The 63333-nt window shown below is 48.4% G+C and overlaps 2 protein-coding genes across 2 annotated transcripts; both read right to left on the bottom strand.

Moving 5' to 3' along the window:
* Positions 1-30975: 30975 nt before the first annotated feature.
* On the bottom strand, positions 30976-38835 carry LOC100275404 (uncharacterized). The gene is made up of 3 exons (NM_001348915.1): positions 38538-38835; positions 38234-38451; positions 30976-32365 (listed from the first exon to the last, which is right to left on the bottom strand). Exons 1-3 carry the CDS (start codon positions 38701-38703, stop codon positions 31100-31102), a joined length of 1650 nt encoding a protein of 549 aa, NP_001335844.1. The 5' UTR covers positions 38704-38835; the 3' UTR covers positions 30976-31099.
* A 9519-nt stretch (positions 38836-48354) lies between these two features.
* On the bottom strand, positions 48355-52108 carry LOC100383771 (uncharacterized). Its single transcript, NM_001176406.1, is given in 2 exon segments — positions 48355-49654; positions 51870-52108. Coding segments are annotated over 2 exon segments (309 nt in total). The 5' UTR covers positions 52094-52108; the 3' UTR covers positions 48355-49569.
* Positions 52109-63333: the final 11225 nt, after the last annotated feature.

Genomic DNA, 63333 nt, shown 5'->3' with positions numbered 1-63333 from the left:
AAGCTATTGTGGATAAAGTTGTTGATCAACTATTAAACGAAGCTACCGAAGTAGTTTTAAGAGAAAATTAGCTGTTATTGTGAAGACATTTGAAATGTAATATTTTGGTGGACAATGTGTGTAATATTTTATAATTTTGAATGTAATATATAAGTTGTTTATAATTCAACTCATTACGATGCATGAAACTTTACGTACATACCGCTTTTGAGCCTTCGACGAAAAAACACATTCCCTTCTTTTCATGCTTCGTGAAGAATATCCATATTCCGTAAAAATATACAGTTTCCGAAAAAACATTATGCTTTGTGAACAATGGATCTCCTTTTCATTATTGAAATGACGAAGCTGTATTTCTTGAAAACTTATTTTGTGCCTTGGCACTTCTTCGAAACGATCTCCGAAGCTCAATATTGTAGGTCAACATTGTCTTCCTTTCCGAAGGTTAACATTGCATCCCCTTCTTGTGCCATTGATGCAATATGATGTATGATGCTATGCTATGCACATGATGTAATGATGTAATGACATGCAAAAATGATATTTGCGCCGAAGGCCCACACACATTCCCCAGTGAAGCACACAATCTTTCTGCCGTTTATTTTTCGGTGGTATCAGCGTTGACTTTTCGCTGTAAGCCTCCCTTAGGAGCTTCTTCGCCTTTTATTTCGGCGGTATCAGCGTTTATTTTTCGTTGTAAGCCTCCCTTAGGAGCTTCTTTGCCTTTTATTTCGGCGGTATCAACGTTTATTTTTCGTTGTAAGCTCTGCATTCCTTTTGGAACGACTTTTGAGCAAAAAACTTGCGCTGCGTCCCCTTAAGAACGACTTTTGTTGCTTCGACAAAAACTTGCAGTGCATTCCTTCGTCAAGACCTTTAGAGCTTCGTCGATGTTTGAAGAAGGTATATTCATTATGATAATGACGAAGCAATTACAAGAAATTGAAAACAACAAAAGAAATAAGATTTCAATGATTGCTCTTTGTTGAAAAGGTAAATGATAACAAATGTAAAAGTTGTTTCAGAGGTAGGATACATCTTAGTAGATGTGCTTTGATTCTGGCACGGTACCGTTGACTGTGCGAGCTTCGAACTACTCCCTAAAGTCTCTCTGCTGGTGATTGTGCTGGCTCCCTTCTGGCTGCTGGCCTTGGGGATAAGCGGGTTGCATTGGTGGTGGAGGTGGGGGCTGTTGCCAAGATACCTGAGGTTGGCTTGCCGAAGCAACAGAAACTGCAGGATGGTTACCCACATACTCTGGGATGTATGGTGAGTGGTACGAAGCAGTATGCATAACCTGCTTTGGCTGGCTCTGTTGGGCTGCAGCTTCTGCTATCTCTTTCTGTTTTTGAATAGTGACATGGCACATCCTGGTAGTATGTCCCTTGTCCTCACCGCAGAATAGGCAGTAAATTTTCCTGTGCTGATCCCCAAACCTTCCTCTGAAGCCCCTGGCGCCTCTGCCCCTTGGAGTTGGGGGCCGAGGATAGTTCTGTTGCTGCCCCGAAGCTTAAGAGGAATACTGTGGCCTTTGTTGCTGACTTCCCCTATCGTCAGTTTGAGTAGAATGGATAGATCTGACGTGCCTAGGGTGGATTCTCCCTCCGAAGCCCCTGGTCATTTTGGAGAACCTGTAAGCTTCCTCCCTCCTTTGCCGAAAGTCATTATCTGCTCGAATATATTCATCCATCTTCTGAAGCAGTTTCTCCAGGGTCTGAGGGGGTTTCCTGGCGAAGTATTGGGCTGTAGGTCCTGGCCGAAGCCCCTTAATCATGGCCTCGATAACAATTTCATTAGGCACTGTTGGCGCCTGCGCCCTCAGTCGTAAGAACCTTCGGACATACGCCTTTTCATGATCCTGAGTGCACTGGAACAAAGCTTGAGCAGTGACCGACTTCGTTTGAAACCCTTGAAAGCTGGTGATGAGCATGTCCTTCAGCTTTTGCCACGATGTGATCGTTCCTGGCCGAAGAGAAGAGTACCAGGTCTGTGCAACATTTTTGACTGCCATGACGAAGGACTTCGCCATGACTGCAGTATTGCCACCATATGAAGATATGGTTGCTTCGTAGCTCATCAGAAATTGCTTCAGATCTGAGTGTCTGTCATACATTGGGAGCTGAGGTGGTTTGTAAGACGGGGGCCAAGGTGTAGCCTGTAGTTCTGCTGACAGAGAAGAAGCATCATCAAAAGCAAAATTTTCATGATGGAAATCCTCATACCAGTCATCCTCGTTGACGAAGCCCTCTTGGTGAAGTTCTCTGTACTGGGGCCTTCGGTTCTGCTCATCTTGCGTAAGATGACGAACTTCTTCAGAGGCTTCGTCTATCTGCCTTTGTAGGTCGGCTAGCCGGGCCATCTTTTCTTTCTTCCTTTGCACCTGTTGATGCAACATTCCCATGTTCCTGATTTCTTGGTCCAAATCGTCCTCTTGAGGCGTTGGACTGGTGGCCTTCCTCTTCTGGCTTCGGGCTTCCCGAAGAGAAAGGGTCTCCTGGTTCGGGTCCAGCGGCTGCAGAGCAGCAGCCTCTGTTGCTAAAGCTTTCTTTGGCGACATGACGAAGGTCGATGCTTGCCGAAGGTGGTCAAAAAGGGTTCACCCACGGTGGGCGCCAATGTTGGGGACTTATTCTCAAATGCTATAAGTTAAGAACAAGGCAACACAGAAAATGTTAAATATTAAAGCCCTTCGTCCTTCGAAGCATTATTTCTCTTGAGAGATAATGATTTTCGGACGAAGGTCATGAAGGACATACCTTCATCATTACAGCATATGATAGTGAAAATGTTAAACGCATGAAGTACGAAAGATATCATGAACATTTATATATCATTATTAACTCATTTCTATTTTATTAACATAGAAACAGAAATGACATTAAATTACAAGTGTACCTTCAGCTTGAAAGAGAGCAAAAGTACAAGTGTGACGCAAAAGCAAATGCCAAGTCAGCGTGCACCTATTTATAGGCACGGGTCGCAGCCCATGTAAAATTACATCCAGACCCTTTGCATTTGATAATAACTCTATAGTAATTTATCGGGGTCTAGATAGTCTTTTCCTCTTTAGGTCGGTTTCCTCTTTTCTGCCAACATGTCGAAGCTTCCTCGCACACAGCTTCGGCTCTGTTTCATCCTTCGTTCTCCTTGAGTTTCTTCATACAACGATTTTGACATGTCCGAAGGGTCCATGTCCGAAGGTACCTGTTCATGTATTACACTACAGAAACATTGTCAAATCACGTTTTTGAGGACCTTCGGAAGCCGAAGGCCCCCAACAGGTATACTGCGTAAAAATCTATTACCAACTGCATGCACACGAATTTATGATGGAAAGAATATGCAATGAAAGGAAATGAATTGCATGCATAGAAACAAAAAATCGCATTTAATGTTTTATTTTCTTCGTAAACCCTAAACCCTCCAACAGCCATGCAGCTAAACGCATTAGAACTAGTTTATAATATATACTGATACAAATTATACTACACGGTGTAGGTATTATGTAATTTGTTACACTGCGTAAAAAATCTGGCATGTTGTTCACTGGTGGACGTATCTCCGGGTGGAGCGTAAAAACCTTAAGTTTTGAGCATAAAATCCCTCAATTATAAACGTAAATACCGAGTCAATGTAAGAGGTTGATAGCTCTAATAGGTTGTTATTACTATCCTATTTTTATGACAGATCCGAAAATATGGCAGCCGTATGCATGCAGTTTCTATTTTTATACAGATCCAAAAATTATGGCAAAAATCGTGGGAGTTTCCATTGCATGCGCGCAAATTACGAACAACATAAATCAAGAAATTGTCTTTTCAATGTGCATGCAGTAAACTGATATACGAACTCCGTGTTTAAGCATAAAATCGTACAGTTTTTGGCGTAAATAATACATGTCGTAGGCATAAAACACAATAATCGAAAAGAAAACTGCGCCGGATCGGAGGATGTCACGCGCGATCATCGCTACGCATCTCGGGCCTTCCGTGACGCCGCTCGCTCGAAGATCGCGCCTCATGCGTCGCCGTCGCTACTCGCACGTCGACGGGTGTCGCTTACTCGCCGGCCTTGGAAGTGCCGCCTCCTCGGGACCTCGGGGACGCCGCTGCTTGCCTGCACAAGGGCCCCGCTGTCGCTCGCCCTCTGGATCGGGGAGCCGCCGCCACCGACCTGGGAACCGCCGCCACTACTCCAGATCGAGGAACCTCCGCCACCGCTCGTCGAGGTCATGGAGTTGCGGCCACCGGCTGGGGGTCCACCGCCGCGCACGCTATGGGGCAACCGCTGTCGTCGCACGCGGTGTCGCTAATGAATTGGGGTGGAGCGTAAAAAACTGAACCCTAGCTCTCCGGGTCCTGTTTTATAGACGTCCGGATGTGGTCCGGCTCGACCGGATTGCACCGTCCGACCTGGGCTTCCTCTAGTTATTGGAAACCCAGGGTTCCTAATATATAAACTATATATATATACATATATATATATACTAGCTATATACCCGTCCGTTGCAACGGGGGACACTTTTATACACATAGGTCATTGTTTAGTGATGCTATCAAGAATTAACTCAACAGTCATAACAAATGTCGGAATCTGCCATTTTGAACGACCAAAATTTGGTTCAATGTAACTATTAATCGAAATAGGTAAACCCTAAGTTGAATACATAATATGATGATATACCATGACCTCCGTAGAACAATTTTGTATTGTAAGGTCAAAATTATAAAAAAGGGATCCTAAGGCTATCGAAAGGAGATGGTGAGTTGTGATTATCAAAATTATTTTAGCTCACAAATAGGGTCCTCTTATCTTTTATGTTGTGGGGAATTGTGTTTTGGCATGCTTTCTACATTAGTTACATAAAGACAGGTAGCCATCAAAACAAAGCAATAATGCTGAGAGCCGACACATGCAATGGGCACATCGACATCACAAAGGCACGAACGATAAAAAAAGAAACAAATTAGAGAAAGGCAAAAACCTGAGAACACGGTGGTGCTGATGGGTGTGGCCGGTTGGGTGGTGATGGGTAGGGGCGGCCTCGTCGCGACGCTGGCTGATGGCGACCTTCTCGGCGGCCTCGTCGCGGCGCTGCACCTTGACACAGCGCAGGCGCTTCCGGTTGCCCCACTGTAACACCAGGTCGTGCTCGGCAGCGGGACTGCCGCCGCCGCGCGAGGAGCCCCACGTGTGGTAGTGGTTCCTCGCCTCCTTCATTTCGCGACGAGCTGAAATTACATGTAGAGGAACTGAGGAAAGGATAAAATGCTGGCAAAGTTTAGCTCATAACATATCAGGTCATCCAAAAAAATTCTCAATATCGGAGGAGACATCATCTGCTTTAATTCTCTGCATAGATTGATGCAAAGCCACACTAAGGAGGAGAAACCGAAAGGTAGAAGACCGATTGCAAGGGGACGAGCCATCGCCGAATTTCAGTTTGATTTTACCCCCAAAAAGTTTTTTAAAAACATATAATGAGGCAACCATGTAATTTGTATTGGAGAGCAACTGGCAATATTTAGAGAAATAAATACATAATATGTTGGACATAGCTAGTTAAATGGTTAGGATGACATTTCACTATTAAAACCAACAACCAGTGCCATCTTTTGTGTAGATCAAACAACCACGTCAGTTTGTTTAAGCAAACTGTTAACTACTATGAATCTACCTATGAGGTTCCCAACTATATAGTTTTGTGAATTGGGGACATGCTCGGTTGGACGAACCATCGTGCTAATGTTGATGCCGGAGGAATTCACCAGAGCTTAGCTGACAGAAGAGATAAAGTACAATCCCAGTCAAGCACGCGAGTCAACTCATCAGAGAATATTTTGCTGCCAGTGAGGCCATCTTGAGAAGCGACTGGCACATTGAGGCCACTGGCACCTCCGGTACGACGCTGCTAGTAAAACTTATTTCACCCTCCTATAGGAAAGGAAAGAGAAAACATTCTTTCATATAAGCAGACATAGAGCCAACATTCTTTCGCATAAAGTTCTGAACCGAACTATTCTAAAAATTGACTTGCTAATTTGCATATGGATATATATTTCATTATGATGTGAAAACAATTTGCAAGTATGTGTGATATGTTGTTTTACTAAACGACTTAACCAATCTATATTTTCGGTACAAAACGACTAAAAATTAGTTATCATAGTTATAATTGATATTAAACGCAAAGAAAATCATACAGAGCATCGAGGTAGCAAACTCACGTAAAAAGTATCATGGTTGGCCGGAACACGACCCGATTTTAATTTTCCCCTATTTTTTTATAAAAGTCTATATTATACTTGAGTATAAAATATAAAATAAAAAATATGTGTGTCATGTTGGCTAGATAGATGTGAGTTTAAAACACTATTTTTTATAAAAGTCTATATTATACTTGAGTATGAAATATAAAATGAAAAATATGTGTGTCATGTTGGCTAGATAAATGTGAGTTTAAAGCAAACAACCATGGTTCAAATGACATTCACATTTACATACTTGCATGTGTGCGTGTGTGGGTTTAGGGGTTGCAAATCACTGGGACGCAACAGCGCAGACGCCAGCAAAGGATTGCATGCAGACTGGGCGGTTGCATGGGTGGCCACGCACGAACGAGGATTGCATGCGCGTAGCGTATAGGACGGAGCGGGGGCAGTCTACATTAGACTCTTAATAGTTAGTGTATATATATATATGTTAAGGGTGCGACTAAATACATAAAAGAGTGTTCAATATGAGTTGAGATGAACACCTCTACAGACGCTAGTGTGTTTAAGAGGTGATAGCAATAAGAAGTGAGGACGACTCAAATGTTAGGGAAATAGACATTTTCAGTTTTAATTTAATTCAAAAAAGTGTATATAACGACATATATGTGCATGTGTCTATCACTACTCATATAAACAGTAACACAACAGTAAAATGTGCAGAAATACGAAGAACAGAGTGTACCCTGTGGAGGTACCGATGCTCAAGGTATCAGTGGCTCTATTCACACGAGACATCTCGTGTGTATGTTCGATGTAGTCGTACGCAGTCGATGCAGGCAGATGTACGAAGTCCCACGAATGGCGCTGACGACGAAGAACTGGATCGTCGTTGGTCGAGCGGACAGACGAGCAGTCGCGAGTACGCTCCCCAAAAACCTGATCGTCCGCACACCTGTGCAGGTGTAGCTCTACGGACGACGATTTCAGAGGACTGCTCTCTCACTCTCTCTATACTCGCAGAAGGTGGGACGGGAATGGGCGGTGTGCAACTCGTCTGAGAATCTGTTCTCGTGTAACCAGAAGCAGCCTCACCTCATCCGTATTTGTACGAAGGCGAACAGATAGTAATGGTAGCCATCAGAGCTAGAAACTGACCGATCTACCACGACCACGGCTATGGCCCGGCCCAGCCGGTGGGGCGCACGCGTGTGGCAGTCCTTCATCCTTTTCTCAACTTCTCAATAGATACATTAATTGTCCACCTATTTAAGTTGATTGATTTATTCCTTCAACTTCCGGTATGGTACTGAAGTATTAGTACACCGTAGCATTAAAGTGGCATTTAGCATTGACTATTATTGAATATTAATTTGGGTCAGGCCCACATTAATCCAACACCAAATTCATATGGGAAGAGACAGTTAAAGTACACTTGAAAGGATGAGATATACCAAGATTAATATTGAATAGGAGTGCATGGAAAACGGATATTCATATGCTTGAACCTACTTGTGGTCGCTATTGGATTTTTAACTCTAGGCTACCCAACTTAATTGGAATAAAAGGCTTTGTTGTGTTGCAAGTTACCTGTCTCATTTTCTTATAGTAGTCTCAGTTAAATGTTTTTCTTTCTCTCTTCATCTCGGTGGTACACTATTTTTTTCTTTCTTCTATTGTGCCTCCACCGCTACCTAGGGTCTCACAAGCATTCCAATCGACATATGCATTTGTGGTGCCACAACTATGCCCTTTTCTAACTTCCAACATCTTCTTTCTTCTCTTAGACCCACTCTTTTCTAACTTCCATCCTCTTCTTTATTCTTCCCCTATCTCATTGTGTTGCCCCATCATTATCGACATAGCACCACAGCATTCGCGAGTCGTGTGGTGCCCCACCACCTGTCAAACGACCTCCACCTTTAGACGGCCTCCACCTTGTAGTACCCAAAGTTGTAGACCATAAAAAACAGGGATAACACTCTTATGTATTTTGCTTCTACATACTATCATATGAGGACACCCACTTTTAAAAGAAAATAATCAACAAAAGACACATGAACAACTTGTGCATAATGTTGGAGTTTTGGATTGCTTGTGCATTTAAATAATAATAATAATAATAACAATACTATTAATATACATATAATGATGAGTTGAGAATATGACATAGCCTAAATTGATATTTGATTTGAAAATAGAAAAGAAGGAGAGAAATACCATAAAATACAAAATAAAAATCTATAAAATTCCTACTATGTTCAAATTGAACATTTAATGTGAAGATAAATGTGCCACAAGAATTCGAATCTAGAATTGAAGCTTTGAATTGGAATATAAAGATAAAAAGGAAATAAAATAGATGGAGAAGAAAAAAAGAAAAAAAAAGAAAAAAGAGAGAGTGCAGGTTGGGCCGAATGCCTCCACGACACAGCCCAATCAAGCCATCACCGTCGGCCTTGTTGCGCTTATCGTTGGCGCGACCCGACTGGAGAACATGCACACTGACATCGGGGGGGCCACCCATCAGCGTTCTCCCTCATGCCATCGTAACAACTCGTGCCGAGTTCGCCGCGGATGGAGAGATTGGGACCCCGGGAATGCCGGCCGAGCTCCTAACCTGGTAGAGTATTTACACGACCCCCCCCCCCCCCCCCCCCCCCCCCCCCTCGGCTTCCTCCTTCTTCCTCAACCACCATTCCGGACCCAAGAACCGGTAGTCATTACTGCACATCAAGATTTGCCGCGGGCTGGGGAGAGGGAAGGCCTTATGCCGGCGTCGTGTCTCGGGTTGCGTGTCCGGGTGATTGGCTGTGTTGTGTGGGAAGGTTCCCATTGCTTTCCTCGGGGTGATCGTAGGAGTAGCGTTGTGATTGCTCGTCGGCGACCCAGAGGCACCATGGGACCGCCACATCACAGGAATTGGAGCACCACCTTCCTGGGATACGGTAAATCTGCCATACATCTATTTTGCACTTACCTCCATGGGGGTTGTTATCGGTGGACGTGAAAGTTGGGTCGATCCAGGGGCCAATTCGTGTCTCCGGTGTGTCCGTTGGCGGGGTGGGGAATTTGCGCCATCATGCTCCATGTGGGAGGTCAGGGACGGTTGGAGTATCGTTGATACTCCAGCGAACGGTCCTGATCCGAGGTTGATCATTCGCCTCGAGTTTGATCTAGGGTCGTTGGTTATGAATCAACGGTGGTGATTAGGTTAAGGCATATCCCTTGGATTCATTAGAATCTTGATCATCGAAGTGTAAATAGACGGCTCGGATCAGGCATGTGCACCGTTCGGGCTAAATAAAATCATGGTCGTCGTGATTCGATCCGATGGCTGCGGGTGTATACCGGTCGTGATGCCTCGGTGATCTAGTCCTGACCTCTGGCGCGCAATCGGACGACTTAGAACAGTCGGTACCCCTTCGCAGTGCCAAACTTACTTAAGAGACCCTCTGTTTTTATAAAATCAACCCGCAGTCCTTCCATGTGTTAACCTGAGTCTTAGGAACTTTTGCGAGTTAGCCCCTGCACTTTTTAGTATTTGACGCGCGGTCCAGAGAGCAATGAAAATAGAAAATTAATTATAGAAATTGATTTTTAATACAAAAATAATTCTAGAAACTTGTATAATTCATATTTAATTCATTTTAGCTCTAAATTGACCCATTCCAGTTGCAATAATTTTGTATTAATATTTTATATCAACTAGTAACATTGTTTAGCCATGTAACTTGGAATAAAACTGTTCACTTGAATTAATCTATTCTAAGTGCTAAATAACTTTAGAAATTCATAACTAAATAACCGTAATTCCAAATTTAGTAATTCTTGTTCCTACGATCTTGTTACGCAGCGTAGAATATTATCGTACATTTTGATCTGTTGTTTGGTGTGATGTTAATTTTGCTATACCATGTTTGTTGTATTGTTGCGAGTAGACGAGCAAGTTATAGAGGATCCAGGGGTTCAGTAGGTGGAGACTGCTGAGTAGGAGCTCTTTGAAGGCAAGTTGTGCCCTTGATCACTTCTTTTTACCCATTCATGTTCTTATTAATCATAATGATGTGCATAGGTTAATGTTGATGGGACCCTTTAGGTGACCCTAGTTTGACTATCTTTATACCTTGATTCCACTGAACTTTTTGGGTAGTACTTGCTATTGCTTTATGTGGTTTTGGGTATGGAGATACACATTATTCATGATCACTTTTATTATCAGTTTGTTATTTACTGTTCATGATAAGATCATTATGTTAATTGGAATATGGATCGACCACCCGGGAAAGCAGTGCTACCACAAGAGTGGTATGGGACGCCCTTGGCTGACTAATTAGGAAAGCTAGTGGAGGACTACCTTACCTGAAAGGGGCAAGGGCAGTAGAGGAGTGGTCAGTGTAGGGAGGCCCTTGGGTTGATTTTGCTGCGATGGCGGCCAGGCGAGGGGCCCCTGCATTGGAGCTTCCTAGAAACTGTAGCGGGTTTTCTGAAACTAATGGAACTTTGTAAAGGCCTCGTAGTGTTACCCTGTCTCGCTTCCTTGGTAGAGGCGTATGGGATTCATGACCCCTTGGTAGATGGGTAACATGACTTGTGGGTAAAGATGTGCAACATCTACAGAGTGTAAAACTGCTATATCAGCCGTGCTCACGGTCATGAGCAGCTCGGACCCTCACATGATTAATTTATGGAATTAAATTTAATTTATCATTTGCATCGCATTGGGATAATTTATTACTTTGATTTATTATTACTATGGTTTGGTTTTACTTACACTTAGTAACTGCTAATAAAATTTTGACCAACTTATAAAAGCAATGCTCAGCTTCAGCTGTCACGGAACCTCCCAAGGTATTAGGCCCACCTATAGATGCCCTTGTCTTAAGGACCTCAGACAACCATGTAGATGCACATAATTACTCGACAAGTTCGGTCATCTGTATCTTTATCATATCGTCCAAGAGCACTTCACCCATCACGCAGACATTACACACATAATCGGAGTAAAGAATAAGCAGAAACGGATTACAATAACATAATTTACATTCATAAAATATAGAGAGAGTATTTATTACAACACCGGGTGTATGAGTGCATAACTTATTATTGCATAACAGGGAGGTAAAACATCCTCCCGCAACAAGTTTACTGATTTTTCTCCTGCTTTGGCACCACTTTCGAGCAGAAACAACAAAACTCGGCTGTTTCATCACCTACAACAACATGGGTTCGAAAACCCTGAGTACGGAGTGTACTTTCGCAAGTCTTACCCGACAAAGGAAAAGACTCTCAAGGTTATGATGGCTTGTGGGATTCAAGGTAAAGTTTATCAAGAATCAAAGACTATTTGCAGAAAAGCTTACTAACAGTGGATCCTTAAAAATCCAGTTTTATTATCAAGTTAAGTCATTACATGTATCTAGAATTCTTTCTATCCTAGTTCAGACACTTAGTCTATACTAGCCATCTTTTATCACCCTTTGAGTTCACTGCATTGCTACGTGTAAGTTAGTGACCAAGTCTTCATGTCCGAGAAGTAACGGCGATCCGAATCGATTAATACCCAGCTGGGGATCTCCAACCACACGACATATGTAGCACTTAACCCTTGCATATGTCAACTCGCCACCGGGTTTCTCAAGACTAGAACGGGTTCACGCCAACCGAGAGCACAGATACACCATCGTCCAGCCTCTTGCCACGGAGGGTACACACTACTCCCGCCACCTCTCCACTCCCATTGCGTGGTGGCATTTCTGGTATTGGTCCGACCGAGGCAAAGCTTACCCATGATGAGGCATGTGGCCAGTTAAAGGGTCCTCGATCATCAAGCCTACACCGGTTCGGTCCTTAATCGACTCAGACGGTGTCGGTGTTTTGGGTCCGACCGTGCACCCAGGGTTGCCCCTTGAGGTGCTTTTTGGAGTAGGACGGTGTTATCAACTGTAGCTCGATGGTTCATGCCAGATGCACGAGAGACAGTAGACAATCTTGTACAGGTTCGGGCCGCTTTGAGATGCGTAACACCCTACTTCCTGGTGTGGATCTTTTATGTGGCGGGTTACAGGGGAGTTCTCCAGTACGAGGGATGCTAGAGAGCTGGGTAAATGGCTAATGAGTGAGATCCTCTTGAAGGGGTGCCCCCTAGGCCTTATATACTCGACCGTGGGACGTTACATACGAATATGATAACAACGTGTGCCTAAGTAATAGCGAACCGACCGAGCTTATCTTCCTATAATCCTGCCGACTTATCTTCATTCAGTTCCGACGTCTGAGGGCGCTACGCGGGAGAGTTGGATCAATGCTGCGAATAACATTCGAATTCAGTGAGCTGCGTAGGCCCGAGTTGATCCAATCTTGTGTCGATCCATTCTGACGAAGGTTTTTCCCCTGGCCCACGAAGGGATGGCCTTGCGAAATAATGGGCCCAAGACCCTTCGCGAGGCCTTCTTGCCTTCTAGTGGGCCTGGGGGATATCTGTCCCCCACAAGCCCCCAATCTTTGTGTTGATTTTGAAATAATCAGCCCAAAGATTCCAGGTCCAGCTTGCAGTTTTGAAATATGTCTGTCAAGTTGTTGCTTCTAACTCTGAGTGACTCGATAAAAATGATCTTCTATTATCTTCTCTTGACATTATTCAACGGTTTTTGATTTAATCTTTAGAAATCAGTGCTTCTGCCTCTGGCTTATGCTTTAGAGATCAACGTTCTGTTCTCGGGGTTTCAGGATTCATTGGGTGCACCGGGTGTAGCCCCCGAGCTTTGAGTGGATTACTAAAAATAATCTACTCAAAGGTCTTCATCCCATGCTTTTTTTAGAAGTCATTGTTTCTGACTTAGACTCATGCTTTAGAAACCAGCATTTTGTCGTTAGTTTATGCTTTAGAGATCAGCATATGATTTTTGTCTTCGAGATCAGCAACACAGTCTACCCATGTTAGGTTTGAAATTTATTTGATCGGCGACAGATTGGACATCCGATAGATGGCTCTTGGCTGGTCTTTATTTTGCTTTGTGTTTCAATGCTTCTGTTGATTAGACTTGTACTTCAGCAGCTATTTTTGGCTTTCCTCCGGTTTCTATAGATATCTTCCTTCTCTCTTAATACATTCATTGCGTATACTGTATGGATGTGACTGCTTGGGGAAAATCTATTGAAATTTCCTGGACGTCCCCAATGGGTGTAGGCAAGAGACGACTTGGTGCGCTGAGCGTTTAGCAAACTGCCCCTGAGTAGTAACTTGACATGACCGTCGGGTGTAATTATATCGTCCAAGCAGTTGACTTCAGTTAGGGATGGCAACGGGGATTTCCCCGTCGGGGAATAGCTTCCCATCCCCGTCCCTGTGGGGAGGAAAGATCCCCGTCCCCACGAACGCTCACGGGGGAGCTTTTTCTCCCATCCACGTCTCCGTCGGGGAATTTATCCCCGTGGGGAACCCCGCGGGGAATCTGTCCCCACTAGAAGTACAATATCTAAATATAAATTTAAATTAATTGTATCAAATTAATACAAATTTAACAAACAAGATTGAAAATTACAAGAGACATCTACTTTAGAGTTTAGTTTGCTATTTTATAACTTGTCATATATTGAGTTTTTACTATAATTCTAACAAATAAATTGACTAACTTGAATAAAAAATATTCGTGGGGCGGGTACACGGGGAACGGGGACGGGGGACGGTTCTCCGTCCCCGTCCCCGCGCACCCGATGGGGATAAAATTCCCCCCATTTAGATCCCCGCGGGGACTAAATTAGTCCCATACCCGTCCCCTAATAGGGGAATTCCCCGCGGGGAATCGAGGATCGGGTCCCCATTGCCATCTCTAACTTCAGTCCCAATGGGTGTCGTGTTACGTGAAACGGCGTCTGGTGCCTAACTTGTTTCCAGACAATTTGAATGGCTTCTTGAATATTTGCGACTGTTCGGTGATCGTGGTAGGAGATGAGTGGTTGCCTTCTTTCTCTATAAATAGAGCGCTTGCTTCACTAACGTCTTCACACATCTCTCTGCCGTTTGTTGCTTATTCTCCTCTTTTCTCTTTTTTCTACTCAAACATGGGCAAGAGCAAGAAAGGCGGAAGTTCGTCGCACCACTCCGGCAACAAGCGGAAGCGCGAGCCGAGCCCTCCCTCGGAGGACTTCGGCGATTCCGAGTACTCAGAGGAGGAGTTTTCCTCCGAGTCTGAGGGGTCGCCGGTCTACACCTCTGCCCCGGCATCATCTGATGACTCGGACAATTTCCAGGGGATCGCCGCCGAGGTGTGGACATACATCCGGGCAGTCGAGCGCTCCAGGCTCGAGGGCTCGGATGAGTCGGAGGTCTCCTCGGACGAGGAGAACTCCTCTGACTCGTCCGAGGAGGAGAGCGGCAGTGACGGCGACGACGAGGGTGACGGCGACGATGGAGGCGACGATGATGGTGACGGCGACAGCGGCAAGGGCGACAGCAAGGGCGATGGCGACGACGACGGCAAGAGCGACAGCAGCAAGGTCAGTGGCAAACCGCCACTGGCTTAAATATTAGTGTCGGCGTTTTGGACCCGCGAGGACCCTCAACCGACTAGTGAATTTGACGCTGCGTGTCCCTGCCCAGATGGATTGATGCAAGATGAAACACAAGAGGGGGGATGAGGCTTATATTATCTTGCACCAGGGTGCTCGTAGTAGGGCTTACAAGCTTCGCGAGAGAGGGTTTGGCCTTGAAGTGAGCCGTCTGAGTTAGCCCCCTCTCTCCGCCTCCCTTGGGAAGGCCCTGGGCATCCCCTTTTATAGATACAAAGGGATGGTCCAGCTGTACATATGGGGGTGTAGCTATGTGCTAACGTGGCCGACGGAGAAGTGCTTGAGCCCTGTAGAAGCATAGCTGGCGGTGCGGCCTTGGGTCCTACTGACGTTTCTTTGCCTTCGTAGAGAGCTGAGAACAATCGACGTCATGGACGCATGCAAGGAACCATCATTACCTGTTGCCAGAGTAATCTAGATGTGACACTAGTCTTGTTCCTTCGTAGCCTGAGGCGGCTAGCTAGGGGTATGGTAATGATGTATCCCCTGTAGCGTAGTCGGTCCAAGGCCAAGGTCGGGCGAAGCGATGACTTCCCCTGAGGCCGAGGCTGAGGTCGGGCGAGGTTGTGACTCCTCCCGAGGCCGAGGCTAAGGTCAGGCGAGGCGGGGACCTTCTCCTGAGGCCGAGACTGAGGCCGAGGCCTAAGGGCGGGCGAGGCGGAGACCTTCTCCCGAGGCCGAGGCCTGGGGTCGGGCGAGGCGTTGCTCCCTGTTGCGCCCGAGGCTGAACTCGGGAGAGGCCGTGACTTACTGTTGTTAGTCTTACCCTGGTGGTTGGCACATTAGTCGGAATGGGGTGAAAAGTGTTGTTTTCTTGTTAGAACGATCAATAAAGGGGTGAAGTGAATGCGGTCATTTCGACCTTGCTGACTGAGGCGCGTGTGTCAGGATAAGGTGTCAGGTGATCCCCGCATTAAATGCACATGCGATACGGTCGGTGGTAAGGCGATTTGGCCGAGGTTGCTATACGACGAAGTTTGCCCGAGCTTAGCCTCGGGCGAGCCGGGGGTGCGCCCGCTGCCTGAGGAGGCCCTTGGGCGAGGCGTGAATCCGTCTGGGACTACTGTTCTTGTTCGAGGCCGGGCTCAGGCGAGACGAGATCGCGCCCCTTGGTAGATGAGGCTTTAACTTTGAGCTGTGTTTACCAGTCTTTACAGTTTGTTTTAAAGATGTTTTCCAGCCATGCTTAGGAGTATTGGGGGTACCCCTAATTATGGTACCCGACAATTAGTATAGATAAATAGTAGTAGAAGTAGTATTAGTGGAATAATGTAGTAGTAGTTAGTAGTATAGTGTAGTGTAGGCAGTAATGTAATATAGTAATGTAATGTATCGAAAAATGGGAAGAAGACCGGCTCATAATGAGTCGGTCTTTGAGTTTGTGGAAGGACTTCAACTTTTATATAATGAAGAAAACTTCGGCTTGTTCTGTGCATATCTTTTGCCTTTCCATCGTTCCTTTATAGTCGACCGACAGCTTGTATTTGTGCCCAACACAGCCGTTGTTCTCAAAGATAACGCTCGAGTAACGACTTGTAATTGCTGCGTCGTATTTAATTCTGTCTGTATTTACGTAGAGAAAAAACGGCTGAGTTACTGCTGGTGTCTTCAGAGGTAACAACTGAATTATACTAGATTGCATCGATGTTTTAGAGGCAACAACCGAGCTATGTTGGGCCATGCCAGCGTTTTAAAAGTAACAGCCGAGTGGTGCTTGGCGACGTCAACGTTTTTAGAGGTAACAGCCGAGTCATGTTGAGCCACGTCGGCATTTTAGAAATAACAACCGAGTGGTGCTTGGCGACACCGACATTTTAGAGGTAACAGTCGAGTCATGCTGAGCCACGTCGGCGTTTTAGAAATAACAGTCGAGTGGTGTTTGGCGACGTCGGCGTTTTAGAGGTAACAACCGAGTCATATAGAGCCACGTTGGCGTTTTAGAAATAACAGCCGAGTAGTGACTAAGTGCTTTTTAGAAACGGTGTCTGACCCAGGAAAACCCCATTTATATCACGTCGTCGCACGCCTCTGCGTTCCGAGCCCTAGCCTCACTTTTTTGCCTCTGAACATCCTTTGTTTCCCTTTGATTTCGCTTCTGCTCAGTCCACCGACGAGATTGCGATGGCGCCCAAGCGGAAGAACCAGAATTCTGCTGCTGCGGTCATTCCTCCTATCGATCTCAACAGCCAGTTGCCTTTCGCAGGTAATCATATGTTTGTTGTTTCCGAGTCGGATCTTCTCCACCTTGTCGATGTCGGAGTTCTTCCTCCGAAGGAGCTTTGCTCTTGGCGGATTTGTCGTGGGGTTACTGTGCCGACAGAGGATACTCACGAGTCCGTTGTTTACATCCCTTTTCTTATCCGCGGCCTTGCTCTTCCCATTTCTCCCTTCTTTCGCGGTCTCCTTGACTTTAACAATCTGAATCTGACTCACCTGAATCCCAACTCTATTCTGCAAATTTCCGTCTTTGTTCATCTGTGCGAGGCCTACCTTGGAATTCTTCCTCACTTCGGTTTGTGGAAGTATTTGTATCACTATCGTCCTAGGATGGCTGGGGGGGGGCAGCACCAGCTCGTGGGTGGTGCGAGTCTGGAGATGCGCCTTGGGAGGAAAACAGAATACCTTGATATCCCACTTAAGGATAGCATTAAAGGATGGCATTTAGAGTGGTTCATTGTGGAAAACCATGGCAAGTCCCTCCCCCCTCGGTCAGGGAGACAGCCGGATGTTCGCACTCCAAGTTGGATTGAGTCTCCTACAGACTTGGAGATAACAGAAGCCAAGGTTCTGCTTACTGAAATTTGTTTGTTGAAGCAGAGAGGTCTGATCGCTGAAGCCGTGGTTGCAGACTTTGTTTTTAAGAATATTCAGCCACTGAAGGACAGAGCATACCCGGCTTATTTGTACAGTGGTGTCACCAACTCAACCCGGGTTACCAACAAGAGAGTTCCTGCTGTGGATTTGGTGAGCCGATTGGAGATGATCTTGAGAGGCAAAGTATCAAATATTGGTGCTCCTGTTGCATATTCTGCTTGGAATCTGCCACCTTCTAAGTCCTTTTTCAATTTTGTGTCCAATCCTCCTACTGGTGATAGTGGTTTGGGTCTTAGAGTGCGACCCTCTTTTGATGATGTTGAGGTCCTTGTTGCTTAACTTGGTGATCTTCCCAATGATGAGAGGCAAGTTCACTTTGAGATGCCTACGAGTCCAGGTGATGCAGAGATAAGTGCTATGCTGGACATGTTGGCTGGGGATTCTTCTGACTCGGTCCCTGCTGAAACAATGGCTGTTGCAACTATCCTAGAGCTTGAAAAAATCGTGGACACCCGAAAGCCTGAGGGTACTCACCCGAAATGTCTCCGCCAGGTCAGTCATCCAACTGCACCTACCGAGGGGAAGAAGAAGAAAAAAGAGACGGCTTCGGCGAGTGTCGTGTTTGGACCAGGATGCTGGCCCTTCTGCTCCTGCTACTGAAGAAGTACCGGTGGAAATCTTTACTGGAGCTGAACCCAATGAGTGTGACCCTGTTGATGCTGATCCCGATGGGTGTGACCTTGCTGATGCTAAGCCTAATGGGTGTGACCCTGCCAGAGCTGATCCCAATGGGTGTGACCCTGCGTCGTTTATTGTCCATATTGTTGACGAGGACGAAGAAGAAGAAGAGGAAGTCCCATTGATTCGGAAGAACAATCAGCATTACAGAGTCAGTGGGGGGAATAGCGATATTCCTTTTTCAGCTCTGTCTGCTCTTGTTGGCCTGCAAGAATTATCCATAACAAATTTTGATCAGGCTCTCGAGGATGTTGTTCCTGAAGATATGTTGTCAGAGCCAACTGATGGTGATATGATGGACGTCTGCTCTGACACTCCAGATGTGGGATTAGAGGTATCTCGGGCAGCATCTCGTGCATCATCGACCTTTGAAGGCGGTCTTCAGAGCCAAGAGGTTGGTCAAGGTCGCTCAATTCCCATGGAGGTGACTGAGAATCCTTCAGCCTTAGAGGTGGCTGTTGCAGAGAACCCAGTCCTCAAGGGTGGTGCCGGCAGTTGCCCAGCCCCCGAGGGTGTTGCCGGTAATGATCCAGCTCGGGTGGGTAGCGCAAGATGCAACCTAGCCCCCGAGGGTGTTGCCGGTGATGATCCGGCTCTTATGGGCAGTGCGAGCTGCAACCCAGCCCCCAAGGGTGTCCGAGCAAGCTCCCCTTCTCATACCTCCATGGATGTCCACGTCGGGTCTTCTCCACCACACTCTGGTGGCATAATAGCAGCACATGCTTCAAATGAGGGAGTCGCCTTAGAGGTTGGCGCACCGGATGCTAGGGTTCTGATGCCTGCTAGTGGTGTTGAATTAATCCCTAGCGATGTTCTTCATATTTCCGCAGTTGATATTCCTTCGTCGAGCCAACACCTAGCTTCTCGTGACTTGGGATTTCCTTCGTTCTTTTCTAATCTTCAGGTAATTTGGCTTTTTCTGTTCTGGCAATACTCCTGGCAAATTACTGTCTTTGTACTCATTTGTTTTTAATATCAGGCTTTGGTCGACGGGGTGGCTGGTCAATTGAGATCACAAGGTGCCTCTATCCCAGAAGGAGCTCTGTCTCTGACGCAATGGAATTCGTTGCTGCTTCAGAAGCAGGTATCTGATTTGAAAATGTCAAATGTTGGTTAATGTCTTTGTTTCTTCCTTGGCTAATTGATTAGTCTGTTTTTAACTGTGTGTCCTTCTTCGACTGTTTTTTGTTAGATATGGCCCGACAGTACTCTGAACTCGAGGGGAAGTATTCCCAAGGTCAGATTGACCTGGCTCGGGTTTCTGCTTCTTTAGACGATGCCAATTCTTTGAATTCCTCTCTTAGTGCTCAGCTTGACTCTGAAAGGGCGGCTAACGAGGTAAGCTTACTTGACTTTCTCTGCTGCGTTTTTACTGCTTACTGGATACTTGAGAGCTGATTCTTGTCTGTAGGAGGAGAAACGGGTACTTACGGCTTCTCGCGATAACCTTGATAGGTTGTATCGTGACGCTAGCAATTCTCTGACCATCTTGGAGAGGAGCCACCGTTTTAGCACGGCAGATTTGGATCATCACCATCACGAGCTGCAAGTATCCCAAGATGAGGTCTGTCGTTGGTGTTGAGAAACGAGTCAGTTGGTGTTGAGCAAAGACTCAGTCATCAAGGATCTGCGCGCCTCCAAGAGATCTGTCGTCCAGGAGCTAGAAACCGCTCGACTGGCTACCAAGGTTGCCGAAGACAATTCCACCATTCTGAAGGCTCAGCGCGACAAGGCTATGGATAAAGCCATTCGCGCGAGGCGGATCTTGATGAGAAGGCCAGCGTAGTTGTTCCTGATGATATAGTTGCTGATGTCAAAGCTGCTCCTGACTTCTTGAGTCACCCTTCTTCATCGGTTGCTCCTGAGAAAGACATTGCCAAGTAGAAATACTGAATACATTCATGAACTATATGTGTATGTGATCAATGTGCCCGGATATTCGGTTAAAACATGTTCTTGGTACTGAATGCTATTTTTGTTTTCTGTTGTTGGAATTCAACAGTTGTTATGATTGCAGAAGTAAATGCAGTGTGCTGGTTTCGAAGCTTTTTCCTTTTTATGCTAATTGATTAGCTAATGAGGCATAGAGATCGCCCTAAGATGAGTGATCGTAAGCATGTTATACTAGGTCGAGTAGGCGTGAGCATGTTGCACCATCTTAAGTCATTGCCGACTTAAGCCGATTGCTTCGTTAGTAGGGTATAGTGGTCACTCTAAGTTGAGTGAGTCTTTGCTCAACACCAACTGACTCGTTGCGCGCAGATCTCTTGGAGGCGCGCAGATCCTTGATGACTGAGTCTTTGCTCAACACCAACTGACTCGTTGCTCAACACCAACAACAGACCTCATCCTGGGATACTTGCAACTCGTGATGATGATGATCCAAATCTTCCATGGTAAAACGGTGGCTCCTCTCCAAGACGGTCAGAGAATTGCTGGCGTCACGATACAACCTATCAATGTTATCGTGAGAAGCTGCAAGTACTCGTTTCTCCTCCTACAGACAAGAATCAACTCTCAAGTATCCAGTAAGCAGTAAAAACACAGCAGAGAAAGTCAAGTAAGCTTACCTCGTTAGCCGCCCTTTTAGAGTCAAGCTGAGCACTAAGAGAGGAATTCAAAGAATTGACATCGTCTAAAGAAGCAGAAACCCGAGCCAGGTCAATCTGACCTTGGGAATACTTCCCCTCGAGTTCAGAGTACCGTCGGGCCATATCTAACAAAAAACAGTCGAAGAAGGACACACAGTTAAAAACAGACTAATCAATCAGCCAAGGAAGAAACAAAGACACTTACCAGCATTTGACATTTTCAAATCAGATACCTGCTTCTGAAGCAGCAACAGATTCCATTGCGTTAGAGACAGAGCTCCTTCTGGGATAGAGGCACCTTGTGATCTCAATTGACCAACCATCCCGTCGACCAAAGCCTGATATTAAAAACAAATGAGTACAAAGATAGTAATTTGCCAGGAGTATTGCCAGAATAGAAAAAGCCAAATTACCTGAAGATTAGAAAAGAACGAAGGAAATCCCAAGTCACGAGAAGCTAGGTGGTGGCTCGATGAAGGAATATCAATTGGGGCAATCTGAAGAACATCGCCAGGGATTAATTCAACACCACTAGCAGGCATCAGAACCCTAGCATCCGGTGCGCCGACCTCTAAGGCGACTCCCTCATTTGAAGCATGCGCTGCTATTATGCCACCAGAGTGTGGTGGAGAAGACCTGACGTGGACATCCATGGAGGTATGAGAAGGGGAGCTCGCTCAGACACCCTCGGGGGCTGGGTTGCAGCTTGAGCTACCCACCTGAGCTGGATCATTACCGACAACACCCTCGGGGCTGGACAACCACCAGCACCACCCTTGAGGACTGGGTTCTCCGCAACAGCCACCTCTAAGGCTGAAGGATTCTCAGTCACCTCCATGAGAATTGAGCGACCTTGACCTACCTCTTGGCTCCGAAGACCGCCTTCCAAGGTCGATGATGCACGAGATGCTGCCCGGGATACCTCTAATCTCACATCTGGAGTGCCAGAGCAGACGTCCATCATATCACCATCAGTTGGCTCTGACAACATATCTTCAGGAACAACATCCTCGAGAGCCTGATCAAAATTTGTTATGGATAATTCTTGTAGGCCAACAAGAGCAGACAGAGCTGGAGAAGGAATATCGCTATTCCCCCACTGACTCTGTAACGCCGACTGTTCTTTCGAATCAATGGGACTTCCTCTTCTTCTTCTTCGTCCTCGTCAACAATACGGACAATAAACGACGCAGGGTCACACCCATTGGGATCAGCTCTAGCAGGGTCACACCCATTGGGATCAGCTCTGGTAGGGTCACACCCATTAGGGTAAGCATCAGTAGGGTCACACCCATCGGGATCAGCATCAATAGGGTCACACCCATTGGGTTCAGCTCCAGTAAAGATTTCCACCGGTACTTCTTCAGCGGCAGGAGCAGAAGGGCCAGCATCCTGGTCCAAACACGACACTCGTCGAAGCTGTCTCTTCTTCTTCCCCTCGGTAGGTGCAGTTGGATGACTGACCTGGCAGAGACGTTTCGGGCGAGTACCCTCAGGATTTTGGGTGTCCACGGTTTTTTCAAGCTCTGGGATAGTTGCAACAGCCATTGTTTCAGCAGGGATCGAGTCAGAAGAATCCCAAGCCAACATGTCCAGCATAGCACTTATCTCTGCATCACCTAAACTCGGAGGCATCTCGAAGTGAACTTGCCTCTCATCATCGGGAAGATCACCAAGTGAAGCATCTAGGACCTCAACATCTTCGAAAGAGGGTCGCACTTTAAGACCCAAACCACTATCACCAACAGGAGGATTGGACACAAAATTGAAAAAGGACTTAGAAGGTGGCAGATTCCAAGCAGAATATGCAACAGGAGCACCAATATTTGATACTTTGCCTCTCAAGATCATCTCCAGTCGGCTCACCAAATCCACAGCAGGAATCCTCTTGTTGGTAACCCGGGTTGAGTCGGTGACACCACTGTACAAATAAGTCGAGTATGCTCTGTCCTTTAGTGGCTGAATATTCTTAAAAACAAAGTCTGCAACCACAACTTCAGCGGTCAGACCTCTCTCCTTCAACAAACAAATTTCAGTAAGCAGAACCTTGGCTTCTGTTATCTCCAAGTCTGTAGGAGACTCAATCCAACTTGGAGTGCGAACATCCGGTTGTCTCCCTAACCGAGGGGGGAGGGACTTGCCATGGTTTTCCACAATGAACCACTCTAAACGTCATCCTTTGATGCTATCCTTAAGTGGGATATCAAGGTATTCTATTTTCCTCCCACGGCGCATCTCCAGACTCGCACCGCCCACGAGCTGGTGCTGCCCCCCAGCCATCCCAGGACGATAGTGATACAAATACTTCCACAAACCAAAGTGAGGAAGAATTCCAAGGTAGGCCTCGCACAGATGAACAAAGACGGAAATTTGCAGAATAGAGTTGGGATTCAGGTGAGTCAGATTCAGATTGTAAAAGTCAAGGAGACCACGAAAGAAGGGAGAAATGGGAAGAGCAAGGTCGCGGATAAGAAAAGGGATGTAAACAACGAACTCGTGAGTATCCTCTGTCGGGACAGTAACCCCACGACAAATTCGCCAAGAGCAAAGATCCTTCGGAGGAAGAACTCCGACATCGACAAGGTGGAGAAGATCCGACTCGAAAACAACAGACATATGATTACTGCAAAAGGCAACTAGCTGTTGAGATCGATAGGAGGAATGACCGTAGCAGCAGAATTCTGATTCTTCCGCTTGGGCACCATCGCAATCTCGTCGGTGGACTAAGCGGAAGCAAAATCAAAGGGAAACAGAGGATGTTCGGAGGCAAAAAAGTGAGGCTAGGGCTCAGAACATAGAGGCATGCACCGACGTGATATAAATGGGGTTTTTCTGGGTTAGACACCGTTTCAAAAAAGTACTTAGTCACCACTCGGCTGTTATTTCTAAAACGCCGACGTGGCTCGATATGACTCGTCTGTTACCTCTAAAACGCTGACGTCGCCAAGCACCACTCGACCGTTATTTCTAAAATGCCAACGTGGCTCAGCATGACTCGGCTGTTACCTCTAAAACGTCGGCGTCGCCAAGCACCACTCGACTGTTATTTCTAAAACGCCGACGTGGCTCAGCATGACTCGGCTGTTACCTCTAAAAACGTTGTCGTCGCCAAGCACCACTCGGCTATTACTTTTAAAACGCCGGCATGGCCCAGTATAGCTCGGCTGTTGCCTCTAAAACACCGATGCAATCTAGCATAATTCAGTTGTTACCTCTGAAGACACCAGCAGTAACTCAGTCGTTTTTTCTCTACGTAAATGAAGGCAGGATTAAATACGACGCAACAATTACAAGTCGTTACTCGAGCGATATCTCTGAGAACAACGGCTGTGTTGGGCACAAATACAAGCTGTCGATCGACTATAAAGGAACGATGGAAAGGCAAAAGATATGCATAGAATAAGCCAAAGTTTTCTTCATTATATAAAAGGGGAAGTCCTTCCACAAACTCAAAGATCGACTCATTATGAGCCGGTCTTCTTCCCATTTTTCGATACATTACATTACTACATTACATTACTGCCTACACTACACTATACTACTAACTACTACTACATTATTCCACTAATACTACTTCTACTACTATTTATCTATACTAATATTTAAGCCAGTGGCGCTTTGCCACTGACCTTGCTGCTGCCGCTCTTGCCGTCGCCCTTGCCGCCGTCGCCGTCACCATTACCGTTGCCTCCGTCATCGCCGTCGCCCTCGTTATCGCCGTCACCGCCGCTCTCCTCCTCGGACGAATCAGAGGAGTTCTCCTCATCTGAGGAGACCTCTGACTCATCCGAGCCCTCGAGCCCGAAGCGCTCGATGGCCCGGATGTATGTCCACACCTCGGCGGCGATCCCCTGGGAATAGTCTGAGTCATCGGATGATGTCGGGGGAGAGGTGTAGACCGGCGACCCCTCGGACTCAGAGGAAAACTCCTCCTCCAAGTACTCGGAATCACCGAAGTCCTCCGAGGGAGGGCTCGGCTCGCGCTTCCGCTTGTCGCCGGAGTGGTTCGACGAACTTCCGCATTTCTTGCTCTTGCCCATGTTTGAGTAGAAAAGAAGAGAAAAGAGGAGAATAAGCAACAAACGACAGAGAGATGTGTGAAGACGCCAGTGAAGCAAGCGCTCTATTTATAGAGGAAGAAGGCAACCACTCATCTCCTACCACGGTCACCGAACAGTCGCAAATATTCAAGAAGCCATTCAAATTGTTTGGAAACAAGTCAGGCAGCAGACGTCGTTTCACATAACACGACACCCTTTGGGACTGAAGTCAACTGCTTGGACGATATGACTACACCCCGCGGTCACGTCAAGTTACTACTCAGGGGCAGTTTGCTAAACGCTCAGCACACCAAGCCTTCCCTTGCCTACACCCATTGGGGGGGACGTCCAGGAATTTTCAATAGATTTTTCCCAAGCAGTCACATCCATACAGTATACGCAATGAATGTATTAAGAGAGAAGGAAGATATCTATAGAAATCGGAGGAAAGCCAAAATAACTGCTGAAGTACAAGTCTAATCAACAGAAGCATTGAAACACAAAGCAAAATAAAGACCAGCCAAGAGCCATCTATCGGATGTCCAATCTGTCGCCAATCAAATAAATTTCAAACCTAACATGGGCAGACCGTGTTGCTGATCTCTAAAGCATAAACTAACGACAAAATGTTGGTTTCTAAAGCATGAGTCTAAGTCAGAAACAATGACTTCTAAAAAAGCATGGGGTGAAAACCTTTGAGTAGATTATTTTCAGTAATTCACTCAAAGATCGGGGGCTACACCCATTGGGTGCACCTCCGATGCACCCAATGAATCCTAAAACCTCGAGAACAGAACGTTGATCTCTAAAGCATAAGCCAGAGGCAGAAGCACTGATTTCTAAAGATTAAATCAAAAACCGTTGAATAATGTCAAGAGAAGATAACAGAAGATCGTTTTTACCGAGTCACTTAGAGTTAGAAGCAACAACTTGATAGACATATTTCAAAACCGCAAGCTGGACCTGGAATCTTTGGGCTGATTATTTCAAAATCAACACAAAGATTGGGGGCTTGTGGGGGACAAATATTCCTCGGGTCCACTAGAAGGCAAGAAGGCCTCACGAAGGGTCTTGGGCCCATTATTTCGCAAGGCCATCCCTTCGTGGGCTAGGGGAAAAACCTTCATCAGAATGGATCGACATAAGATTGGATCAACTCGGGCCTATGCGGCTCACTGAATTCGAATGTTATTCGCAGCATTGATCCGACTCTCCCACGTAGCGCCCTCAGACGTCGGAACTAAATGAAGATAAGTCAGTAGGATTATAGAAAGATAAGCTTGGTCGGTTCGCTATTACTTAGGCACACGTTGTTATCATATTCATATGTAACGTCCCACGGTCGAGTATATAAGGCCTAGGGGGCACCCCTTCAAGAGGATCTCACTCATTAGCCATTTACTCAGCTCTCTAGCATCCCTCGTACTAGAGAACTCCCCTGTAACCCACCACATAAAAGATTCACACCAGGACATAGGGTATTACGCATCTCAAAGCGACCCGAACCTGTACAAGATTGTCTACTGTCTCTCGTGCATCTGGCACGAACCATCGAGCTACAGTCGGTAACACCGTCCTACTCCAAAAAGCACCTCGAGGGGCAACCCTGGGTGCGCGGTCGGACCCAAAACATCGACAGTGTGGCCTCCATATTTAAACTAGTTCCGCTCCACTTGGACTAGCAATATGGTATTATTGGTTCCACCATTCCCTAGCCATACACATATATGGGCTTTTGAGATTTTCCTGAGATTTAATTGGATTTCTCAATTGGGCCTATCCCATAAATCCTAACAATCCCCCACCAGATCTCAAATGCCCATCTGCAGTTTTTGCCACTATTCACTACTGTTTAATATACTAGTGTTTCAGCAGAGACTGTTAAGTTGAACTTCCGCCTAGAACTCCAAGCTACACCAAACCACAACTTGGACAATGGACTATGCCTTGAATTGCAAGTTTTGTGTGAATGGGTTTCACTGAAAGCCATGACCAATACTTGGCTACCAGTAGTCCCCTTCTCGGGTGGAGCATATACGTCGTACTCCAAGGTCTCTTCATGAGTTTACTAGAGATCACCCAGATCTCATAGACTGCAACGTTAGACAGTCTAACTCATATAGGTGTGTTTTTTCAAGAATGTTCTACGGGACAACATCTTTGCTAATACAAGCCAACAAAACACATTAAGGCACAAAGCCAACCTGCCTTACAACATTTTAGAGTATTGCATCTTTACTTAGAGAGGGTCAAAGGTTACTTTCCTTAGTTAACCAATGGCTTGTTCTTCCGAGGACCTAATTCATGGGATCACCGATCACATAGACTGGGTTTCGACCATGGCAACTTATACGGGTCTCATACCCATCTCTCTCGTTGCGATTTCTATTACATCACGTGGTAGTCCCTTGGTAAAAGGATCTGCCAGATTTTTATCTATTGAAATATAAGTCACACTTATAACTCCGGAGTTTCTCAACTTTCTGACAGACTTCAATCGTCTTTTGACATGTCTTGATTACTTCCCATTATCCTTAGAGCTTGTCACTTTAGCAATCACCGTCTGATTATCACAATTCATAAGGATAGCTGGTCTTGGTTTCTCAACCACCGACAAGTCCATCAAGAGTTCACGCAACCATTCTGCCTCAACGGTTGCTGTGTCAAGTGCAGCTAGCTCGGCTTCCATGGTTGACCTCGTCAAGATGGTCTGCTTGCATGACCTCCATGATACCGCACCTCCACCAATAGTAAAGACATAACCACTGGTGGCATAAAGCTCGTCTGCATCAGATATCCAGTTCGAATCACTATATCCTTCAAGTACTGTATGCTGACCAGAATAGTGAATTCCATAACTCATTGTACCTTGCAAGTAGCGCATAACCCGCTCAAGTGCATGCCAATGATCAGTCCCGGGGTTTGACATGAACCTACTCAATTTGCTCACAGCAAACGAGATATCGGGCCTTGTTGCACCAGCAAGATACATGAGTGAACCGATGATCTGAGAGTATCTCAATTGGTCTAAACCAATTCTCTTGTTCTTTCGCAGTGTCACACTAGGATCATAAGGTGTTGGAGAAGATTTGCAATCAAAGAAGCCAAATCGCTTCAAAACCTTTTCAACATAGTGTGATTGCGAGAGAGTAATCCCACCATCTGCCTTAATCAGCTTGATGTTTAGAATCACATCAGCTTCCCCCAGATCTTTCGTATCAAAACTCTTTGATGGAAAAGACTTGACCTCATTGATCACATCAATGTTTGTGCCAAATATCAATATATCATCAACATATAAGCACAATATAACTCCTTCGCCCCCACCACAGCGATAATATACACACATGTCTGCCTCATCTTTAGTTTTTAGCAAGAATACATAGCAAAATATAGACGCATCATCAATCAATGTCATGAAGTATCTCTTGCCACCTTTTGTCAACACACCGTTCATCTCACAAAGATCAGAATGTATGAGTTCTAGAGGTGCCCGGTGTCTCTCCTCAGCAGCCTTGTGAGGCTTTCGAGGTTGCTTCGACTGCACACAACTATGACACTTAGAACCTTTGACTATGGTGATATTCGGAATTAAACTCATGGTTGAAAGTCGAGACATAGAGCCAAAATTAATATGACACAAACGAGAATGTCAAATACTCGCAAGATCATCAACATTAGCGCAAATATGGTTCACAGACTAAAGAGAAAAGCGGAACAAGCCTCCGCAATCATAGTCTTTACCAATAAATTGTCTAGACTTAGACACAACTAATTTATTGGACTCCAAAACTACCTTGAACCCATCTCTACATGGAAGGGTTCCGCTGACGAGATTCTTGTGTATAGAAGGGACATGTTGCACGTTCTTCAGCCGCATGATCTTTCCTAAAGTAAACTTCAGATCCACCGTGCTAGTGCCATGAATAGAAGCATGTGACCCATTCCCCATTAGGACAAAAGAATCCCGGGCACCCTGATAAGAAGAGAACAAATTAATGTCAGAACACACATGAACATTAGCATCAGTATCAAGCCACCAACTAGGTGATTGAAATACTGAGAAGATGAAAGGTAAATTATCATACCCTTTGTCTTCCTCATTACTAGCGATCACTGTGTTGACATTGCCCTTTTTGCCACGGCGATTCGCTCGATCAGGACAATCCTTGGCAAAATGACCCGTCTCGCCACATGCGAAACATGTCAGTTCAGCTTTGTTCTTCTTCTTCTTGAAGTTGGTAGTTTTATTGGGCTTGTTAGATTTTGTCTTTCCTTTGCCCTTGTTGTGGTTCCTTTGAACCATGTTGGCACTGGAGTGGCCCTCGCCTCCTTTAGGTCCTGTGTCCTTAGCTCGAGCTTTCTCCTCAACATCCAGAGACGCTATCAGATTTTCAACTGATATCTCTTGTCTCTTATGTTTCAGAGATGTGGCGAAGTTCCTCCATGTAGAAGGCAACTTTGCAATAATGCATCCAGCCACAAATCGGCCAGGAAGGACTATCTTAAGGTGGTCGAGCTCCTTGGCTATACACTGTATTTCATGAGCTTGCTCTACAATAGAGCGATTATCAGCCATCTTATAATCATGAAAGCTCTCCATGATATACAGGTCACTGCCAGCATCTGATGCACCATACTTAATAGTAAGTGCATCCCACAACTCTTTCCCGTCTGTGTGCTGAATATTTACATCAACCAGACGGTCAACAAGGGCGCTAAGAACTGCTCCCGTAAAGATAGTATTGGCATGGTCATACTCTTTCTCCTGTTCAGGAGTCAGTGCGCGAGGTTTGCCTTTACTAACATGGAACACATTCATAGCAGTAAGCCATAGCGTGGCCTTGACTTGCCACCTCTTAAAGTGCATACCATTGAACTTTTCTCGCTTCAGCGCGTCGACAAAAGCAGCCATAGAAAAACTAGGAAACTGTCTACAATAAGGTTTTTGGATTGTTGAATAATTAGACAATTTCCAGATTAAATTCTGAATATAAATCATGACCAAATCAGAAGAATTGAAGTAAAAAGTCAAATCAGATGATACGTACTGATCAGACATACTGATAGATGGCGTGGCCGGAATCAGCAGGGTCGACGACGTCAGAAGATCGCGAGCAGTCGCATGAGGACGTTTCCCAAAAACCTTATTCGCCCTCTCTCAGTGCAGGATCTCGAAGGCGAAGGTTCCGGAGACCTGCTCTCCCGATCGCAGATGCACGTCGACGGTCGGGATGAAGAGAACTGAAGGCGGCGCAGCTGTGAACAGAGGCGAAAGCGAACACTGGGATGATCTGGATGCTGGCTGTCAGGCGCCTTTTATAGGGCCGAGTCCGTGAACAGATAGCTATCTTCGATCCGATCTGCACGCAAAAATCTCGCGTTCAGTTTAGATTTTATAGCGATCGGTTAGGATTGTGAACTTAACAGCCAAGCAACCAAAAAATTAAAACCGGCAAAAGAAAACCGCGCTCCCGCAAGGCGAGGGGCCGGGTTTCGGCGGATCATTTACGTGCATGTCGTGCGCCTGCGTCCTTCGCCCCGCCCAGGCGAGTGCGCGCGTGGCTCTCCACACTCTCCCCTCTCATCCATGACTTAGTGGGTTAGTGTGACCCCATATTTAAACTAATTCCACTACACTTGACTAGCAATTTGGTATTATTTGTTACACCATTCGCTAGCCATACATATATATATATAGCCTTTTGAGATTTTCCTAAGATTTAATTGAATTTCTTAATTGGGCCTAGCCCATAAATCCTAACACATTTTAGGGAAAAACAGTTCTCCAACCGTTCACAGCGCAAATGTTCGCCGTCTACCGAGCTCCCTATCCAGCCAGTCTACGACAAGGAAGGAGTCCTCGTCATGCATGGCCACGATGCAACCTGGAGCAAGAAGAAGAAACAGAGACTGCAGCAGCGAGCTGCAAGAGCAGAAGAAGCGCGATGAGCGGCCACCATGTCCGGATAGCGAGCCACGCGGCGGCCGACGAAAATTATTGGGGGCTAGAATCTGAATTTGACTTTGAGCTGAGTTTGCCTTGTTTTACAAGGACAAGTAAAACATGAAGACGACGGGCTGCATGCCTGCATCTGCTTTCCATTCATCTGTACAGACTGCACTAGCAGGATTAATTGGGCTTGTGCTTGTAGACGTAGGAGCGCGCAAAGTAGAGGAAGAGCGCGAGTTCGACGGCGCTGAGCCCCGCCAGCAGCCAGTAGAAGTAGTCGACGTGCGCGCGGTTGAGGTTGTCGGCGAACCAGCTGTCCCCGCCACCGCTGCCGGTGACGCCGTCGATGAGGGAGATGAGCAGACTGCTGATGAATCCCCCGATGCCCATGACGCTGAGGTAGAGCGCCAGCCCCAGGCTGCGGAGCCCGTCGGGCATCTGGTCGTAGAAGAGCTCCTGCAGGCCCACCACGGCCAGCACGTCCGCCACCCCCATCATGGCGTACTGCGGCACGATCCACGCCCAGCTCATGGGCACCGTCGCCGACGGGTCGTCCACCAACCCGTGCTCCCGCGCCATCGCCAGCCGCCGCGCCTCCACCAGCGCGGCCACCGCCACGCCCGCCAGCGACACCGCCATGCCCGCGCCCACGCGCTGCAGCATGCTCAGCCCCGACGGGTTGCCCGTCGCCCACCGCAGCGCCGGCACCACCGCGCGGTCGTAAACAGGCACGAACAGCAGGATGCTCGCGGGGCCCAGCGTCTGCAGCGCCGCCGGAGGCAGCTCAAGGCCGTCCCCGATGTGGCGGTCCAGGGTGCGCCCCTGCTTGTTGAACAGCGTCATAATCTGCGCGTACACCACGCCGTACGCCAGGCTCGCCGCCCAGATGGGCAGCAGGCGCAGCACGCACCGCGCGTCTGCTGCCGCTTCCTCCTCCTCCGAATGCGAGGCGGAGAGGCCTCCTGTTTTGTTGGCGTTGGCGGCCAGGCCGCGTGCCAGGCGGCGGAACGGGGACTTGGCTTCCGGCGTGGGTGCGTACAGGCGGTACGTCGGGGTGCCCAACAGGAAGACGAGGAAGGCGCAGAGCACGATGGCGCAGGGGACGCCGAAGCCGAGCCCCCACCCGACGTACTCCTGGATGTAGCCCACCACGGAGACTGACACGGAGATGCCGATGGCCATGCAGAAGAACCACCAGTTGAATAGGGACCCGCGGGAGGCGCGCTCCCCCTGGTGCTCCGCGTCGAACTGGTCCGCCGCGAAAGCCAGCCCGCACGGCTTGTCGGCGCCCTGCGCGATGGCGATCAGGTACAGGGACACGTAGAAGAAGGCCACCTGCGGCCACCCGGGTTGGCATGACGACGACGAGACGCCATCCTCCCTGCAGGGCATGTGCGACGGCTGCAGCGCCGGCACCGTCGCCGACAGCGTCAGCATACCATAACCCTGCCACCATTAACGATTGTTAGCACATATGCACGCACTGTAATTGTATTATTATATAAGTATTACTCCCGATTAACAGTACTGTTCAGGCAAATCGCTGGACACCAGTAGGGCTGTAATGGCTGTTCGAGCTCGGCTCGCCCATGGCACGAGTTCAAGAATTAGGCTCGACTCGACTCGAAGTTGGTTTGCGAGCTATGTCCTAATTAATATTATTGTATTATAAAATAATTAAAAATATATAAATGTGGAATATAAAATCATCATTCAGTATTATGAGTAATATAAATTACGAAATGTCATAAATTCATCATCAAAAGCTAAGAAACGATCCTATTATCCATAGAATTATCCCATGTCCATTGTTGTTTATAAATTAATTAATTTAGCACAGCTCGCAAGCTTGAACGGTTTGGCTCACTCCTTCGGCGAGCTCAAAAACAGGCTCGGCTCGTGAAACTCGAGCTTTTTTCCAGCCTTAGACACCAGTTCAGCTACAAAATCCTGCCAGATTATTATATAGCATGCGCAGTGGAATTGGATAAGCTCCAGGTGCAGTTCCAAAGCTCCCGTGAACAAATGGTGTCTGTCGATCTACCACGGGAATCGAAAAAACGTAGCTTCACCTAACTCCCCGATCTTTGCACGCGGCTCTCCCCAAAATGCCTCGGGACCTTGGGGCGCTCCCACATAAGTTTCTTTCATAAACCACCATCGTTAGCGCTCCCACGCAAGTTCTTTCATAAACCACCATCGTTCACAAGAATGGCCTAAGACCGGGGGGCCCAAGGTCCCTAGGGACTTCTAATCTAATGGCATGAAGTCTAAGACTCCACAGCGCCATGGCCATGAGGTGATTCTACCGAGAATGATACAAGTCTCGGGCCCTTCGGACCTCAAATGCTACAAAATCCTTAGGAGGAAGAGGATTAAGGGGCTAAAATCCCCTTTCTATTCATTTGAACCTTTCTATTCATTTGAATAGAAAGTGGATTTTAGCCCCCTCAATCATCTTCTCCCGAACATGCCCTAAAGGTCCTCAACCTCGGATAACTTCAACCTCTAGGCTCGAGCCCTTCGGGTCCCAAGACATCCCTTAGGGAGAAAAGACTTAGACTATACTCAGCAGACCATGCAAAACAGTGCTTTACATTGTAGATTGTACTGTTTACATAGTGAAGTTTGAAATAGAAAGTGCGGATATGTAAGAATGATGGAGACAACATTATAGCGGATAAAATATAAAAGGCAATTGCAAGTCAAAGAAATATAGTTGTCCCCCACCAAAGGCATGACAACCCCAAAGATAGGATGCCACGTCAAAAATCTACTCCTAACGGTCTCATAACGCTGGTGCTTCAGATAAGGTTTTCATACATTAAATATGATATGCGTAATTAGAGTCTAACAGACACACTGTCGCCATAACTCAAACATCACACTGCTCGAGACCACTATATCATACATGCATCAATCATGTAGACACGGGCGGAAGCATTAGAGCAAGGTTAATAATATGGCTCATAATGGGTTTTATGATGTCACATATAACCAAATAAAAGTCTAGTCATATAATAAATCTCTCATAATATAAGTTATACATTTAACACTTCTTTCACCTCTTCCTCTCACAAAATGATTTGAATGAAGTTCATGAGCAACCCCACTTTCTGATGGCTACTAGCAAGCAGTCGACTTCTCTTCTCTCTCTATTTCTCTTTCTTCTATGTCACCATAAATTCCATGTGCCATCTCTTGCAGCCCGTCCACGTCACCTTATTATACTTGCTCTTATCAAGTATAGATTGTTTCATTGGTTACCAACTACGTCGTATTTGATGGCGTGGACTCTACTATTCGATAAAAGAACATAACATATCTACACCTACAACAGTATGACTACCACTAAAGTAGGACACAACCTATGCCACGACCGAAGGCATGGTTCTACGTAAGACCACACGACTAGGATAAGATTTATGATTATTGGGTCTTAGTTGACCAAATTCGTGGTACGACTGCTCTTCCTTTGGCCTATAAAGGGGAACAGAGTAACGTTTATGGGGACTTTGTCAGTCTCTCACGAACGCACAATCTCTCTTTAACTTTTAACCTAAAAGACTATGATAAAGGCCACATCACTTCATATGATCTAAGAGAGTGCAACATCTAAGAGTAGGTATAGGTGAACTAGAGATCGATAGACTAGAACTCTCACTACAACCAAGTGGTAAGAGAGCTAGAAAGTTACAATGTTTAGTTGATTATTAAGTTTATAATCTTCTTCAATTTGTGTTCATCATTTCATCGTTCATAATAGGATGCAAATAATTACGCACACGGGAACCTGAACCTATCTAAACTACCCACATGTTGGTACCCGGTTGTATACTGCTCACTTACGTCCTTGTTATTTCCAAATCTCTCATCTTTTTGGTAAATGGTAATATACTTGTTGGAACTTGCTCTCCTGGGCAAGTAGATCCAACGGGAGAGTGGTGAGAGTGAACGCAAGGTTTGACGATGAAAGGCAATAGCTCCGTTAATCTGGCCTCTCAAGGGCACTGTACGGGGGTATTTATAGGTACCCGAGCGTCGAACGTCCCAAGGCAAGGACGGTTATGTCCTCGGGTACCCGGATTATCCCAGAATATTCCCATAAAGGAGGGTTACAGACCGTCATTACAGAAAAGCTATTACAAATGAGGCCCGTAACTTGCCTGTCCACGCGGGGCCCGTTACAGTGGGCTGAATTCCACGTGGGCCTCCGGGCGAGATGAGGGACGCGGGACCGGCGGACTTCGTCGGGGTCTGGCCTTCGTCTTTCGATGGAGAGGACGAAGGGCGACCGCGCCAGCCATCCTGGCCTTCGTCTTGCGATGGAGAGGACGAAGGGTGACCGCGCCAGCCGTCACGCGTTTGTTGGTGTGGCGACGCGACGAAGGCTTCGCGCGAAGGATAACGTCTTCGCCTTCGCTCCAACAATACTTACCTAGTGTCATACTATGATGACAAGGTCTAGCCGGAGATGTAACACATTCATGTCGTTCTTGTTGCCCGTCTTTTGTACTAGTAGCCTTTGTTCTTCTTAAGATATACCAATTTAAAGAAAAAGAAAGATATACCAATTTATTTGTTTCAAACCATAACACGGCGAGAGCGGTCCTAAAAATTTAAATGGGGAATTGTAGGGGTGGATATCGAGCCAGCTCGGCTCGTTATGGCTCGGCTCGTTATAGCTCGTTATTGTAACGAGCCAGCTCGGCTCGGCTCGGCTCGTTATACTAACGAGCTAAACAGTTGGCTCGGCTCGGCTCGTTAGGAAGCTCGAGCCAGCTCATTAGGCTCGCGAGCCACACAACTAAATATAAAGATCTATATACATAAATATATGTATAACCAAAAAATCATATTTTAAGTGTTTAACACTACAAACATGTAGCCATGCAATAATACAAATATTTAAGCACATGGCACATCCACACATGTCCATATCACATATCATAACAATGAGAAAACAAGATTATGAGAGATGAGACGACACCAACGACTAGACAAACTTGTGTTGTGGCTTAGCTCGTTTGGCTCGCGAGCTAGCTCACGAGCTAACCCAAGCTGGCTCATTAGAGGACCGAGCTAGAATGCTAGCTTGGCTCGCTACAAAATTAAAACGAGCCGAGTCGAGCCGAGCTACTAATGAGCCGAGTCAAGCGAGTTATCGAGCCACGAGTATTTCGTCCAGCCCTAGGGAATTGTATGGTTGTCCCTAGTCAGGGTGCAACTCTACTTTTATCCTTATTTTTTAAAGTTTACATGTATACTGCTTCTTTCTTGAAATGAAGAGACAATTTTCCCCTATTGTGTTATCAGAGCTTGAAAAAAGCCATTCATACTTTTCAGGGCCGTTCCTGGCTTTTCAGGGGCCCAATGCAAAATTCGATATAGAGGCCCCATCCACACACAAATATATATAATTATACATATATCACCGAATATTTGACGTATAAAAATTATTATGCACTGTTTTAAAGTTTATAAGATAACAAATATAAAATATAGCAAAAAACACTTACTTGTTATATGATATTATTAAAAATATCTTCTAACATTTTGTGATACAAAGTAATCGCTTATATCATCGAGATCAATCTCATCCAACAACTTTTTTTCGATATATAGAATTGCCAAGCCATTTAACCTCTCTTGAGTTATTGTTGACCATAAATAGTTCATTTTTTTAATTTTAAAAAGCTTCTCTCTACCGAAGCAACCATCATATGTATAGTTTATAATACTCTCTCTATATCGAAATAGAATTTGTTTTGCTTCTTTAGTGGATTTATCATCATCAATATAAACATAAAAATTAAGAGCTAAACCAAATATTATTTTGAAACGGATGAAGTATTCGATAAGTAATTGAGGCATTAGTTTAACAATATAAATGAGACTAGTCGATAACTTGATAGTGCATCGCTTTTTACGTATTTGTGTCTAGAATAGATAGATTTAACAAAAAAAATGCTAACATCCAGTGGCTAGGGGGTCTTCTGTTTTTGGGGGCCCGATGCGGCCGCACCCACGGCACCCCCTCAGGGCCGGCCCTGATACTTTTGCACCGTTGCACTCTTTTTATCATTTTTTGTTGTAACTTATCCACACTTTAATATGAAAGTTTGAAATATAACTGCGACATAAATCTGACCATAAATCTCAAAAAACAATACTTCAACTTTGCATCTAAAAATACTAGCTCGGTTCACAAATATATGGCATTGTTGACCAAAAATTTTACCACTCGTCTCATTAAAAAATTTGTGAGTTATCATTTATTTTGTTGTACTTTGTTTTATCACTTAAAGTAGTTTAAGCGTGGCTTAAAATTTTATATTTTCGAATAAATATTTTGAATACAATAAGTGGTCAAAGATTTAGAAAAAAACTCAACGACATCATATTTGTGAGCTGATGGAGTATTTCAAAATCGATGAAAATAAATTGAATTTGACAATGTTTTAGTTATAATTTTGAAAACATTTTAATTATAACTTAAATAGGCCATGCATACCGATGTACCATTAGGTATGACAGATTTGGCTGAACTTTGTTCCCTTGTGTCTTAAAAAAAGAAGAAAAAAAGGCATGGCATAGTTTTAGAATTATGAGGTCACAAGAATCCGTGTTCCTGATCGTGACACCGCATGTGAGGAGTACATCAGTCGCCTTGATGAAAATGAGGGCATTCAATTGATGAACCGAGAGAAAGACAGGGTACTAGTGATGAAAGAAGGAATGGATGGAGAGGGGACTATTCGCATCTGGTTTGGTGGATGGATGAGGATGAGCGGGCAAACGTGATGGCCGACAACGACTGGCCAAGACCAGTGTGGACTGAAACATATAAAGATATTTTGATTCGACAAAATCGCAATCAATCCGTGGACAGCAGCAGTAATAACGGCACACGGTAGCAGTAAGGTCAGAGTCTTTTCTTTTTCTTTTCTTTTCTTTTTTGTTTGCAGAAAAAAAAAATCGATAGGTACAGTAGTACTAGTAGGAGTGATTGGTTTGAGTTCCGGGTAATATATCGAGGGATCCTTTCCTTATGATACTTATAATTGCGAACGACGTGCGTGTTTAGGTAGAGCTACTGAGCTAGCTGAGCTTGAGACCGGGGAGCAGAGTGCCGTGTTCAGTTACATTGCAGAAGGCGGGTATTATGCAGTGACGATGGAGAAGACGACGGAGAAGCACACCATTCGTTTCATAGAGCAGAATATGAATATAGTAGTAGCAGCAGCAACAGTAATTAAGAGCAGTAGCACAAACAAAAAAAATCAAAAAGACAGACAGGTGATGATTACTAACCAGGACGTAGAGGGTGCAGGCGATGATGACGGATCGGTAGCGGCCCAGGTAGGCGTCGGCGAGGAAGGCGCCGAGCAGGGGCATGATGCAGGCCGTGCCGGACCAGGCGTTGACGGAGGCGGCGGCGGAGGCGTTGGACTGTCGTAGCGGACCAGTCAGGTACGTGATTAGGTTGGCAGAGATGCCGAAGTAGGCGAAGCTACCGGCGATCTCGACGCCTGATTAATTTGGAGGCGGGGCGGGGGATTATTATGGCCGATTGGATATCCAGTTTCAAACAAACAAGAGCAAGCAAATACTGTACCCACGACGAAGAGCGCGGATCTCCATCCCCCGGAGCTTCCGCGGTGCACGGACCGCCCAAGGTAGTCGGAGACGCCGGCGAGAGGATCCTGCTGCTGCTTGCTGGACTGCGAGAGGGGAAGGAGGGGATCGCCGAGGATGGTGTCGCCGCCGCCGTTGGGGTCCATAGCCACGGCCTCGGCGCGCCGCCTAAACGACCTTCCCTTCCCTTTCGTTCGTGGATGGTATTTGGGAGGTTTGGTTGTTATCCCCGTGGTGGTCGTCGTCTACCTCCGATTCCTGCTTTGCTTGCTGTGTTTGCCTTTGTCCGTTTCAGTCTTATTTCAATTTGAGTGACTTGTAGCCAGCCAAGCCAAGCCACCCCCATTCGGAACTTGGCTCGGCTGACAGATCTTTTCGGAAATTGGTGGCACATCTATTTATCCGCTGATGAGTACCACCAGACACGCCTGACCCGCCCAACCGACGCGCACACGTCCAGCTAGCCGTATAGGGATGACAGTGGGTAAGATACCCAGTGGGCACACGAAGCCATACCCATACTCACTAGGAAAAAATTGATCCATACTCATACCCACTACCCATCATGGATACAAAATTACGTCATACCCATACTCATACCCACTACCCATCATGGATACAAAATTACGCCATACCCATACCCACCTTGGGTAGCGGGTACCCATTAACATTACGATAGACATGATCATTTGAATCGCAAAAATAAGTACCTGCATAACAAATGTATCGAACCCAACATAATTTTATCACATGTTCAACAATATTCAACATTAAATGGCAATATCATGCCTCCAAATCACACAAAACATAGCATTGATTCTACAAAATTGTGGACAAAACATAGTCATTTTATATGAGACATATAAATTCGGACCCACGTGTCATATATTAGCGGGTTCCCCATCGGGTAGCGGGTATGGGGCAACAGAGAACATACCCACACCCACCATACCCGATGGGCATAACAAATGACCCAATAAAATACCCATGAGTATCAAAATCCGCCATACCCGTGCCCTAATAGGGTTTTTACCCATCGGGTTTCGGGTTTCGGGTACCCATTGCCATCCCTATAGTCGTCCGAGCCAGCCTGCTGACCGAGCCGCCCCCGCGGCTGGCCCCGAGCCTGCCTAGCCAGCCGATCGAGCCGTCGTGCGCCAGCCCGTTCGATCGAGCCAACCGAAAAATAACTAAAAAATAAAGAATGGCTTAATATTGTATATACTCTAGAATGACAAAAAAACAACAATATCTAAAGAATGACTGAAATCGAAAAATAACTTAATGTTTTTCTAAAATTGACTTGACAGGAATGACCGACTTAAAAACAAAAAATGTCTCAGAAAACATAAAAAGTGTCTGAAAACTAAAATTACTTAATGTTGCCTAAATTTTTAATAAAATGACTTAATGTTTGGACGCCATAATAACTTAATGTTACTTAAAATTACTTAATATTTATATTACCTAAACTTTGGAATGATTTTGTCGAGGGCCATAATTAGGGGTACCCCAAGACTCCTAAACTCGGCTGGTAATCACCATCAGCACAAGCTGCAAAGGCCTGATGGACGCGATTCAGGTCAAGGCTCCGTCCACTCAAGGGACACGATCTCGCTTCGTCCGAGCCTTGCCTCGGGCAGGAACAGTAGACCCAGGCGGATTCACGCATCGCCCGAGGGCCTCCTCAAGCAACGGGCGCACCTCCGACTCGTCCGAGGCCCAGCTCGGGCAGGCTTCGCAGTGAAGCAACCTTGGCCAGATCGCCACGCCAACCGACCATATCGCAGTAGCATTCAATGCAAGGATCACCCGACACCTTATCCTGACGCGCGTTCCTCATTCGACAGGGCCGAAGTGACCGCAGTCATTTTGCCCCTCCACTGACTGACCTGACAGGAAAACATCGCCGCCTGCCCTGCTCCGACTGCTGTGTCACCCGCCAGGGTGAGGCTGACAGCAGCCAAGTCCAGCCTCAGGCGCCATAGGAAGCTCCACCTCGCCCGACCCCAGGGCTCGGACTCCACCTCGACCTCGGAAGACGGTCTCCGCCTCGCCCGACCCCAGGGCACGGACTCAACCTTGACCTCGGAAGACGGTCTCCGCCTCGCCCGACCCCAAGGCTCGGACTCAACCTCGACCTCGGAAGACGGTCTCCGCCTCGCCCGACCCCAGGGCTCGGACTCAACCTCGACCTCGGAGGAGTCACCGCCTCGCCCGACCTCGGGCTCGGACCGACCACGCCGCAGGGGGTACATCATTACCCTACCCCTAGCTAGCTCAGGCTACGGGGAATAAGACCGGCGTCCCATCTGGCTCGCCCCGGTAAACAAGTAATGATGGCACCCCGCGTGCTCCATGACGACGGCGGTTCTCAGCCCCCTACAGAAGCAAGGAGACGTCAGCAAGGATCCGACAGCCTCGACAGCTGTACTTCTACAGGGTTTAAGCGCTCCTCCGATGGCCACGACATCACATGAACATGGCAGCAACACCTCTCCGATAGCCACGTCGGCATGTACATAGGGCTCTGGCTCCTCTCTGCTAGACACGTTAGCACATTGCTACACCCCCCATTGTACACCTGGGCCCTCTCCTTACATCTATAAAAGGAAGGTCCAGGGCCCTCGTACGAGAAGGTGGCCGCGCGGGAGGACGGGCCGACGGACAGTCTCTCTCTCTCCCTCGCGAACGCTTGTAACCCCCTACTGCAAGTGCATCCGCCCTGGGCGCAGGATAACACGAGCCGCGGTTTTCCCCCTTGTGTTCCATCTCGCGCCGACCCATCTGGGCTGGGACACGCAGCGACAGTTTACTCGTCGGTCCAGGGACCCCCCGGGGTCGAAACGCCGACAGTTGGCGCGCAAGGTAGGGGCCTGCTGCGTGTTGACGAACAGCTTCCCGTCAAGCTCCAGATGGGTAGTCTCTAGCAACCTCTCCAGCCCGGGACGATGTTCCGTTTCGGGAGTCTCGAGTTCATGTCCCTCGACGGCAGCTACGACATGGTACTCCTTCCTCCGCCGCGCGACAACGACAATGGCGGCCGTCAGCCCGCCCGCCGGCGGCGGAATCGACGACGTCTTCCCTCCATGGCGGAAGAGCAGCATCCAGGCCTGTCCCATCACCTTCTCCGCCGCAGGAGGAGGAGGCGGGACAGCCATGGCCAAGCAGGAGGCGGCACCTCGTTGGCTGTCGAGCGAGTCGACGACGCCGGCGCCCCAGCGGGGGACACGTCGGGCGTTGACCTCGCGTTTGAGACGAAGACAAGCATCGTTTCCCCGCAACACACCAACCCCAAGCGGACGGATGATGCCAGCACGCTCGCGAAGGACTTGCTGGGCGTTAGCCTCGTACCTGAGATCACGGTGCAGTCCGTCCCCGACGCGACTCCGTCAACATCCGTCGATCAAGAGGTACCGTCCGTTTTCCACCCTGTGCCTTTTAGATTCAGCTTCGACCCACCGAGCGACCCCGCTTCGGTTGACGCTTTCATAAAGGCGTATCCTAACCTTCCGAGGTACCATATGTGGTCAACCTGGGACCGACTGACGACCGTCTCGACCTACGGGCCCCTGGGTTCCGAGGAAGATGACGAGCCCGACTATGGTTGGGATTTCTCCGGGATCGATAACCCCAGTGCCATGCGGGACTTCATGACCGCATATGACTACTGCCTCTCCGATTACTCCAATGATGGCCACAGCCTTGACGACGAGGACTGTGGCCCAAGTCGCGAATGTTTCCACGTCGATCTAGGGGGTCTTGATGAAGGCAACCATCTTGGTATGCCGGAGGACAGCGATCCCCCTAGGCCTGCGCCTCGCGTTGACATCCTTCGGGAGCTAGTTGTGGTCCCAGTCCCTGCGGGGGGTCAGGACGCACAGCTCGAGCAAATCCACGAGATGCAGGCCAGGCTCGACGAGGAAGCAGGACAACTTGTGCAGCTCCGGCAGAACATCGGGCAGGAGTGGGCAGACCGAGCACCAGCCGGAGAAGCGCGTCATCTGGCCCAGGGCGTCCAGCACCGCATCGCTGACGATGCCAGGGCAAGGCTGCCCCCGGCTTCCAGTGGGGTCGGCCAGAACCTGGCTGCAGCAGCAATACTACTCCGAGCGATGCTGGAACCATCCACCACCGAGGGGCGGCGTATCCAGGGAGAGCTCAAGAATCTCCTGGAGGATGCCGCGGTCCGACGGGCCAAAAGCTCTGCCTCCCGAAGGCAGGGGTACCCCCCGGAGCATCGCGCCGCGACTTCCCGATTCATGCGGGAAGCCTCGGTCCACACCGGGCGCACGCGGGATGCAACGCCTGCAGCCCCAGGTCGCCTCGGCAACGAGCACCGCCGCCGCGACCGTTGAGCCCACCTCGACGAGAAGGTGCGCCGAGGCTACCACCCCAGGCGTAGGGACGCTATGACAGCGGGGAGGATCGGAGCCCCTCGCCCGAACCACCCGGTCCGCAAGCTTTCAGTCGGGCCATACGACGGGCACCGTTCCCGACCCGGTTCCGAACCCCGACTACCATCACCAAGTACTGGGGGAAACAAGGCCGGAACTGTGGCTCGCGGACTACCGGCTGGCCTGCCAGCTGGGTGGAACGGACGATGACAACCTCATCATCCGCAACCTCCCCCTGTTCCTCTCCGACGCCGCCCGAGCCTGGCTGGAGCATCTTCCTCCTGCGCAGATCTCCAACTGGGACGACTGGTCAAAGCCTTCGCCGGCAACTTCCAGGGCACATACGTGCGCCCTGGGAACTCCTGGGATCTCTGAAGCTGCCGCTAGCAGCCGGGAGAATCCCTGCGGGACTACATCCGGCGATTTTCGAAACAGCGCACCGAGCTGCCCAACATCACCGACTCAGATGTCATCGGCGCGTTCCTCGCTGGCACTACTTGCCGCGACCTGGTGAGCAAGCTGGGTCGCAAGACTCCCACCAGGGCGAGCGAGCTGATGGACATCGCCACCAAGTTCGCCTCTGGTCAGGAGGCGGTCGAGGCCATTTCCGGAAGGGCAAGCAGCCTCAGGGGCGCCAGCAGGAAGACGTCCCTGAGGTGTCCGCTCAGCGAGACACCAAGAAGAAGGGCAAGAAGAAGTCGCAAGCGAAACGCGACACCGCCGACGCAGACCTTATCGCCGCCGCCGAGCACATGAACCCTCGGAAGCCTCCCGGAGGCGCCAACCTGTTCGACAAGATCCTCAAGGAGTCGTGCCCCTATCATTAGGGCCCCGTCAAGCACACCCTTGAGGAGTGCGTCATGCTTCGGCGCTACTTCCACAAGGCCGGGCCCCCGGCGGAAGGTGACAGAAGCCATGACAACGACAAGAAGGAGGGCCACAAGGCAGAGGAGTTCCCCGAGGTCCACGATTGCTTCATGATCTACGGTGGGCAAGTGGCGAACGCCTCGGCTCGGCACCGCAAGCAAGAGCGCCGGGAGGTCTGCTCGGTGAAGGTGGCGGCGCCAGTCTACCTAGACTGGTCCGACAAGCCCATCACCTTCGACCAAGGCGACCACCCCGACCGCGTGCCGAGCCTGGGGAAGTACCCGCTCGTTGTCGATCCCGTCGTCGGCAACGTCAAGCTTACCAAGGCCCTCATGGACGGAGGCAGCAGCCTCAACATCGTCTACGCCGAGACCCTCGAGCTCTTGCAGATCGACCTGTCCGCGATCCAGGCCAGTGCGGCGCCCTTTCATGGGATCATCCCCGGGAAGCGCGTCCAACCCCTTGGGCAACTCGATCTGTCCGTCTGCTTCGGGACTCCCTCCAACTTCCGAAAGGAAACCCTCACGTTCGAGGTGGTCGGGTTCCGAGGAACCTACCACGCAGTGCTGGGGAGACCATGCTACGCCAAGTTCATGGTCGTCCCTAACTACACCTATCTCAAGCTCAAGATGCCAGGCCCCCACGGGGTCATCACCGTCGGACCCACGTACCAACACGCGTACGAATGCGATGTGGAGTGCGTGGAGTACGCTGAGGCCCTCGCCGAATCCGAGACCCTCATCGCCGACCTGGAGAGCCTCTCCAAGGAGGTGCCAGATGCGAAGCGCCACGCCGGCAACTTTGAGCCAGCTGAGGCGGTTAAGTCCGTCCCTCTCGACCCCAGCAACGACGCCTCCAAGCAGGTCCGGATCAGCTCCGAGCTCGACCCCAAATAGGAAGCAGTGCTCGTCGACTTTCTCCGCGCGAACGCCGAGGTTTTTGCGTGGAGTCCCTCGGACATGCCTGGCATACCAAGGGATGTCGCCGAGCACTCTGCACCAATTCGACGAAGAAAAGCGCAGAGCCATAGGCAAGGAAATCCACAAGCTGATGGCTGCAGGGTTCATCAAAGAGGTGCGACATACCAAAGGTGCATGAACCACGTGTTCGGAGAGCACATTGGCTGAACGGTCGAGGCTTACATCGATGACATCGTAGTCAAGACGAGGAAAGCCTCCGACCTCCTCGCTGACCTTGAAACGACATTCAAGTGTCTCAAGGCGAAAGGCGGAAAACTCAATCCCGAGAAGTGTGTCTTCGGAGTACCCTGAGGCATGCTCCTGGGGTTCATCGTCTCCGAGCGAGGCATCGAGGCCAACCCGGAGAAAATCGCGGCCATCACCAACATGGGGCCCATCAAGGACTTGAAAGGAGTACTGAGGGTCATGGGATGCCTTGCGGCTCTGAGCCGCTTCATCTCGCGCCTCGGCGAAAGAGGCCTACCCCTGTACCGCCTCTTAAGGAAGACCGAGCGCTTCACTTGGACACCCGAGGCCGAGGAAGCCCTCGGGAACTTAAAGGCGCTCCTTACAAGCGCGCCCATATTGGTGCCCCCCGCTGCCGGAGAAGCCCTCTTGATCTACGTAGCCGCAACCACTCAGGTGGTCAGCGCCGCGATCGTAGTCGAGAGATGAGAAGAAGGGCATGTATTGCCCGTCTAGAGGCCGGTCTACTTCATCAGTGAGGTACTGTCCGAGACCAAAATCTGCTACCCACAAATTCAGAAGCTACTGTACGTGGTAATTCTGATGCAGCGAAAGTTGCGACACTACTTCGAGTCTCATCCGGTGACTGTGGTGTCATCCTTCCCCCTGGGGGAGATCATCCAGTGCCGAGAGGCCTCAGGTAGGATCGCAAAGTGGGCGGTGGAGATCATGGGCGAGACAATCTCGTTCGCTCCTCGGAAGGCCATCAAGTCCCAAGTCTTGGCGGACTTTGTGGCTGAATGGGTCGACACCCAGCTTCCAGCAGCTCCGATCCAACCGGAACTCTGGACCATGTTTTTCGACGGGTCGCTGATGAAAACAGGAGCGGGCACGGGCCTGCTCTTCATCTCACCCCTCGGGAAGCACCTCCGCTACGTGTTGCGCCTCCATTTCCCGGCGTCAAACAACGTGGCCGAGTACGAGGCTCTCGTTAACGGGTTGCACATCGCCATTGAGCTAGGGGTTCGGCGCCTCGATGCTCGTGGCGACTCGCAGCTTGTCATCGACCAAGTCATGAAGAACTTCCATTGCCGCGACCCGAAGATGGAAGCCTACTGCGATGAGGTTCGGCGCCTGGAAGACAAGTTCTACGGGCTCGAGCTCAACCACGTCGCTCGACGATACAACGAGACCGCGGACGAGCTGGCTAAAATAGCCTCGGGGCGGACAACGGTTCCCCCGGACATCTTCTCCCGAGACCTACATCAACCCTCCGTCAAGACCGACGACACGCCCGAGCCCGAGGAGGCCTCGGCCCAGCCCGAGGCACCCTTGGCTCAGCCCGAGGCACCCTCGGCCACCGAGGATGAGGCACTGCGCGTCGAGGAAGAGCGGAATGAGGTCACGCCTAATCGAAACTGGCAGACCCCGTACCTGCAATATCTCCACCGAGGAGAGCTACCCCTCGATAGAGTCGAAGCTCAGCGACTGGCGCGGTGCGCCAGGTCGTTCGTCTTGCTGGGTGAAGAAAAGAGAGCTCTACCACCGCAGCCCCTCAGGTATCCTCCAGCGATGCATATCCATCGCCGAAGGTCAGGAGCTATTGCAAGAAATACACTCGGGGGCTTGCGGTCATCACGCAGCACCTCGAGCCCTCGTTGGAAACGCCTTCCGACAAGGTTTCTACTGGCCAACCGCGTTGGCCGACGCCACTAGGATTGTACGCACCTGCCAAGGGTGTCAGTTCTTCGCAAGGCAGACGCACCTGCCCGCTCAGGCCCTGCAAACAATACCCATCACCTGGTCGTTTGCTGTGTGGGGTCTGGACCTCGTCGGTCCCTTGTAGAAGGCACCCGGGGGCTTCACGCACCTGCTGGTCGCTATCGACAAATTCTCCAAGTGGATTGAGGTCCGACCCCTAAACAGCATCAGGTCCGAACAGGCGGTGGCGTTCTTCACCAACATCATCCATCGCTTTGGGGTCCCGAACTCCATCATCACCGACAACGGCACCCAGTTCACTGGCAGAAAGTTCCTGGACTTCTGCGAGGACCACCACATCCGGGTGGACTGGGCCACCGTAGCTCACCCCATGACGAATGGGCAGGTAGAGCGTGCCAATGGCATGATTCTGCAGGGACTCAAGTCGAGGATCTACAACGACCTCAACAAGTTCGGCAGGCGATGGATGAAGGAACTCCCCTCGGTGGTCTGGAGTCTGAGGACGACGCCAAGCCGAGCCATGGGCTTCACGCCGTTCTTTCTAGTCTATGGGGCCGAGGCTATCTTGCCCACAGACTTAGAATACGGCTCCCCGAGGACAAGGGCGTACGACGACCGAAGCAACCAGGCCAGCCGAGAAGACTCACTGGACCAGCTGGAAGAGGCTCGAGACATGGCCTTACTACACTCGGCAAGGTATCAGCAGTCTCTGCGACGCTACCACGCCCGAGGGGTTCGGCCCCGAGACCTCCAGGTGGGGGACTTGGTGCTTCGGCTACGACAAGACGCCCGAGGGCGTCATAAGCTCACACCTCCCTGGGAAGGGCCGTTCATCATCGCTAAGATTTTGAAGCCCGGAACATACAAGCTGGCCAACAGTCAAGGCGAGGTCTACAACAACGCTTGGAACATCCGACAGCTACGTCGCTTTTACCCTTAAGATGTTTTCAAGTCGTTCACATACCTCGTTCTCTTTACATACGCAAAAAGAGTCTAACCGTCAAGGAAGGGTCAGCCTTGCCTCGGCAAAGCCCGACCCTCCCTCGGGGCTAGAAGGGGGGAACCCCCTCTGCGTCAAAATTTTCCTCGGAAAAAGTCTTTCTGTCAGAACGTCTTTCGCGCTTTTCGACTACTTCGATAGTGGAATCCTGAAAATGACGGAGTACACGTAAGCGGCAAGGCCGACCGAGTCGAGGAACTCCTACGCCTCCAGGATATGGATACCTCACTCATCACCTTCTGTGAAAAGTAACTCTCGCTCGGATAAGCGATTCTGCTACTGACGAACAAGTCCGGATACTTGAAACGGGAGCGAAAAGAAACACAACTTTATAACACGACCATGATATGTTTGGACCTCGGCGGCCGCAAAAAACATACGCACACTACAGACAAATTGTTCTTGCAGGTTCAGACATCAATAGGGGGAGCAGCAGCACCCTCGGCATCGTCTCCACCTTCGGTGGAATCTGACCCGGCCTCGGACGTCGACACGGGGGAAGGATCTCCACCTCAAAGGAAGATGTCAGCACTGCGCCTGAGCCATCGCTGTCACACCCGGTTTTGGAAGGTAAACCGAATGCGAACCATGTACGTGCCAGGATCAGAAATTCACGTACACAACAATTACATAAATGACTCATCATAGCACAATGCTTCGAATAACAATATAGAATGAGTAATAATATTAAAGACTAGAGTCATTTACATAATATAATCAAAGTACACAGAATAGAAACGTAGCCAACGTAAATAAACCCACCACAGGCAGCTGACTGGGGGAGGTCGCTAGCCTAATCCTCGAACTCGTCGAAGTCTTGGAACTCCTGGAGATCCGCCTCGACGCATTCTTCTTTACCTAAGCATAGATTGCACCGAAGGCACCTGGTGTCTTATGAAAGCAAGGGTGAGTACACATCAACGTACTCAGCAAGTGTCCCGTTTGGCTCAAGTGGGCTAGCTTTATGTGGGGTTAAGCTCAAGCAGTTGCTTTTAGTTGGTCATGTATTTATTATTAGTGGAAGCCAAGTTTTAGTAATAGCCAACCCGTGAACCATTTCCTCCTCGAGGAACATCATTATCATCATCGAACCAAAATCATAAATAGAACCATTGTATCTCGAACCATCTGTATTTCTAATCAAAGAGGATCCCAAGGCCGCTCATAACTGTGAGCACGGCTGATATATCAGTTTCATTACCCTCTGCAGAGGTCGCACACTTTACCCATGAGCCGTGATTCCCGTTTTGCCCGGGGATCATGACTCCCCATTGATCACTTCCTAGGTGGTCCGGCAGGGTATCACTACGTAGCTTTTACAAAGATTCCCTAGAGGTACTAGCCGCCCGTTAGGTTTCTCCAGTTTGATAAACACAGTACCACTCCCCGCAGGGGGGTGACTAACAAAAGCAAAACGAAAGAACCTCGGCACCCAGCCTCGGCAGAGCAAGCACTGTGCCTGGACCCCATTGACGGCACGACGGTGAAGCAACCACACCTCTAGTTCCTCTAATTAATTAGCTAAGGGCGCCCCATTTCACCCTCATGGTTGCACTGTTATCCCGGGTGGTCTCTCAACGAACAGGTCCTTACGGAGAGGTACTCGGGAAACAACCCGAGTCCCCTAAATGCCACAAGTATATCATCATATCCAGAATAAAATCATAGCATCATCATTGTATCTCATCATGTTCATTGATTAAAGTAAAGCGCTAGCATGTAGCTAACCATAGTAACCCAAAAGGTAAATCAAGGACAAGGTAAATAGAAAGCTAGTAAATCCTTAGGTTGTTCATAGTATGTGGGACAGTGTATTATAAAGTAAATGGGACATAATGGGTCAGAGGACACTTGCCTTCACCAAACAGATGCTCAGGGTCTTCAATCACGTAGAACTCGAAGAGTTCGATCACTCTGTCGCCATGCTTGATCATCGATTCCTCGAAGCTCATAAACGAATCGCGATCTAATCGCACGCGAAGCAAAGATGAACAGGCACAAGCAAATAAACATATACATAAGAACATTACACCATACGAGATAAGATGTTATAAAAACATGCAGCATAAAATAGAGAGCGCTTCTACGGTTACGCGGGGATGAGAAACGTGACGGTCAAAGTTACATTCGAGAAGTCGTAACGTTTACACTAAATAAATATTAACTAAAACGTTTAATTCGACATTATCAAATATAAATAATATCTACCATTTAGTTTTGATTAACTTGTTACATTAGCGGCTATCAGTTAAACCAGTAATTTAATTAAGGCGAGAGATTCTAAGCGAGGCGAATTTACGACGAGCGAAACAACATGACAACGTGCGAAAGACGCGCGGACACGCTCGACATAGCACGCCGACGACACACGAAACAGCACGCGACCAGCGCGAACGAGAACGCCACCACACGCGGAAAAACACGCGCGACAGGCAAAAAAACAAAATAGGTGAGACGTTTATACTAAATGAATATTAAATAAATAAAAGGTAGTTAAGTTGATATTAGTCATGTTAATGTTTATTATAAAAACGCAAGTTGACAACTATATATATTTAATATTTAATTTAATTGAACTACTAATCTAATAAACATTAGACGAGCAAACATTAAACAAATTCATTAGAATATGCGACCAGATGAATGTGTTATACTCATGAGTATTTAACGAAAACAATATATTATGACGCGTGGACGCCACGTGACACACGTGAGATACGCGCTAACGACGCGTGGTAGGGCGAGCAGCACGTGGACGGCACGCGACGACGCGCGTGAACAACATCGCGAATAGCGCGCGACGACGCCCACAGACAGCGACGACACGAGAATCACTACATTTATCGATTTATGCTAAAGCATGGCCGACAATTAATTAATTAATTAACTAAAGCATGAGGTACGATAAAATAATATTTTAACGTGTACATAATATTATTGTGAAGGTGAAACAATTAGAATAGAGTAAATCGGACGACCATAAAAGTTCACGTGTATTTACTGAACCGTTGATTTAATATTACGCGCGGACAGCGCGCGACAAGCGACAATGTGCGAAAACAACCCGCGGCAACGCGTGCGAATAGCACGCGCGACGACACGCGCGAGGAAATAACGTTACTAGCAGGTTGACGACGAGGTTACGAAGTTAAAGCCACTGAAACGAATAGAAACAGGATTATGGCGCATTATATATGGAATAGCTAACAATTCATAGGTAATAAACAATTTTATTAAAGCGCGCGAATCGCGACTCGCGCGAACGATGACACGTGAACAGCACGCACGAACGTCGTGTGGACACACGCGACACGCGAGCATTGCATATATTGCGTCTATACTAAGTAAGTACCTATTCAGAAACATTTGATTTGATATAATAATATTAACATGTATTTTAAAATCGCAAAGTAAGAATATAGATTAATTTTAATTGCAACACTACTTTAATAATCATTGAATAGACAAGAGATTAAATAACTATTTAAAATATACGATATGACAAAATAATATTTTAATATGCAGATGACGTGGTTATGGAATTAGCGTAATTAGAATGGTCCAAAACGTATTTATAATCGCAACATATACTGAATGAATAATATTCCGCGGATTATAGGTGACGTGTCACGAACTAGTTGGTTGAACCGAAGCCACATGAAGGGTCACATGGGGACACAACCACATAGGATGAAAGGGAGTAGGATCTAATGTGGCTGCTCCCTTTCTTCAACCTCTCACCACGCACACACACACAGGGGAACAACCGGCTCTGGGATTTCTGCGCAGGGGCGGGGCTGTGGGCCGGACGCGTCCTGGATCTCTCTTCTGCGGCAAGCAGGCCGCTCGGTCAGGGGAGGCACGAGGCGCAAGGCAAGCTACCAGCTGGGCGCCGAGCACGCCGCCGCGCGGGATTAGGGAGGGAGCAGGGACTGGGCGGGCTGGTCGGCCATGGCTAGAATGGGCAGACGACGTCGCTTGTTGGGGCAACAGGACAGGGGCGCCACGCGGGTTCTCGCTGGGAGGAGGTGCCTTACCACGGGCAAAGCCGCGACACCGTGCCAGGTTGCCAGGCTTGGCCGCGCTGCAGGGGAGGGGAAGAATGCGTGGGGAGGGAGGGAGCAGCCAGAGAAGAAGAGGGATAAAGGGAGAAGAAGAGGGAGCCTCACCCGGCCACTAACCTCGGCAACGACGAGCGCATCACAGATCTTCCTGGGCGATCGGCGCGACGAACGACTGTGTGGCCAGGACATGGAGGGCAGCTCGCCGGAGAGCCGAGGTCGACTGGGGGCGGTTCGGCTCTGGGTTTCGCGAACATGGGCGAGATGGGTGGGGAGAGGCAGTTTGGAGAAGATGAATAGGAGATTGGGCGGCCTGGTGGGCGCGATGCGCAGCTACGACGCATGGCATGCGCGGTGGGTGGAGACTGGAGAGAGAGGCCGAGCGTGGTTGGTTTGGGTAGCATGCAGATTACGCCAAGAGAGAAAATAGGAAGTGGGACCCATATGATATTTCTTTCCTCTATTTTCTCAACCGCACAAGACGCACCAATGCAGGCAAAAAGTTGCATGCGGCCATGCGTGGGGTTGACGATGGAGAACAGAAAAAAAGCGTGTGTCACATATATAGATATATATTTGGAAGAGAGGTGTGGTGAGTCAGTTGAGTTCATGAAAGGTGAAAGTTATGCGACAAAGTGAGACGAAACGAGGTGATTGTGCCTGCGCCAAGGGATAGACGGGGTAGACATGAGCAGCACGACGTTTGCGAGGAGAGACGGTTTGGCGATCTCGCGAAAACGACACAAGATCTAGATCAGGCTTTATGAGAGGAAGAAAAATATATATAATTGAGCTTCCAAATTTTTATAGTTTTTTGCAAGTACTAAATTTAAGTATTTAATTAAAATTAGAAAAACTAAAATTCATATTTAATACTCAAAGAAACATTCCAAAGATTCCAAAAAACTCTTGGGAACATCCTCGAGATATTTTAATCTGTTACGATAACATTTTACACTCATAAACACTATGCATCGGCATGAATGCAACAATCAAAGTTCCTCTAAGATTTTATTTTACTAGGCTTACGCCTAGACATAAAATCAAAATAACTCTTCACTATTTAGGAAAAAAGAAAAGAAAAGGAAGGAAATGAGAGGGTAACACCTGAATTTGATGGATATTAGAGAAAAAAATTTATACCCCCAAATTCAGGGTGTTACAAATCTAACCCCCTTAACGGAATCTCGCCCTCGAGATTCAAGAAGAGGCTAGCAAGAAAATGAGATTGGTTCATTGGTTGCTCACAGCTTTCTTGAGTTGACTTTGACTCTACAAACTTAACTCGTGGACTGTTTGCTTTGACCTTTAGATGCTTGAGACCTATTCATGCAATTCTTGAGGATCCCTTGGACCTGTGGGTTAGGACCCACGCCTGCTTCCGCTGCTTCACTTTGATCATGTTTGTTGATGTTGATCACATTGTCTTCATTGGGGTTAGCGGATAACCCCCTTAACAAGAGCGTTGATATGCATTTGGTGAAGATGACGTTGACTCTGATTTTGATTGATTAAGAGAGGTTGGAGGCTGCCAACCGGACAGGTGCAAGAGGAAAGGCCACAGATAGAAAAGGTAAGCATAGATGGATTAAAGAGAGAAAAGGGAGAGCACCCAACTACCTAACTCTATGGCACTCAGCTAGTGAACTGATGTCATTGCAGACCAAGGGCCACAACACATCAACACTCATCACAAAGAAGCAAATCAGTCATCACACAAAGACAAACAGCACAAGCATACAACAACAAACATCTCGTTGCTATACGTTTCTTTTAATTAAATGGTGGTCTTTCTTGAAACATGAATAACTACTTTCTAAGGTTGTCGAAGGACGAGGAGAAGAACAAGACGTGTGGGATAGGGACACAAGCACAATAAAGGATGGAGTTAAAGCAAGCATTGTGAGCGACCTAGAAAAGGTCACGACCAAGGCATAAGAGGTAGAACACCACTCTCGAGTTGAGATAGAAAAGAGGAGATCCCAAAAAGCAGACCTAATAAGCATCACAACAAGATATAGTGATTACAAAGGTAAGGGTGATATTCAACGAAAGTTAAGACTTGCAATGCTACAGAGGAAAAGGGAACAACCAAGAGTGGGATGGATAAGACAACACTCTTTGAACTGAAACGAGAAAGGAGGCTTTAAAATACAGGTACGAGATATGCATCAAGGTAAGGATCGAGGGGTGACAAGGGGTAAGGTGATAACAGACAAACACAACCAAGGATGTATTTTAGACAAAACTTGCGAGGCATCAAAGAAGGGGGAGCAATCAATGATGAAGTAGGTGAGGCATTATCCTCAAACAGTGATGGAAAAGAGGAGGCTTCAAAAGGTAGGTTCAAGGTAAGCAGGAGGGCAAGGGCATAGGTATCACGAGGGTTGTAAAGGTAATTACAAACAAGGATGTAGGGGAGGAGGTAAATAGGCATAAGGCAAAGGATATAAGTACAATAAAGGATGGAGTTAAGACCGGACCTGCAAATGAAAAAGAAGGGGGTACGTCCAAGGGCAAGATAGGTAAATCGCCACTCTCAAATTGAGGTGGAAGAGAGGGAATTTTTAAGAAGCAAGCATAAAGATCAGTATGAAGGTAAGATCGATGGATGGCGAGGTAATGGTGATAGCAAATAAAAACACAACAGATGATGGAATTAGACAAGACTTGTAAGGCGACAAGAAGTGAAAAGAAATCAAGGGAGGGATGGGTAACTCGCAACTCTCAAACTTTCTCAAAATACAGGAGAGGCTTTTAAAGGATAATTTTAAGGTAAGCATTTAGGTAGATGACATAAATATCGCAAGGGTCAAAGGCGATAACAGACAAGAGTATAGGAGAAAATGTGAAGGCATAGAAGAGCCAGTGGTATAAGTACAATAAAGAATGGAGGTATGTCAAGGCTTACACGTGGTAAAGAATATGACGTTGCCAAGGATAAGATAAGTAAAACACCGTTCTCAAATTGGGATAGGAGATTGGAGATTTTAGATAACAAAAATAATGTAATCACCAAGGTAAGATTGAGAGGTGGGATAGGTGGAGGCAGTAACAAACAAAAGCACAGCAAAGGACGAAGTTACAAACTCGCAAGCCAAAGAAGAGGATGCAACCAAGGTAAAGATAGGTAAAGTATAGCTCTCAGAATAAGACGGGAGAGAGGTGATTTTAAAGGGCAGGTATGAGACAAACATCAAGTAAGATATAGAGGTGTCAAAGGTAAAGATGATACTAATGAAAAGCATAAGGATAGAGTTCAGGCAAGACTCGCTAGGTGGTAAAGTGGAGAAAACAGTCAAGGGTAAGATAGGTAAGGTTGCAACAGAATGGTTGAAGTAAAGAAAATTAATTACCAAGTGGAGTTACAAGGAGACAACAAGATTACCAAGGATATGCAAAATAAAATGACCGCTCATGGATCATGAAGAAACAAAGGTGGTCAAGAGTATGTAAACTGAAAGGTCTTTAAACAGACATTGGGGTACAAAGGTAAGCGTTTATATAAAAAGTAAAAGTATGCAAGATTACGAAGGTGCGAGCATACCAAGACCAAGGGAGTACGAATTGCCAAAAGATAGCGACTTAGCAACAGAATAGGAAAGGGTCTCGAAAGACAGGATGATGATGGACATATAAACTGAAATGTTTAAGTAGGCAGTAGAAATTCATATATAAGTATTTGAAACAAGAGTATTTAAGAATCTAGGGTACAAGCATGTCAATAACAAAGGAATAATGATTGCCAAATTGTAGAAATTTAGTGATGGAAGAGGAATAAATCCCAAAAGGCAAGAAGGTTATGGTCAGGGGGTATCTACAAATATGTCGCTAGCACAAGAGTGAGATCAGATCTAATAGATTGAGAAAAGTATAGACCATACTGGAATAAAATACTTTTGGCAAGGGGGCATATAGGAGCACAACATAGAATTAGTCGAGGTGACTAATATTTTGAAACAACATCAAGGATGAGGTGAAGTAATGATCAATAAGTCCTTAAAACGGCCAATGTTACTCTAGGCTAGCAGTCCTACAGTCATCACGGCTTTGATACCACTTATGTCACACCCGGTTTTGGAAGGTAAACCGAATGCGAACCATGTACGTGCCAGGATCAGAAATTCACGTACACAGCAATTACATAAATGACTCATCATAGCACAATGCTTCGAATAACAATATAGAATGAGTAATAATATTAAAGACTAGAGTCATTTACATAATATAATCAAAGTACACAGAATAGAAACGTAGCCAACGTAAATAAACCCACCACAGGCAGCTGACTGGGGGAGGTCGCTAGCCTAATCCTCGAACTCGTCGAAGTCTTGGAACTCCTGGAGATCCGCCTCGACGCATTCTTCTTTACCTAAGCATAGATTGCACCGAAGGCACCTGGTGTTTTATGAAAGCAAGGGTGAGTACACATCAACGTACTCAGCAAGTGTCCCGTTTGGCTCAAGTGGGCTAGCTTTATGTGGGGTTAAGCTCAAGCAGTTGCTTTTAGTTGGTCATGTATTTATTATTAGTGGAAGCCAAGTTTTAGTAATAGCCAACCCATGAACCATTTCCTCCTCGAGGAACATCATTATCATCATCGAACCAAAATCATAAATAGAACCATTGTATCTCGAACCATCTGTATTTCTAATCAAAGAGGATCCCAAGGCCGCTCATAACCGTGAGCACGGCTGATATATCAGTTTCATTACCCTCTGCAGAGGTCGCACACTTTACCCATGAGCCGTGATTCCCGTTTTGCCTGGGGATCATGACTCCCCATTGATCACTTCCTAGGTGGTCCGGCAGGGTATCACTACGTAGCTTTTACAAAGATTCCCTAGAGGTACTAGCCGCCCGTTAGGTTTCTCCAGTTTGATAAACACAGTACCACTCCCCGCAGGGGGGTGACTAACAAAAGCAAAACGAAAGAACCTCGGCACCCAGCCTCGGCAGAGCAAGCACTGTGCCTGGACCCCATTGACGGCACGACGGCGAAGCAACTACACCTCTAGTTCCTCTAATTAATTAGCTAAGGGCGCCCCATTTCACCCTCATGGTTGCACTGTTATCCCGGGTGGTCTCTCAACGAACAGGTCCTTACGGAGAGGTACTCGGGAAACAACCCGAGTCCCCTAAATGCCACAAGTATATCATCATATCCAGAATAAAATCATAGTATCATCATTGTATCTCATCATGTTCATTGATTAAAGTAAAGCGCTAGCATGTAGCTAACCATAGTAACCCAAAAGGTAAATCAAGGACAAGGTAAATAGAAAGCTAGTAAATCCTTAGGTTGTTCATAGTATGCGGGACAGTGTATTATAAAGTAAATGGGACATAATGGGTCAGAGGACACTTGCATTCACCAAACAGATGCTCAGGGTCTTCGATCTCGTAGAACTCGAAGAGTTCGATCACTTTGTCGCCATGCTTGATCATCGATTCCTCGAAGCTCATAAACGAATCGCGATCTAATCGCACGCGAAGCGAAGATGAACAGACACAAGCAAACATACATATACATAAGAACATTACACCATATGAGATAAGATGTTATAAAAACATGCAGCATAAAATAGAGAGCGCTTCTACGGTTACGCGGGGATGAGAAACGCGACGGTCAAAGTTACATTCGAGAAGTCGTAAAGTTTACACTAAATAAATATTAACTAAAACGTTTAATTCGACATTATCAAATATAAATAATATCTACCATTTAGTTTTGATTAACCTGTTACATTAGCGGCTATCAGTTAAACCAGTAATTTAATTAAGGCGAGAGATTCTAAGCGAGGCGAATTTACGAAGTTTACACTAAATAAATATTAACTAAAACGTTTAATTCGACATTATCAAATATAAATAATACCTACCATTTAGTTTTGATTAACCTGTTACATTAGCGGCTATCAGTTAAACCAGTAATTTAATTAAGGCGAGAGATTCTAAGCGAGGCGAATTTACGACGAGCGAAACATGACAACGTGCGAAAGACGCGCGGACACGCTCGACATAGCACGCCGACGACACACGAAACAGCACGCAACCAGCGCGAACGAGAACGCCACCACACGCGAAACAGCACGCGCGACAGGCAAAAAAACAAAATAGGTGAGACGTTTATACTAAATGAATATTAAATAAATAAAGGGTAGTTAAGTTGATATTAGTCATGTTAATGTTTATTATAAAAACGCAAGTTGACAACTATATATATTTAATATTTAATTTAATTGAACTACTAATCTAATAAACATTAGACGAGCAACCATTAAACAAATTCATTAGAATATGCGACCAGATGAATGTGTTATACTCATGAGTATTTAACGAAAACAATATATTATCACGCGTGGACGCCACGTGACACATGTGAGATACGCGCTAACGACGCGCGGTAGGGCGAGCAGCACGTGGACGGCACGCGACGACGCACGCGAACAACATCGCGAATAGCGCGCGACGACGCCCACAGACAACGACGACACGAGAATCACTACATTTATCGATTTATGCTAAAGCATGGCCGACAATTAATTAATTAATTAACTAAAGCATGAGGTACGATAAAATAATATTTTAACGTGTACATGATATTATTGTGAAGGTGAAACAATTAGAATAGAGTAAATCAGACGACCATAAAAGTTAACGTGTATTTACTGAACCGTTGATTTAACGCGCGACAAGCGACAATGTGCGAAAACAACCCGCGGCAACGCGTGCGAATAGCACGCGCGACGACACGCGCGACGACACGCGCGACGAAATAACGTTACTAGCAGGTTGGCGACGAGGTTACGAAGTTAAAGCCACTGAAACGAATAGAAACAGGATTATGGCGCATTATATATGGAATAGCTAACAATTCATAGGTAATAAACAATTTTATTAAAGCGCGCGAATCGCGACTCGCGCGAACGATGACACGTGAACAGCACGCACGAACGTCGTGTGGACACACGCGACACGCGAGCATTGCATATATCGCGTCTATACTAAGTAAGTACCTATTCAGAAACATTTGATTTGATATAATAATATTAACATGTTACGATAACATTTTACACTCATAAACATTATACATCGGCATGAATGCAACAATCAAAGTTCCTCTAAGATTTTATTTTACTAGGCTTACGCCTAGACATAAAATCAAAATAACTCTTCACTATTTAGGAAAAAGAAAAGAAAAGGAAGGAAATGAGAGGGTAACACCTGAATTTGATGAATATTAGAGAAAAAATTTATACCCCCAAATTCAGGGTGTTACAATCGCCGCCAAGGTCTCCTCCAGGAACCCAGCCCGAGCAGACGTCTTAACCGACCGCTCTGTAGCCTCAGCCAGCTGTCCTCCGGGGACATCAGCCCGGCTCATGGCCTCGGTAGCCCGACTCCGGGGTTGGTCCCGCCAGTGGACGACCTGGCCAGGTTCCAGCCACCGCTGCTACGCCTCCTCGGCCTGGGGAGCCACCTGCTCTTGGGCCAACGAAGCTTCTTCTCGAGCAGACCCCGCCTCTGTCCACGCTCACACCGCTGCCTCCGGCTGTGGCTCATCGCAGAGCAGCCGAGGGTTTCTTTAACTGGGCAAGAGAAGCCTTGAGTGGCAAGGCCGACCGAGCCGAGGGACTCCTACACCTCCAGGATACAGATACCTCACTCGTCACCTTCCGCGCAGGGCAACTCACACTTGGTTAAGCGGTTCAGCTAGCCGATAGGCGAGACCTGGTGCTCGAAATGAGGAAGAAACACGACGTTACGCCCAAATACACAGATGTTTAGGCCCCGACAGCCGCAATGAACATACACCGGCACTCAAGGTGCCATTACAAATGGAACTCCGGTTCCACTCCCGCAGGTACGAACAACCCCCACATCGGAGGGCCTGCGGGACGACGAACTCCGGGTGACTCGCCGACGACCTCTGCAGCAACAACGATGGTCCCAGGGCAGACGCTACCACTGGAAGGCTCTCGTTCGCGTCCCCACTCGAGGGACGAGAACCAGATATTAAAGCCAAAGAGCCGGAGGTCGGTCCGCGAGTGGCGCTGACGGTCTCGTCGGCGGAGAAGCTTTCTCCAGCTGCCACCACCTCAACACCGACGGTGGCGTCCACCTGCCCACCAACACCGCACCAGTGAGCGTCGGCCGCCCCAAAGCGCACCGGCAGGTCCTCACTCCCATCCTCGCCACGAAAACGAGAATGGGACCGTCCCACAACACGAGTACCGCCCTCGCGGCATACGACGTGTTGTGAGACCCCCTGGTGCGGCTGGCCACCGTCGCCCGGACAGAGGACGGAATGTTGCACCCTGGCTGGGCAGCAGCAGTTCGCCTTCCCCGGCATGGCTGGAGGACGCCTCCTCCGCAGAGATGGAGGATGGTTTCCACCCCCAGAAGCCGGAGGAAGAAGCGGGACACCAGCCCACGCGAAGGTAGGCCCCGGCTCGCCTCGCCCTCCTCCCCAGCAAGGATGATGAAGAACCTTGAAGCTGAGGGCGGGGCAGAGGCCGCAGCCCAGCTTGCTTCTCCCCACCATCGAACTGGTGGTCACCGTCTCGGGTGACCATTGGTGAGGGGATGCAGCCGGGCTGCCTGATGAAAATCCTTGAAGCCGAGCGATGGCTGAAAGGTACCAACCTCCACGAGGTTGCGCTCCTCCCACAACGAGACGAAGGCAACGCGGGCGCTCCCCATCCGGGGGCTCAGAAGGCGGAAGGACGCAGTGCATGAGGAGAGTGCGAAGGCATGGCTACCGCTCGGGGGGTCGATCCCTTTTTAAAGGCGACTCTCCCCACTCGCGTCCTCAGGCGTCGCGGACTAAGTCTTCACCAATGCACTCCAGGGTCCCCCCCTACGACACGGGGTTGGGTCCCACACGCCATGCAAGCTGGCCGGGACAAAAGAAGCCAAACCGCCACGCGCGGAGCGTGTAACCGCCCAGCGGTTACAAGCACTCCTCCATCTTCGCCTAAACCAGTGGGTGAAAGGGCGGACCGCCATGCAGGCGGCATGCAACTGCACCACAGAGATGCACCCTTTCGACTTCGACGCATCCAGCGTGGAGGCCCAGGCCCACACGTCATGTAACTGGCGCGCCGGTTGCTACGTGCGAAAAACTGCACCGCCACTTACGCCAATGCCGCGCCTCCTCGACTACGGAACCGGTGCCGCGACTCGAGGCAACCCTGCGCATGGCCCAACAGTGCCAACCAAGCACATCGGTCACAGGTCAGTCAGCCACGGGAAAAGGTGCGTCGATCGATATGGCCAAAAGTGGGCCGGCAGTAATGGCGGCGGTAGGCGGGCGGAAGCAGCAGTTCGTTTGCAGGCTCACGTCCCCTACCGGGGCAGCAGGGGAGCCCTCTCCCACGGCGTGAAGACGACGCGCCCGTGTTCCGTCCCTCGAACGGCTCACACAACGGCTGCCCCGCGAACCACTCGTCCCGCCGCATTGACTCCGCGGCAGGGCAGGCGACACCTTTGGCAGGCGAAGCGGGCGACGCTTCACCTCCACCATAATGACCGCGTCAAAAAAGGTGCGCCACATCGTTCAATTTTGTATCCTTTTCCTCTTCCCCTTTCTCTCTCTTGCTACAGGGACCGGGAAAGGGGATACTCCGAAAGGGATCCTTCTCTGCGAAGGAAGCGGGCCCCGAGCCCTCCTACTGATCAGAGGTTCGAAGGCTGACCCCTCGAAAGGGTTCGATAGCCGCCTCAGAGCACTCGGGCTCCGCGCCCACTACTGGTTAGAGGTTTGAAGGCTGGCCCCTCGGAAGGGTTCGACAGCCGCCTCAGGCCACTCGGGCTCCGCGCCCACTACTGATCAGGGGTTCGAAGGCTGGCCCCCCGAAGGGTTCGACAGCCGCCTCAGAACACGTAGAGCGAGGGATGACTCTGGGTACGTCCGATACATGGCCGAGGCTCGGGCTACGCTCCCGAGGTACCCTAGGACATTTCCGAGACCAGCAGGAGCGATTCTATAACGGAATCCCATCAGAGGGAGGCATCAAGCCCTTGGACCCTATCAAACGGGACCGGGTCCAGCAAATCACTTGCAGGTACTTTTGGAGCGCGCCTCTGGGCCACTAGCCGACCCTTATCGAACGGGGCATGGGCGTCCACTCGGATCACCCGTTAGCAACTCACTGGAGACACCATGTTCGACGCCCTCCGAGGGCAACATGGCGCTTTCCCCCCCTCCTCCTTGCGGAAAGGCGACAAAGGGGCGTATGACAAAAGCCGAGTCAGTCCTTGACCGTCCTCTCGCTCTGTGCAGAGGCTCGGGGGCTGCTCTCGCAAAACCGGCTCCGGCCAAACCGTTGACGGCGTCAACATACCAGCCCGAGAACTCGGAACCTGACCATGCACCCGGGCTACGACTAGTTCGCATGAGGGAACAACCAGACCGGCCGAGGCGTCACAAAAAGCGCTAAGACCTCGGAGGAGTCGAACCACTCCTCCGAGGCCTCGGGGGCTACACCCGGCGGGTGCGCTCGCGCGCACCCACCGGAACAGAATGTAACCGAGAAAGGCTGGTCCCCTTGCAAAAAAGTGTGATAAAGCCTCCAAGCGAGTACCAACACTCCCTTCGAGGCTCGGGGGCTACTGTCGGGGACCATAATTAGGGGTACCCCCAAGACTCCTAAACTCGGCTGGTAATCACCATCAGCACAAGCTGCAAAGGCCTGATGGGCGCGATTCAGGTCAAGGCTCCGTCCACTCAAGGGACACGATCTCGCTTCATCCGAGCCCAGCCTCGGGCAGGAACAGTAGACCCAGGCGGATTCACGCCTCGCCCGAGGGCCTCCTCAAGCAACGGACGCACCTCCGACTCGTCCGAGGCCCGGCTCGGGCAGGCTTCACAGTGAAGCAACCTTGGCCGGATCGCCACGCCAACCGACCATATCGTAGGAGCATTCAGTGCAAGGATCACCTGACACCTTATCCTGACGCGCGTTCCTCAGTCGATAGGGCCGAAGTGACCGCAGTCATTTCGCCCCTCCACTGACTGACCTGACAGGAAAACAGCGCCGCCTGCCCTGCTCCGACTGTGTGCCACCCGCCAGGGTGAGGCTGGCAGCAGCCAAGTCCAGCCTCAGGCACCATAGGAAGCTCCGCCTCGCCCGACCCCAGGGCTCGGACTCCACCTCGACCTCGGAAGACGGTCTCCGCCTCGCCCGACCCCAGGGCTCGGACTCAACCTCGACCTCGGAAGACGGTCTCCGCCTCGCCCGACCCCAGGGCTCGGACTCAACCTCGACCTCGGAAGACGGTCTCCGCCTCGCCTGACCCCAGGGCTCGGACTCAACCTCAACCTCGGAAGACGGTCTCCGCCTCGCCCGACCCTAGGGCTCGGACTCAGCCTCGACCTCGGAGGAGTCACCGCCTCGCTCGACCTCGGGCTTGGACCGACCATGCCGCAGGGGGGTACATCATTACCCTACCCCTAGCTAGCTCAGGCTACGGGGAACAAGACCGACGTCCCATCTGACTCGCCCCGGTAAACAAGTAATGATGGCACCCCGCGTGCTCCATGACGACGGCGGTTCTCAGCCCCCTACGGAAGCAAGGA

Source organism: Zea mays, chromosome 10, assembly GCF_902167145.1.
Source record: "Zea mays cultivar B73 chromosome 10, Zm-B73-REFERENCE-NAM-5.0, whole genome shotgun sequence".
Taxonomy (NCBI): Eukaryota; Viridiplantae; Streptophyta; class Magnoliopsida; order Poales; family Poaceae; genus Zea; species Zea mays.
Note: the sequence above shows the minus strand (reverse complement) of the source record. Positions and strands in the feature narration are given on the sequence as shown.

Excerpts from the sequence above, each read along its gene's own strand:
- LOC100275404 (NM_001348915.1), bottom strand. The coding sequence starts at position 38,703 with ATGGACCCCAACGGCGGCGGCGACACCATCCTCGGCGATCCCCTCCTT. Across the intron at positions 38,452-38,537 it reads ATCCGCGCTCTTCGTCGTGG|GCGTCGAGATCGCCGGTAGC; the intron begins GTACAGTATTTG and ends CAAATTAATCAG. Across the intron at positions 32,366-38,233 it reads CCTGCACCCTCTACGTCCTG|GGTTATGGTATGCTGACGCT; the intron begins GTTAGTAATCAT and ends TAATGGTGGCAG.